This window comes from Coregonus lavaretus (genome assembly GCF_964263955.1).
Source record: "Coregonus lavaretus genome assembly, contig: HAP1_SCAFFOLD_520, whole genome shotgun sequence".
Lineage (NCBI taxonomy): Eukaryota > Metazoa > Chordata > Actinopteri > Salmoniformes > Salmonidae > Coregonus > Coregonus lavaretus.
In genome coordinates this window covers 1,203-73,291 of record NW_028162731.1, presented here as the reverse complement: position 1 = coordinate 73,291, position 72,089 = coordinate 1,203, and the positions used below count along the sequence as shown (strand labels likewise).

General features: G+C 42.5%; 2 protein-coding genes across 2 annotated transcripts; one reads left to right on the top strand and one right to left on the bottom strand.

Moving 5' to 3' along the window:
- Window positions 1–16,409: 16,409 nt before the first annotated feature.
- On the top strand, window positions 16,410–17,366 carry LOC311118958 (trace amine-associated receptor 8b-like; the record flags this gene model as incomplete). The annotated part of the gene is made up of 1 exon (XM_084193706.1): window positions 16,410–17,366. The coding sequence occupies one exon, from the start codon at window positions 16,410–16,412 to the stop codon at window positions 17,364–17,366; it is 957 nt and encodes a 318-aa protein (XP_084049832.1).
- A 2,671-nt stretch (window positions 17,367–20,037) lies between these two features.
- On the bottom strand, window positions 20,038–43,531 carry LOC311118957 (trace amine-associated receptor 13c-like; the record flags this gene model as incomplete). The annotated part of the gene is made up of 2 exons (XM_084193705.1): window positions 20,038–20,192; window positions 42,685–43,531. 2 exons carry the CDS (start codon window positions 43,529–43,531, stop codon window positions 20,038–20,040), a joined length of 1,002 nt encoding a protein of 333 aa, XP_084049831.1.
- Between the last annotated feature and the right edge of the window lie 28,558 nt (window positions 43,532–72,089).

The window sequence follows — 72,089 nt, the reverse complement described above, 5'->3', positions numbered from 1 at the left end:
CACAATAACCCATAATGACAAAGCAAAAACAGGATTTCATGAATTTTTTAAAATTTATAAAAATATAGAAATAGAAATATCACATTTATATAAGTATTCAGACTCTTTACTCAGTACTTTGTTGAAGCACCTTTGGCAGCGATTACAGCCTCGAGTCTTCTTGAGTATGACGCTACAAGCTTGGCACACCTGTATTTGGGGAGTTTCTCCCATTCTTCTCTGCATATCCTCTCAAGCTCTGTCAGGTTGGATAGGGAGAATCGCTGCACAGCTATTTTCAAGTCTCTCCAGAGATGTTAGATCGGGTTCAAGTCTGGGGACTGGCTAGGCCACTCAAGGACATTCAGAGACTTGTCCCAAAGCCACTCCTGCGTTGTCTTGGCTGTGTGCTTAGGTTCGTTATCCTGTTGGTAGGTTATTATTCGCCCCAGTCTGAGGTCCTGAGCGCTCTGGAGCAGGTTTTCATCAAGGATCGCTCTGTACTTTGCTCCGTTCATCTTTCCCTTGATCCTGACAGCTGAGTTCCAGAAAACAGACAGGGCAGCTATTCTGAAGTTGCCCATACCTGCATTTCCAGGTGTCTCTTCAGATGTAGAAGAGATACTGTAGTATGTGATCAGCTGAAGTGTGTATATGCACACTAAAAACAAATGGTTCTACATGGTGCCAGATAAGGGTTCTTTGTCTTGTAACCATAGCGGATCCCTTTTTGGTGCTATATGGAACCATTTTTGAAGGTTTTACCCTTTTTCTTTTTTAATCTTTTTTTTCCACCTTTATTTAACCAGGTAAACCAGTTGAAACAAGTTCTCATTTACAACTGCGACCTGGCCAAGATAAAGCAAAGCAGTGCGATAAAAACAACAACAACACAGAGTTACATATGGAATAAACAAAACGTACAGTCAATAACACAATAGAAAATCTATATACAGTGTGTGCAAATGTCGTAAGTTATGGAGGTAAGGCAATAAATAGGCCATAGTGCAAAATAATTACAATTTAGTATTAACACTGGAGTGATAGATGTGCAGAAGATGATGTGCAAATAGAGATATTGGTGTGCAAATGAGCAAAAATAAATATCAATGTAAATAACAATATGGGGATGAGGTAGTTGGGTGGGCTAATTACAGATGGGCTGTGTACAGGTGCAGTGATTGGTAAGCTGCTCTGAACACTGATGCTTAAAGTTAGTGAGGGAGATATGTGTCTCCAGCTTCAGAGATTATTGCTGTTCGTTCCAGTCATTTGCAGCAGAGAACTGGAAGGAATGGCGACCAAAGGAGGTGTTGGCTTTGGGGATGGCCAGTGAGATATACCTACTGGAACGCATACTACGGGTGGGTGTTGCTATGGTGACCAATGATCTAAGATAAGGCGGGGATTTGCCTAGAAGTGATTTATAGATGACCTGGAGCCAGTGGGTTTGGCGACGAATATGTAGTGAACCCTGTTCTCAACCAGCCTGTAGGGCATGTTTTGACAATAGATTTAGAAGTGGATATGAAAAAAAACATCACTTGAACCTGATTGGTCAACTCCCCCAGCCCTCCTGCTCAATTAACATAATTTGTATGATTTTGGGTTGCTGCAGATCAGTGTTGTGGCACTCTAACTTTGCCCATTCAGAGGGCTGTAAGAAAACTCAAAATCAGTCACCAAAGTTGTTGTACAAAAGTCAGGAATTCAATTAGTGAGGGATTAATATAGCACCATTCCTGTCAGTAGAGACCTTGAATAGTAGGAATATGTAAATACAAAAGTTTCAATGTAAAAAGGTTCAAAAGAAAGAATTTCGTAAAAATGTGCTTAACCAGGCGGTTGATACAGTGCATTGGGAAATTATTCAGACCCGTTGACTTTTTCCACATTTTGTTAGGTTACAGCCTTATTCTCAAATGGATTAAATAAATGTTTTTCCTCATCAGTCTACAAACAATACCCTATAATGACAAAGTGAAAACAGTTTTTTTGCAAATTTTGGCAGATAAAAAAACAAGAACCTTATTTAGATAAGTATTCAGACACTTTGCTATGAGACTCGGAATTGAGCTCAGGTGCATCCTTTTTCCATTGATCATCCTTGAGATGTTTCTACAACTTGATTGGTGTCCACCTGTGGTAATTTCAATTGATTGAACATGATTTGGAAAGGTCCCCAAGAACACAGTGGAACCACCAAGACTCTTCCTAGAGCTGGCCGCCCGGCCAAACTCAGCAATCGGGGGAGATTTGCCTTGGTCAGGGAGGTGATGGTCACAGAGCACCATAATTCCCTGTGGAGATGGAAGAACCTTCCAGAAGGACAACCATCTCTGCAGCACTCCACCAATCAGGCCTTCATGGTAGAGTGGCCAGACGGAAGCCACTCCTCAGTAAAAGGCACCTAAAGGACTCTCAGACCATGAGAAACAAGATTCTCTGGTCTGATGAAACCAAAATTGAACTCTTTGGCCTGAATGCGAAGAGTCACATCTGGAGGAAACCTGGCACCATCCCTACGGTGAAACATGGTGGTGGCATCATCATGTGTGGGGATGTTTTTCAGTGGCAGGCAATAGCAGACTATTCAGGATTGAGGGAAAGTTGAACAGAGCAAAGTACAGAGAGATGAAAACCTGCTCAAGAGCTCTCAGGACCTCAGACTGGGGTAAAGGTTCACCTTCCAACAGGACAACGACCCTAATCACACAGCCAAGACAATGCAGGAGTGGCTTCGGGACAAGTCTATGAGTAGCCCAGGCAGAGCCCTGACTTGAACCTGATCGAACATCTCTGGAGAGACCTGAAAATAGCTGTGCAGCAACGCTCCCCATCCAACCTGACAGCGCTTGAGAAGATCTGCAGAGAAGAATGGGAGAAACTTCCCAAATACAGGTGTGTCACACCCAAGAAGACTTGAGGCTGTAATCGCTGCCAAATGTGCTTTAACAAAGTACTGAGTAAAGAGTCTGAATATTTTTAAATTTACATTTTAGTCATTTAGCAGACGCTCTTATCCAGAGCGACTTACAGTTAGTGAGTGCATACATTTTTCATACTGGCCCCCCGTGGGAGTCGAACCCACAACCCTGGCGTTGCAAGCGCCATGCTCTACCAACTGAGCTACAGGAGGCCTATGTAAATAGATTATTTCCTTCTTTTTTTTATACATTTGCTAACATTTCTAAAAACCTGTTTTTGCTTTGTCATTATGGGGTATTGTGTGTAGATTGATGAGGACATTTTTTTTTTTTAAACCAATAGGCTGTAACGTAACAAAATGTGAAAAAGTCAAGGGGTCTGAATATTTTTAGAATGCACTCAGTAAAAAGTATGGTGGAAAAAGAATTGGGTACATCAATTTTTTATAAAATAATACTTATTTTGGTGAAAACTATGATTTCATTGTTGACAAGACACTACATTAGGCAACATACATTGGTTTAACAACATTTCATGACCCATGGGATTAATGAATCAATATTCAGACTTAAGGTCGCCTATAAAATAATACCTATAATAGTAATAAAAACTGCACTTTGTCATATATTATCTCAACATGTAGTCTGAACATGTGGGAAACATTGTGGAAGGACCTGGATTAATTGAAATTTAAGAAAACCAACACCACCTGAAAACGCATTCATTTAATACATACATATGCAATTAACGTCATTTACTAAAATGTGACATCAGTCCTCATTTAACAATGCTTAACCTGCATACAGTATAAAAGCCATTGGTATCGCTGGTATGACTCTCTTGACTTCTCAACTGCCAGGTAGAATAAACAGCAAGTTAAAGAAAAACACTATTGGAAATTCCTGTTTGAGTTGTTAGTAACAGGAATTTAAGATGAAATAATTGTTTCTACATGTTTTTCTAGAAGAGACAGTTAAAGAGATAAAGAACCATGATCGTAAGGTTCTAATTGAAACCTTTATGGTGCTTTAAAGAACCCTTTCCTAAGTTTCTATAAAGGTTCTGGGAACTAGTGACAGGTTGCCACTTATCAAACCCATCAAATATTTTGCATAGATGGAGCTCCAAACAGAGGTTGTGTTTCTGAAAAATGTTCAGCAATAAGCTAGTTATCATAAGATACAAAACTACCGGTGAGCGTTAGATGCCAGCCCTGCGATTCAAATGCAAAATCTTATACTGAAGTTCTTTAGACTTCCAATACTCAAGACAATGAAATTAGATTTGGAAGGAAGGCCTTGATAAACTACAGGACAGATCACGGCATATGTCATTTGGCCAGTGCATAATAAAATTGACAGTCAGGCAGTTGATAAGATGGCATATCTTTATGGTGGATGCACTAATGGCATTCCATAGGAACATTACATAGACTTGTAAAAATGTCCATCTGAACTGAATTATGAAATAATTATTCAAGTTGAGGGAGACAGTTACATCATTGGGACACATATTTGTCAGACATCAACCTGCATTATTCTGATCCAAACATATTTTTTGTCTGGTTTGTTGTTCTCTCAGATTCCAGAGGGACCTGTTAGCACTAACATGCAAGGCTCTGTAATAACGACACATACATCACTCTACCAATTAAAGGTGTCAAACAACACACACACACACACACACACACACACACACACACACACACACACACACACACACGCACACACACACACACACACACACACACACACACACACACACACACACACACACACACACACACACACACACACACACACACACACACGCACACACACACACACACACACACACACACACACACACACACACACACACACACACACGCACACACACACACACACACACACACACACACACACACACACACAGTCAGTCAGTCACACAAACACACACACACACACACACACACACACACACACACACACACACACACACACACACACACACACACACACGATTCTCAAAAAGCATATTACATCAGCAAAACTCAACCTGTGCTTTGTGACTGATGTCACTGGGACTATAGTGTCTCTACTGGGTAAGTGAACAACTCTTTAATGATGCTAGTTTGACTTGTTTAAAGTTTCTCACATCAGAGGGTCCTGTTATCACCTGTATGCAAGGCTCTGGAATAATGAAATGGCATTAATCAAGACACTCATGAAGAGGTAGGTTTTCAGACTACACCTCCCCCTAACCTCACTCAAGTCTCAATACTACACCCCTCTCTTTAGTGTTTTCGACAAATAACAAATCATTTTACAAATAACGTTTTTTATATGGCCTCTCTGAGTGGAACATCCTGATTTCATGGGGCATGATCCAGGATGAATACATCTAAACAACAATCCAGGATCAACACTGTTATATGACAATCCAGGATCAACACAGATGTAATATAATCTAGGTTCAACACAGATAGAATATGATCCAGTGTTAACACAACTAAATAATGATCAAGGATCAGCACAGATATATGATCCAGGATCAATATAGACACATCTTACATGCTAAATGCTTCTTTCACAAATGAAGCACTGATTTCACGACTTGAATCAGGCATCTGATAAGGCCTTCCCAAGCTGTGAACTCAAAGTAGCCATTAATTAGCTTTTTGAGATGTTACAACCTTCATAGTGTAACCCTAACTGGTAGCACTTGATAATAACACATTGTAATAAAGCATTTATAATTGGTTAGTAAATCGTTTATGTATCACTTATTAATCATTGCTCCCACATTTGTGACTTGTTTCAGGAAACTAGGCGTATGTCGCAAGTCACTACTTCACAGGAGATTTTTTATCGAAATGCGTTTTTTGGCAGAAACGCCTTTGGGAACATGTGAACTTTCATGTGCCATAATAACAAATGTGTATGCCATCTGTAAATACGAATTAAATTGTTAAATTACGAGCCTAGTTTGTTTAGCCACGGAAAAAGACAGGAACTTCCCGCTAGCCATGATTGGCAGAGATAAAGGATGGGCTGGACATGCTGAGAGATTGGTCTGACATGTAGCCTGCTTCTGTCTATAACATGAGCTGCTCAGTATGAGTAGGTAATCCTTTCGACAGCGGCTTTTTTAACAGATATCATGAAGAACTGCAAAAGTGTTGCTAATGCTCTCCACTTTCTGGAGGACGATCATGCCATGCTGACTCTCTCTGACTCTGAAAATGAATCAGACGTTGAGGAAATCCCTGATTTAGGTCAAAACATTTTCATTGAACCAGACATTGTAGAGTCTTCTGAAACAACGATCAAGATTGTTGTTGTCAAGTAAGAAGTTGACCGAGTTTAGAAATCAGTGGAATTCCTGGTGGAAGCAGAGTTTGATATCTAAGGAGATGGAGAAAATTCTGGCGTTTGATTGCATAAATGCAGAGGGAGTCGAAAAGAGAACACTCAGAAGGCTGTTGTATAAAACACCTGTCTCTGGATTACATCTTCAAACTAAGGGCAACCATGGCATCCGTGACAGAGAGGGAGAAGGGTTCATCCATGTATGCGGGTAAGAGAGTCTAGCTAGTTACATTTTCAGTTATTATACATTTCTAATTTTGTCAGAAAGTCATTTCCATTGCAAGTTAAAGCATACTGTTAGCTAGTTAGCTAATGTTAGCTGGCTGGCTCACTAGCTAACGTTACATGTATGATCTGTGTAGTAATATTGTTTGTATCTCAGAAAGCCAATTGCATTGCTAGTTGGTTAGCTTTAGCTTCCTGCAGAGTCATGCATGGTGGCTAGCTATGACAATCAGTTTGTATTGCTAGTAGTATGGGTTGGGATTATTGCCGCATTCAAAACAACTGGGAACTCGGAACTATGAAATCGCCGACTTCAGTGTGTTCAAGAAAACGGGGAACTCATAAAACAACAACACTCAACACTCGACAAAAATCAATTTGAACGGTCATCCAACTTGTAATTACAACTCGGGAACTCGGGCCTATTTCTAGAGCCCCAACTTTCCGACCTGAAGATCACTGACGTCATGATTTGACCTCAGTATTTTCCAAGTTCTCAGTTGTCTTGAAAGCACCATTAGGTTCATTGTTTAGCTAGCTAACTAGCTACATGTCTAAACAAAAGATTCCACTTCGCCAGATGATTACATGACCCTTTAAGGTAGCCAGGTGTGTCTGGGGGTGATTATGGTCATCTATTGTATTTCATGAACATGACCCATCCACTTACAGTGGCTTGCGAAAGTATTCACCCCCCTTGGCATTTTTCCCATTTTGTTGCCTTACAACATGGAATTTAAATGGATTTTTTGGGGGTTGTATCATTTGATTTACACAACATGCCTACCACTTTGAAGATGCAAAATATTTTATCTTGTGAAACAAACAAGAAATAAGACAAAAAAACTGAAAACTTGAGGTAGCATAACTATTCACCCCCCCCAAAGTCAATACTTTGTAGAGCCATGTTTTGCAGCAATTACAGCTGCAAGGGATGTAGAGCATGGCGTTTGCAACGCCAGGGTTGTGGGTTCGATTCCCACGGGGGGTATGAACATTTAAAAAAAATATGTATGCACTCACTAACTGTAAGTCGCTCTGGATAAGAGCGTCTGCTAAATGACTAAAATGTAAATGTAAAATGTAAGTCTCTTGGGGTATGTCTCTATAAGATTGGCACGTCTAGCCACTGGGATTTTTGCCCATTCTTCAAGGCAAAACTGCTCCAGCTCCTTCAAGTTGGTTGGGTTCCGCTGGTGCACAGCAATCTTAAAGTCATACCACACATTCTCAATTGGATTGAGGTCTGGGCTTTGACTAGGCCATTCCAAGACATTTAAATGTTTCCCCTTAAACCACTCAAGTGTTGCTTTAGCAGTATGCTTAGGGTCATTGTCAAATCAAATCAAATGTTATCTGTCACATACATGTGTTTAGCAGATGTTATAGCGGGTGTAGCGAAATGCTTGTGCTTCTAGCTCCGACAGTGCATTAATATCTAACAATTTCACAACATATACCCAATACACACAAAACTAGTAAGGAATGGAATTTAAGAATATATACATATATGGACAACCAATGACAGAGCGGCATGGACTAAGATACAGTATATACATATGAGATGAGTAGTGCAAGATATGTAAACATTATTAAAGTGACTAGTGTTCCATTTCTTAAAGTGGCCAGTGATTTCAATAGGCAGCAGCCGCCTCTAATGTGCTAGTGATGGCTATGAGAGTCTGATGGCCTTGAGATAGAAGCTGTTTTTCATTCTCTCGGTCCCAGCTTTGATGCACCTGTACTGACCTCGCCTTCTGGATGATAGCGGGGTGAACAGGCAGTGGCTAGGGTGGTTGAGGTCCTTGATGATCTTTTTGGCCTTCCTGTGACATCGGGTGTTGTATGTGTCTTGGAGGGCGGGTAGTTTACCCCAGCTAATGCGTTCGGCAGACCGCACCACCCTCTGGAGAGCCCTGCGGTTGTGGGCGGTGCAGTTGCCGTACCAGGCGGTGATACAGCCCAACAGGATGCTCTCAATTGTGCATCTGTAAAAGTTTGTGAGGGTTTTAGGTGTTAAGCCGAATTTCTTCAGCCTCCTGAGGTTGAAGAGGCTCTGTTGCGCCTTCTTCACCACACTGTCTGCGTGGGTGCACCATTTCAGTTTGTCTGTGATGTGTACGCCAAGGAACTTGAAGCTTTCCAACTTCTCCCCTGCAGTCCCTTTAATGTGGATAGGGTGGGTGCACCCTCTGCTGTTTCCTGAAGTCCACGATCATCTCCTTTGTTTTGTTGACGTTGAGTGAGAGGTTATTTTCCTGGAACTACACTCCCAGAGCCCTCACCTCCTCCCTGTAGGCGGTCTCATCATTGTTGGTAATCAAGCCTACTACTGTTGTGTCGTCAGCAAACTTGATGATTGAGTTGGAGGCGTGCTTGGCCACGCAGTCATGGGTGAACAGGGAGTACAGGAGGGGGCTGAGCACGCACCCTTGTGGGGCCACAGTGTTGAGGATCAGCGAAGTGGAGATGTTGTTTCCTACCTTCACCACCTGGGGGCGGCCCGTCAGGAAGTCCAGGAATCAGTTGCACAGGGCGGGGTTCAGACCCAGGGCCTCGAGCTTAATGATGAGCTTGGAGGGTACTATGTTGTTGCATGCTGAGCTATAATCAATGAACAGCATTCTTACATAGGTATTCCTCTTGTCCAGATGGGATAGGGCAGTGTGCAGTGTGATGGCGATTGCATCGTCTGTGGATCTATTTGGGCGGTAAGCAAATTGAAGTGGGTCTAGGGTGACAGGTAAGGTAGAGGTGATATGATACTTGACTAGTCTCTCAAAGCACTTCATGATGACAGAGGTGAGTGCTACAGGGCGAGTCATTTAGTTCAGTTACCTTTGCTTTCTTGGGTACAGGAACAATGGTGGCCATCTTGAAGAATGTGGGAACAGCACACTGGGAAAGGGAGAGATTATAATTAATATGCATGCTCTGAGGACGCGGCTAGGGATGCCGTCTGGGCCGGCAGCCTTGCGGGGGTTAACATGCTTAAATGTCTTAATCACGTCGGTCATGGAGAAGGAGAGGCCACAGTCCTTGGTAGTGGGCCTCGTCAGTGGCACTGTGTTATCCTCAAAGCGGCGAAGAAGGTGTTTCGCTTGTCTGGAAGCGAGACGTCGGTGTCGGCTGGTTTTCCTTTTGTAGTCCGTGATTGTCTGTAGACCCTGCCACATATGTCTCGTGTCTGAGCCGTTGAATTGCGACTCCACTTTGTCTCTATACTGATGTTTTGCCAGTTTAATTGCCTTGCGGAGTGAGTAGCTACACTGTTTTGTATTCTGCCATATTCCCAGTCATCTTGCCATGGTTGAATGCGGTGGTTCGCGCTTTTAGATTTGCGCGAATGCTGCCGTCTATCCACGGTTTCTGGTTACGGTAGGTTTTAATAGTCACAGTGGGCACAACATCACCTATTCACTTCCTGATAAACTCAGTCACTGTTTCAGTGTATTCGTCTCAATTATTTTCAGAAGCTACCCGGAACATATCCCAGTCCGCGTGATCAAAACAATCCTGCTCGAAGGTGAACCTTTGTCCCAGTCTCAAATCTCTGGAAGGCTGAAATAGGTTTCCTTCAAGAATTTCCATGTATTTAGCACCATCCATCATTCCTTCAATTCTGACCAGTTTCCCCGTCCCTGCCGATGAGAAACATCCCCACAGCATGATGCGGCCACCACCATGCTTCACTGTGGGGATGGTGTTCTCAGGGTGATGAGAGTTGTTGGGTTTGCGCCAGACATAGCGTTTTCCTTGATGGCCAAAAAGCCCAATTTTAGTCCCATCTGACCAGAGTACCATCTTCCATATGTTTGGGGAGTCTCCCACATGCCCTTTGGCAAACACCAAACGTGTTAGCTTTTTTTTTATTAAAGCAATGGCTTTTTTTATGGCCATTCTTCCGTAAAGCCCAGCTCTGTGGAGTGTACAGCTTAAAGTGGTCTTATGGACAGATACTCCCATCTCCGCTGTGGAGCTTTGCAGCTCCTTCAGGGTTATCTTTGGTCCCTTTGTTGCCTCTCTGATTAATGCCCTCCTTGCCTGGTCCGTGAGTTTTGGTGGGCGGCCCTCTCTTGGCAGGTTTGTTGTGCTGCCATATTCTTTCAATTTTTAAATAATGCTCCGTGGGATGTTCAAAGTTTCGGATATTTTTTTATAACCCAACCCTGATCTGTACTTCTCAACAACTTGTCCCTGACCTGTTTGGAGAGCTCCTTGGTCTTCATGGTGCCGCTTGCTTGGTGGTGCCCCTTGCTTAGTGGTGTTGCAGACTCTGGGGCCATTCAGAACAGGTGTATATATACTGAGATCATGTGACAGATCATGTGACACTTAGATTGCACACAGGTGGACTTTATTTAACTAATTATTTGACTTCTGAAGGTAATTGGTTGCACCAGAACTTATTTAGGGGCTTCAGAGAAAAGGGGGTGAATACACACCACTTTTTCTTTATTGTTTTTTTTCATTTGACTTCACCAATTTGAACTGTTTTGTGTATGTCCATTACATGAAATCCAAATAAAAAATCAATTTAAATTACAGATTGTAATTCAACAAAATTGGAAAAACACGAAGGGGGATGAATACTTTTGCAAGGCACTTTACATTTTCAAGTACATAACTATAGAGAACATACAAAAATGATATGGTAATTCAAAATGTAAGTTTACACACTCCCAAGAATGTCATACATGATGGATCATTAGCTTATACACTAACTTTCACACATCTAGATGGCCGGGTGGGGTGGGTGTGGAGCCAGAGACAGCAGGGGTTCAAACTGATTTTATCAAACAAAAATATACTACATTTTATCTCTGGGACCCTTAGGATTACAAATCAGAGCAAGATTACTGAATGTATGTACAATATTTACCTTCAGAGGTGAATGTATCAAAGCATTTGCCATGATAAGTTTTTGTTGTTGTTGTGCACTCTCCTCAAACAATAGCATGGTACTCTTTCACTGTAATAGCTACTGTAAATTGGAGAGTTTTGTTAGATTAACAAGACTTTAAGCTTTCTGCACATATAAAACATGTCTATGTCCTGGAAAGTTTGCTGTTACTTACAACAGTCATAATAATCACATTAGCGCACGTTAGCTCAACCGTCCTGTAGACGGGATACCGATCCCATGGAGGTTCACATCTTCTCTTTTGGCTAATGCTGTTGGTTTATTGTGCTTGGCATCACTGATTGTGCAACGTGCAGCATGTGAGACACTTCCAGACCATGCCTTAGTATAGAGCTTCACAAAGCCCTTGGCATTCTTTATCAACTCATTATCATCAGCCATTATTGCCAGACATTCCAACATTTCTGCCTCGTCTTTTAGGGAACTGCCTAACTTCACAACAAGTGTAGGAAATCCATAGGTATTTTCACTTTCGTTGAACTTACCAGTTTCTTTGACAGCTTCAATAACTTCATAAAAATTGTCTGGCTTGATGGATTCTAATACAGTGATGAGTGACATTGACTTTCTCAAGGTGACCAACAACCACCCCAAGTTCCCAGATTTTTTGTGAAATATATTGGTGCTGTGTCTTATCGTATCCAAGCCTCTTGAATGAGAACTTTGCATACTCCAAGGTCTCATTGTGATGAACATCTTGACAAGTCCTTCAGGTGTCTCTTTTGGGAGATGAGCCAAATCAGCCATGGACAAAGCTCTTTGCCTCCAAAATGGCTCCTCACCTAATGGACCATCTGATTTGGTGATACATCTTTTCATATGCCTCCATAGCTCCAAGCAGACAACCATGCTTTTGCAATGAGGGAAATATTAATATTTTCCTGTTTCCCCTTTCTTTAATAGTCTTTTCACCTTTAGGGCCCATGTTCCACCGTTGAGAACTTTATTGTTGTGAAGAAACTTTCCTTTATTCCGAAGTTGTTCAAGCTGTCTTCGAACCTGGAGGGGTCTATTTCTATTTCTGAGTTGTCTTTTTCATGCTTTTTGAAATGCCTTGTGATTTTTTGCTGTGGCTTGTCGCAAACAAAACAGAAGTTGTGCTTGTTTTCTTTCGACAGTGAAGATTCTGTATTTAGGTAGGCCTGGGATTGCGACGGTTCACAGTCTACTTGAATTGTAGACTATTTTGTTTGTATTGTGTCTTCTTGACCTTCATCTGATTCCTGAACTTCATCAGAAATTCAAAATTCAGATCTTTAAAAAATCACATTTTCTGAGTCTTCAATATCATTAGTGTAGTCTAGCACGTACTCCTCATCAGATGTACAGGTTTCTTCTCCACTGGATTCCTGGTATTAGTGGCAAGACAATTGAAGCCATATATTAGCAGAAACATAGAACCAATGGAATTGTATAGCCACAATGTTGCATTAGTTGGTATTTTACAAGTGGCCCAACATTTCTAGATGGAAACTTACACTTGAATCCACCCTTTGTATATCCGTTGTTTTGGAGAAACAAGACTTATGCCAAGCAGTGGAACAATCCGTAAGAAAACACAAAATGATTAGTGCTGTATGATCCTTTCAAAACTCAAGACTTCGAAGCATTAGAAGGCTCTTAGTAATCCTTCTTCCCCCACCCCCCATAAAAAAAAAAAAAAAAAAAAAGAAAATAAGGTCATCGTCCCACTGGCTATCATAAGTTGAATGCACTAATTTGTAAGTCGCTCTGGATAAGAGCATCTGCTAAATGATGTAAATGTAAATGTAAATGTTGGAAATCTGATATCCCCCTAGCTGATCATTGTCTGCAGCCGGCTCTGATCGTATTGTAGGTCTAATGAAACATGCAGGGAGATTGAGCTCATCCGTGGTGGTCGGCGAGCCCTCAACCTTCTGGCCCGTAGCCCTGCGTGGCATCGACTGTGGTGGTCGGCGAGCCCTCAACCTTCTGGCCCGTAGCCCTGCGTGGCATCGACTGTGCCACAAAAGCATGCCGAAGTGGCAAAGTCGATACCCACGTTTTTAAACACAGTTATTATTTATAGTCATAAGCATTATTTAGAGTTAATTCTATGAGGGGGAAGGGTGTGTACTTTCTTTTTTACAGTACAAGGGGAGGGTCATGTGAAAATATTCCCAGAATATTTTTGAATTGTCCCTAAATACTTATCTCATCAACTGCCTGACTTTCAATTTTCTTATGCACTGTCCAAATGACATATGCTGTGATCTGTCCTGTAGTTTCTCAAGGCCTTCCTTCCAAATCTTGTTTCGTTCTCTCGACTGGAAGGATGGAGGAGTTTAAGGATGGGGTTTGAAGGGGAGGTGCTGGCTGGCTGCTTACACTCACCGTTAGTTTTGTGTCTTATGATAACTAGCTTGTTGCAAGTCAGAACATTTATCAGAAACACAACCTCTGTTTGGAGTCTCGGCTTCCGAGGCTATGTCTCCTGAGGTTGTGGATTATGGTCCAATCTGAGCACTGACATCACCCAAAACAGTTAGTCTTGAACAGTTATCCTGTTTCCCATGTAAAATAGCCTTTGAGTGACCAAAACATAAACCATACTATATTTTCTCCATTTAAATGGTCAGTTGAGAAAATGTACCTTTTCTCTGATGTCTAACTACAGTGGGGGAAAAAAGTATTTAGTCAGCCACCAATTGTGCAAGTTCTCCCACTTAAAAAGATGAGAGAGGCCTGTAATTTTCATCCTAGGTACACGTCAACTATGACAGACAAATTGAGGGAAAAAAAATCCAGAAAATCACATTGTAGGATTTTTTATGAATTTATTTGCAAATTATGGTGGAAAATAAGTATTTGGTCACCTACAAACAAGCAAGATTTCTGGCTCTCACAGACCTGTAACTTCTTCTTTAAGAGGCTCCTCTGTCCTCCACTCGTTACCTGTATTAATGGACCTGTTTGAACTTGTTATCAGTATAAAAGACACCTGTCCACAACCTCAAACAGTCAAACTCCACTATGGCCAAGACCAAAGAGCTGTCAAAGGACACCAGAAACAAAAGTGTAGACCTGCACCAGGCTGGGAAGACTGAATCTGCAATAGGTAAGCAGCTTGGTTTGAAGAAATCAACTGTGGGAGCAATTATTAGGAAATGGAAGACATACAAGACCACTGATAATCTCCCTCGATCTGGGGCTCCACGCAAGATCTCACCCCGTGGGGTCAAAATGATCACAAGAACGGTGAGCAAAAATCCCAGAACCACACGGGGGGACCTAGTGAATGACCTGCAGAGAGCTGGGACCAAAGTAACAAAGCCTACCATCAGTAACACACTACGCCGCCAGGGACTCAAATCCTGCAGTGCCAGACGTGTCCCCCTGCTTAAGCCAGTACATGTCCAGGCCCGTCTGAAGTTTGCTAGAGTGCATTTGGATGATCCAGAAGAGGATTGGGAGAATGTCATATGGACAGATGAAACCAAAATAGAACTTTTTGGTAAAAACTCAACTCGTCGTGTTTGGAGGACAAAGAATGCTGAGTTGCATCCAAATAACCCCATACCTACTGTGAAACATGGGGGTGGAAACATCATGCTTTGGGGCTGTTTTTCTGCAAAGGGACCAGGACGACTGATCCGTGTAAAGGAAAGAATGAATGGGGCCATGTATCGTGAGATTTTGAGTGAAAACCTCCTTCCATCAGCAAGGGCATTGAAGATGAAATGTGGCTGGGTCTTTCAGCATGACAATGATCCCAAACACACCGCCCGGGCAACAAAGGAGTGGCTTCGTAAGAAGCATTTCAAGGTCCTGGAGTGGCCTAGCCAGTCTCCAGATCTCAACCCCATAGACAATCTTTGGAGGGAGTTGAAAGTCCGTGTTGCCCAGCGACAGCCCCAAAACATCACTGCTTTAGAGGAGATCTGCATGGAGGAATGGGCCAAAATACCAGCAACAGTGTGTGAAAACCTTGTGAAGACTTACAGAAAACGTTTGACCTGTGTCATTGCCAACAAAGGGTATATAACAAAGTATTGAGAAACTTTTGTTATTGACCAAATACTTATTTTCCACCATAATTTGCAAATAAAATCATACAATGTGAATTTCTGGATTTTTTTCTTCTCATTTTGTCTGTCATAGTTGACGTGTACCTATGATGGAACTTACAGGCCTCTCTCATCTTTTCAAGTGGGAGAACTTGCACAATTGGCAGCTGACTAAATACTTTTTTTCCCCACTGTATATATAGATTTTTTTTGTTGTTGACATTTTAGTCACTTAGTAGACACTCTTATCCAGAGCGACTTAAAGGAGCAATTAGGGTTAAGTGCAAGGGCACATCGACAGATTTTTCACCTGGTCGGCTTGGGGATTAGAACCAGTGACCTTTCGGTTACTGGCACAATGCTCTTAACCACTAAGCTACCTGCCGCCCCATAAATACTACCAGTTAAATGTTTTAGAACACCTACTCATTCAAGGGTTTTCTTTATTTTTACTAATTTCTACATTGTAGTATAATAGTGAAGACATCTAAACTATGGAAGAAAACATTTGGAATCATGTAGTAACCAGAAAACTGTTATACAAATCAAAATTACAGGCCTCTCTCATCTTTTTAAGTGGGAGAACTTGCACAATTGTTGGCTGACTAAATACTTTTTTTCCCCACTGTATCAGTAAGAATGAATGACAGGCTAGGTGGCCATAGCAACATACAATCTTGTTTTACATTACATCATGCTTTCACAAATTATTTGTTCATTTCTGTGCTCACTTGTGTGTGTGTGTGTGTGTGTGTGTGTGTGTGTGTGTGTGTGTGTGTGTGTGTGTGTGTGTGTGTGTGTGTGTGTGTGTGTGTGTGTGTGTGTGCAGAGAGACGCTGGGGAGGGGAGTGTGTGTCAGTCATTCAGGGATAAATAGAGAGGCAGAGCTCAGAGTTTGTCAGAAGGCTGACCTGACAGGGTCACACACAGGACCAAGCAGGAGCAGGACCTCAGCATTTGGACCCTTTATTACAAATGGAGACACAGGAAGATGTTCAATACTGTTTTCAAGACAGAAACTCTTCTTGCAGAAAGTCTTCGCTATCGACATATATCTACATAACACTGTACATCTTCTTCTCATTGATTTCAGTAGTCACAGTATTTTTGAACATACTGGTGATCATCTCCATCTCTCACTTCAAGCAGCTCCACACTCCAACCAACCTGCTCATCCTCTCTCTGGCTGTGGCAGATCTCCTGGTGGGACTGATTGTGATACCAGTAACGACTGTAGCATTAATGGAACCATGCTGGGATTTTGGGGAATATTTCTGTGGGTTTTATTTCTATATCAGTTTTTTGTGTTCTTCTTTATCTGTGGGCAGTTTGGTCTTGATATCTATTGACCGTTATGTTGCTGTGTGTGATCCCTTATTGTACCACTCTAAAATAACAATAACAAGAATGATGTGTTGTATATCCATTACCTGGTGTTTTTATATCATATACAATGCTGCTATTGCAAAAATCTTTATAAATGTACAGGTACCCAGCAGGTGTTTGAAAGAATGTTTTACTGTAGAAGGGTCAGTCTGGGGTAATAGAATTGACTTTGTAATTACAATGTTTTTCCCGTGCTCTATTATTATAACACTTTATTTGAAAATATTTGTGGTGGCCAGATCACAGGCCAGAAAGGTATTTTCAAAAGAGGCTGCCAGTGTGTCTGGTGTTAAAACTGTACAGGCAAATAAGTCAGAGAGAAAAGCAGCAAAAACTCTAGCTATTGTTGTTTTCACCTATTTAAGTTGTTGGATTCCATTTTATTTTTATGCACTTTTATTTTTAATTGACCAATTTGTATCATTTATCATCAGCTGTCTGCCACTTGCTAATTCCTTAATTAATCCAATAATTTATGCTTTCTTTTATCCATGGTTCAAAGTAACAGCTAAACTTATTTTAACTCAGAAGTTAAGACGTTCATAGTTCCTATGCTTTTATTCCTAAATATGACACACATAGGTTTGATATGTTTTGTAATACATTTGTTGTAATTGCTTCTTTCATGTAACAATACACTGACATTATTCATCTCAGTGTTGTCATCATAGATACATGTGGTGTTGATGCAGAATGATTTGGATGGATTGGAATGGAATGACTTGGAGAAGGCATAAGAGGGCATAAGCTTGTTTTATAAAATACATTGTAGTCATTTAGGGTTGTAAATTCCAAATACCAAAGTCTGTGGTTGTTCCATGTTATTTAATGATAAAAAGTAAGTATTCTAATAGTACATTCCGAGGACGTCAAGATTCATTCTATATGTTGTTTAACATCTCCCTCTAGTGGCTCAATTGGGACACAATGCCTTCATCAAGTGTGGTAAAGTTGAAATGTACAATAATGCATGATATCAGATAACGTCCAAGTCTATCTCAATGGTCTATTGTGTAAGTAAAATGCAAGAATATGCAATCATGGGTAACACTTTATAGTGTTCAGTAATAAACCATTTGTAAGGCATTTACAGTTTGCTCACCATTTATTAATCATTACTCCCACATTTGTTAAATGTTAGTAAGCTAGGTATTTTCACATTGATATATAACTACCATATGCATTAATGATAAAACACAACAGCGCAGGAGACCGCAGCTGACACTTCAACCTCAACATTCTGGGTATGAACACTACAAAAGTTGTTTATAAATGTGTGAATAACTAACTAAAACAAATGTGTGTGTAATGATAAATGATGAAGAAAATATTTAAAGCTTCAATATGTAACTTTTTGGGTGACCCGTCCAAATTCACATAGAAATATGAGTTATAGAGCTGTCATTCTCATTGAAAGCAGGTCTAAGAAGCGGTAGATCTGTTCTATGTAAGCTATTACCATGTTTCCAATTATTAAGTTTAGTTTTGTACTCCTTGGCTGTGTTGCCGACGGCTGTGTAGATGGCTGAGTTAACTTCTTTAGAGCCTGTACCATGTACAAATCATTTTTGGATTTGACATCAAATGTTTAATATGAGGCGACATTATAGAATGCCACCTTTTATTTGAGGTTATATTCATACATAAATTAGAACACCTTATGTATCTAGTCCCCCCATTTGAAGAAGTCATAAGTATTTGGACAACTTCACTTGTGGTGTATTGAAGGGAGTAACCCTTTAAACATAATGTATTTAATGAACTGCTCTAATGAGTGACTACAATCCACACTCACTGCCAACAAACACGAATGTTAGCATTTTCAGACAAAACATGTTACTTCTACTACTTTCAGCATACTACTACAACAGTGTGACTGTTTTGGAATAAAATGTTCATATATTTCCTTTAACATCCTCTGTGTTGTGTGCTTATTGTTTAACCATTGATATGTTCTAGGTCATTTTGAGACCTTAACCCTCCCGTTGTCCTAGGGTCAAAATGACCCGCCACTGTGTTGAACCAACTTTATTTAATTTTGATATTTTTGGGATCTTTTGTGAGAAGGAGGCAGTGAGACTTTAAAGAAAGTATCACTGCCTCCTCCTCACAAATTATCCAAAAAATATAAAAATTAAATAAAGTTGGTTCAACACAGTGGCGGGTCATTTTGACCCTAGGACAACGGGAGGGTTAAGGAGCATCAGGTACTGCTGGAATGTCTACCAATGGCATGTCCATCTTTTTGTGAGAAAATTACACTGGTCACTCAACGTTTATTAAGGATGAATAGTCCTCGCTTTAGGGACTGCAACACAACTTTACCAATGATTTGTAAATGGTTTACAAGGACATTTATTAAACATCTTAGTATTACATACTATAAAAGTTATTATAAATGTGTGAACAACTAGCTTAGTAACACAAATGTGGGAGTAATTATAAATGAATAAATAAACTATTTCTTAATCTATTAAATATTCTTTATTACAAGGTGTTATTATAAAGTGGTACCATATTTCTATATTCATTCTGACTCAACAGCATCTGAGAGCTGCTCTGGCATGACCCCTGACCTGGCAGCAATCTGACACTATGAATCATTAATGCATATAGTAGTTATTTATGAATGTGAAATTACCTAGCTGACTAACATTTAACAAATCTGTCAGTTATGATTTAATAAATGGTGAGCAAACTGTAAATGCCTTACAAATAGTTTATTACTGAATGTTAAAGTTTTATCCATAATTACATATTCTTACATTTTACCATGAACTACTACAATACACCATTGAGTTAGACCTGGAAGTTATCTGATATCATGCATTATTGTACATTTCAACTTCACTTCACTTGTTGAAGACGTTGTGTCCCAATTGAGTCACTAGAGGGAAATGTTAAACAACATACAGAATGATCCATGACGTACTCAAAATGTACAATTTAAAATACTTATTTTTTATCATTAAATAACATGGAACAACCACAGACTTTAGTATTTGGAATATACAACCCTAAATGACTACAATGTCTTTTATAAAACAAGCTTATGCCTTCTTATGCCTTCTCCAAGTCATTCCATTCCGATCCATCCAAATCATTCTGTATCAACACCACATGTATCTATGATGACAACACTGAGATGAGTAATGTCAGTGTATTGTTACATGAAAGAAGCAATTACAACAAAACAGTACAACATAACTATGTCAAACTAGGGAATAAAAACATAGGAACTATACAACCTTAACTTCAGAGTTAAAATATGTTTAGCTGTTACTTTGAACCATGGATAAAAGAAAGCATAAATTATTGGATTGATAAAAGAATTAACAAGTGGCAGAAAGCTGATGAAAAGTGATGATGAATCTAAATTTGATAAAGAAAAAAAGAAAACAGAAATCCAACAACTTAGATAGGTGAAAACAACAATAGCTAGAGTTTTTGCTGCTTTTCTCTCAGACGTATTTGCCTGTACAGATTTATTTGCCTGTACAAACATATCAATAGCATGTAAAGTAGCTAGTTCGCTTTAAAATCGCCTAAGCAAACTGCACTATCAATTTAGGAGTCTACAATTTCACCATGTTCAACCTGCAGATCGATGTGCCTCAGAGACTGGAGTCTAACATTCACAACGCAGATATACTTGTGAGGAGATGGGAAACGTTGTCCATATATTGTCAATGGGCTGCGCGGTGCATTCTGGGTGATTCTGGGACAAGGAGCGCCCTCCTTCATAGAGTGAATGGGAGTCTATTGGGCGCTATCTTAAAAACCCAACATTAGCAAGTATTTCGTCAACAGGAAGTACAACATTACAAATCTTTAATGACCTCGCTATCTGTAATATCGTGTAGCTTTGGAATCGTGACATTACGTACTTTTGAGGAGAATAGGCACATTTCTCGACATACAGAGAAGGGGTTAAGTGACGATTAGCTCAGCAACCGCATGACGCAGCAAGACAATGTGAACGCGATTGGTTGACAGTCGGCTGGGTGGGGCGGTATACGTTCCTTCATTCATTGGATTCCTATCTCCTTTCTATAATATCTCTGGCAACAGCACCATGCAATGCACCCTGGACTAAAGAGGCAGACTGATAGGAAAAATGTGCTAGACCCTCCGTTAAATTACACATTTCTCGAGGTAGGAATATCACTAAAATATGATCAATGGCTCATTCGAGAGAAGACATCCTCCCGAGTTATGACATCGGCCAATATTGAAATCTGATATGTATGAGACATTGTCGCGATCTTAAAGTAGTATTCCTATTAACTTCCAGTGTAGTGAGAGCGACTTTATCACAGTGCTAGGTCATACCGGACAGATTTCTGCCTGTGTCACGTTCGTTCATAGACGGGTCAGACCAAGGCGCAGAGTGATATGCATACATGTTTATTTAAACTTAATAGACACTTGACAAAACATTAAACGAAACGTGAAGTCCAAGGTAGACACAAACAACATATCTTACATGGAACAAGATCCCACAACTCAATCGTGCCAATAGGCTGCCTAAGTATGGTCCCCAATCAGAGACAACGAGCGACAGCTGCCTCTGATTGGGAACCACACCGGCCAACATAGAAATACCCATACTAGATATAAAACATAGAACTACACAACATAGAATATACACACTAGACTGTACAACATGGAAAATACACACCCTGACTCAACATACAAGCGTCCTCTGAGTCAGGGCGTGACAGTACCCCCCCCAAAGGTGCAGACTCCGACCGCACAATATAAACATAACAGGGTAGGGGCCGGGTGGGCATTCCGCCTCGGAGGCGGATCCAGCTCAGGGCGTGACGACCACTTACTCTCCACCTCCCTGTTGCACCCCTGGTCTGGTCTGGACCTCGGTGCGCTGCTTCCCCTCTCCTTCCTCCCACGAAGTACCAAGCCCTGTCTGGACCCTGGTGTGGGAGACAACGAACCTGGAGAGGGGCTGATGTCTGGGTCTGGACTGGAGCCGCTGACCGGAGCTGGACCGGGCACCGCTGGAGCGGACTGCACAGGCTACGGACTGGAGCCGCTGACCGGAGCTGGACTAGGCACCGGTGGAGCGGACTGCTCTGGCTCCGGAGTGGAGCCGCTGACCGGAGCTGGACTAGGCACCGGTGGAGCGGACTGCTCTGGCTCCGGAGTGGAGCCGCTGACCGGAGCTGGACTAGGCACCGGTGGAGCGGACTGCTCTGGCTCCGGAGTGGAGCCGCTGACCGGAGCTGGACCGGGCACCGGTGGAGCGGACTGCACAGGCTCCGGACTAGAGCCGCTGACCGGATCTGGACTAGACCCCGGTGGAGCGGACTGCTCTGGCTCCGGAGTTATGACCTACAGTATTGTCAAGCAAGTTAATGTTTCCGACATTTTCGGACTACTAAACAACTATTGATTCATACTGAACAGAAATATAAACGCAACATGCAACAATTTCAAAGGTTTTACTGAGTTACAGTTCATATAAGGAAATAAGTCAATTTAAATAAATTCATTAGGCCCTAGTCTATGGATTTTACATGAATGGGCAGTGGTGCAGCCATGGGTGGGCCTGGGAGGGCATAGGCCCACCCACTGGGGAGCCAGGCACAGCCAATCAGAATGAGTTTTTCTCCACAAAAGCGGTATATTACAGACAGAAATACTCATCAGCACCCCCCCACCCCCCATCCCCCCTTAGACGATCCCGCAGGTGAAGAAGCCAGATGTGGAGGTCCTGGGCTGACATGGATAAATGTGGTCTGCAGTTGTGAGGCCGGTTGGACGTACTGCCAAATTCTCTAAAACAACGATGTAGGCAGTTTATGGTAGAAAAATTAACATGAAATTCTCTGGCAACAGCTCTAGTGGACATTTCTGCAGTCAGCATGCCAATTCCACGCTCCCTCAAAATATCAGACATCTGTGTGGCATTGTGTGACAAAACAGCACATTTTAAAGTGGTATTTTATTGTCCCTAGCACAACGTGCACCTGTGTAATGATCATGCTGTTTAATCAGCTTGTTGATATGCCACACTTGTCAGGTGGATGGATTATCTTTGCGAAGGAGAAATGCTCACTAACAGGGATGTAAAGGAATGTGTGCACAAAATTTGAGAGAAATAAGCTTTTTGTGCGTAGTAAGATTTCTAGGATTTCTAATTTCAGCTCATGAAACATGGGACCAACACTTTACATGTTGAGTTTATATTTTTGTTCAGTGTAGAACCACGGAGAGTTACTGCAAGTCTCAACGAAAACAGGAGCTGCCTCCACTATTCCAGCACCATTTCAACTTTAACATTTCACATCATCAAATCACCTATGCTTAGTCTAATACATTGACAACTGAAATATACCAAAAACAATTTAGTCCAATCTGTCACGTTGTATAATGATTTGAAGACAGGCGCAGGAATACGTAGGGCTTTTAATTACTCCACCCAACACAAGGTACGTCATGAAAAAGAACGGGTACGAAGCCAAAAACATACATATATATAACACTGGGATGTAACCCAAACAAAAGAGTTAGGTGTAAACCTCCAAACAAATAAACGAGACAAGACCCATAATAACCAGAGCACAATACATGGTACTCACGAGACCAACGGACATCGGACATTAATCGTCAAGGACAATGGGGAACAGAGGGCACATATATATACACAAACTAATCAGGGGGAATGGGAACCAGGTGTGCGTAATGAGACAAGACAGTCCGGGGTTGGTGGTAATGATCCATGTCAGTGACGCCTAGAAGGCCGGTGACGTAGACCTCCGGAGCTGGTGAACGGAATGAGCAGCAGTACAGGGGGGATCCGTGACACAATCAACATAAGCTAAATATGATGTGGCTGTCCATGGACTCTGTCATACAGTCAGTGGCGACCCGTCATTCAGGGCAGGTGGGGAGCCCCACCTGTTTTGAGCCCTACCTGTTTAGCTAAAAATAAATAAATAAAAAACTACAGATTAAATAATTGGCCTGTTTTACATGTTATTTTGGCATTAATTTGTGTTACATATCAGTTTCCAAACAATGTAAAAAAAAAACTTGCATTATTAAAGCCGCATACAAACATGGTCTCTTGAGTAAGAAAAGTATTTAATAATGATCCTTAAGATAATTAATAAGTTGTTTAAAGCTGCAATATGTAACTTTCTGGGCAACCCGACCAAATTCACATAGAAATGTGAGTTATAGCTCTGTCATTCTCATTGGAAGCAAGTCTAAGAAGCATTAGATTTGTTCTATGTGCATATTTCTATGCTTCCCGTTCTTAAGTTTAGTTTTTGAGTCTTTTACTTTTGGTTTGGTAAACCAGCTTCAAACAGCCGAAAATACAATATTTTCTGATATGGAAAATGTGTTTCACAGTGGTTTAGATGGTACAATGATTCTCTACACTTAACTTACTTGTTTCGTCACATAAATTGAAATTATGGGAACTATCAGAATATTTGCAACCGGGAAATGGCGGAGTGCATCTTTAATAGTATATATTTAATATAGGTACTTATAAACCAATTACAAATCATTAGTAAAATAATTTTGCAGTCCCAAATCTAAAGTGAGGGCTATTCATACTTTCTTACTACTTTATAAATGTTTTGAGTGACCAGTGTAATTTCTCACAAAAAAACGGACATTCCATTGGTAGACATTCCAGCAGTACCTGATGCTCCTTAAAGGTAGACTCAGCAATTTGACGTAGATGCAGAAAGTAAACAGCATAGTGGGTCAATATCTGCAACAACTAAGAGCGTTGAAGCATGAGGCTCAACTTCTCCGCTCCACATTGAATTGTTTTAAGATCGTCATACCAAGGATAATTTATCTTTGATTTAGAATTTTATGACCCCTTTAGGTATCAAAAACATTTATAAAAACATTGAATTTGGTCTTACTGCTATTAGCCCATAGAAACGCATTGAATAACAGATTAATACATGGTAAAACACATAGTAAAAAAATTAATCTGAAGTAAATTTGTTTTGAAGGCTTTCCTATATCTGAGAGATATAATTACGATTGTATTTCTTTTACACATATTTCACCCCTTTTTTGGGGGGCACTAAACTACTTCCATATATACTTCCATAAATGTTTTAAGCTGGTACCAGGCTACCTTCAGGTGTGGCTTGTGAGGCTTGTGGGCGTCCTAGAGCAAAACATACTCACCTTTCCACAGAGGGGTCATATTAGTGTGTAGCCCAAACTGTTCGGACATTACAGACAGAAGTCCTGTGATGCTTGTGGGGGTCGTAGAGCAAAATCACTGACATGTTTGTGTTCATGAGACCGTTCGGATGCTACAGACCGATTTTTGGCAGATGCCGATATCGGCGGATGTGGTGGATTGGGATGCAGCCCATGCAAGAAAAACAGATATCTCTCTTAAACAGACATATTTGTATGGGTATTTTTTACATTATGCTAATTCGATTTTCTTACAGTAATGTAAATGTTTTGCTAATTTTGTCAACCTTGCAAACACAAACTAATCATAAAACAGGGAGATATAGCCTACACACCATCTGATGAACCGACCAGTTTTTCTCCTGTGGATTTCTATTCCTTCATTACTACTGAAATTCAGGTTGACATATATAACCTATGGACTATTTTCACACTTTGCTTCGCTGTGCCGCACTTTTTACTCTGCCTTAAAATATATTCTCTGGAGTCTAAGACGTTCGGGGTGACAGTGGGTAAGTGGCAGGGAGGGTTATAATCTGACAATTTTTTTAAGATAAAGAAACAAGGTTTTGAAGTGTGTCCTGTATTAATGAGTAGGTGTGTCCAATCTGTTGACTGGTACTGTATATACAGCTCTGGAAAAAATGAAGAGACCACTGAAAAAAATATACGTTTCTCTGGTTTGACTATTTATAGGGATGTGTTTAGGTGAAATTAACATTTTTGTTTTATTCTATAAACTACTGACACCATTTCTCCCAAATTCCAAATAAAAATATTGTCATTTAGAGCATTTATTTGCAGAAAATGACAACTGGTCAAAATAACAAAACAGATGCAGGCTTGTCAGACCTCGAATAATGCAAAGAAAATAAGTTAATGTTCATTTTTAAACAACACAATACTAATGTTTTAACTTTAAGGAAGAGTTGAGAAATCAATATTTGGTGGAATAACCCTGATTTTCAATCACAGCTTTAATGCGTCTTGGCATGCTCTCCACCAGTCTTTCACATTGATGTTGGGTGACTTAATGCCACTCCTGGTGCAAAAATTCAAGCAGCTCAGCTTTGTTTGATGGCTTGTGACCATCCAACTTCGTCTTGATCACATTCCAGAAGTTTGTTCTGGAATGTGATTGTGCTGGCCATGACAGGGTCTTGATCTGGTGGTCCTCCATCCACACCTTGATTGACCTGGCTGTGTGGCATGGCGCATTGTCCTGCTGGAAAAACCAATCCTCAGAATTGGGGAACAATGTCAGAGCAAAAGGAAGCAAGTTTTCTTCTAGGACAACCTTGTACGTGGCTGCCTCCCGAGTGGCCCAGTGGTCTAAGGCACTGCATCGCAGTGGTAGCTGTGCCACTAGAGATCCTGGTTCGAATCCAGGCTCTGTCGTAACTGGCCACGACCGGGAGACCCATGGGGCGGCGCACAATTGGCCCAGCGTCGTCTAGGGTAGGGGAGGTAATGGCCGGCAGGGATGTAGCTCAGTTGGTAGAGCATGGTGTTTGCAACGCCAGGGTTGTGGGTTCGATTCCCACAGGGGGTATGAAAAAACTAAAATAATAATGTATGCACTCACTAACTGTAAGTCGCACTAGATAAGAGCGTCTGCTAAATGACTAAAATGTCAATGTTGATTCATGCGTCCTTCACAAAGACAAATCTGCCCGATTCCAGCATTGCTGAAGCACCCCCAGATCATCACCGATCCTCCACCAAATTTCAGAGAAGATGACCTTACTCCAGTCCTCTACGGTCCAATCCAAATGGTCTTTTGCAAACCTCAGCCTGGCTCTTCTTTGCTTCTCATTGATGAAGGGCTTTTTTCTAGCTTTGCACGACTTCAGCCCTGCCCCTAGGAGCCTGTTTTGAACCGTCCTCGCTGTGCACCTCACCCCAGCTGCCATTTGCCATTCTTTTTGTAGGTCACTTGATGTCATCCTACAGTTGTTGAGTGACATTCGAATGAGTTGGCGGTCATCCCGGTCAGTAGAGTGTCGTTTTCGCCCTCTGCCGGTCTGTAGCTTTGTTGTCCCCAATGTCTGCTGCTTGACCTTGTTCTTATGAACCGCCGTCTTGTGGGGTCACATTAGTTTGTAGCCCAAATGGCTCGGACACTACAGACGTTTCCGTGAGAAGACCAGTTTTCGGGATGTCTCATGGTCTGACAAACTCGCTTTAGCTCTGCAACCTTTCACCGTAGATGCGGAAGTGTGACACTGGCGGAAGTAGTGGATTGAACAGATATCTCTAGCTTAAACTGAAGGTTTGATGGGGATTTTTTTGTTATGTAACTTAAATTGACGCACCGGTGCGTCATTCGACTCTAGGGGGTTTTAAAGGTAGTAACTCTTGAAACGTAATGGGATAGTAAAGCAAAATGATCTATTCAGTTAATTGTTTCCTTATTTCGTAAGCAGTCTATGGACTGCTCCAACGAGTGACAGCAATCCACACTTTAGGTTTTGGTAGAAAAGTACTGCCAAGAAACGTTAATATTAGCATTTTCGGACTAAAAACATAATTTTACTCAGTATAGAGAGTCTGAAGTTACACATCACACTAGGGGATCAGGGATGTAGAGCATTGCATTTGCAACGCCAGGGTTGTGGGTTCGATTCCCACGGGGGGCCAGTATGAAAAAAAAAATATATATATAATAATAATCATGTTATATATAATAATATAATATATAATAATATAATAATAACTCACTAACTTTAAGTCGCTCTGCTAAATGACTAAAATGTAAATGTAAATAAACTACAACAGTGTGACTGTTTTGGAATAAAACGTTCAGTATATGTGCTTGTTCTTTAACTATGAATATGATATAGGTCATTTTGAGACCTTAAGGAGCATCAGGTACTAATGGAATGTCTACCAATAGCATGTCCATCTTTTTGTGTGAAATTACACTGGTCACTCAAAACATTTATACTAAAGTATTAAGAAAGTATGAATAATCCTCACTTTAGATTAGGGTCTGCAAAAATACTTTACAAATGATTAGTAAATGGTTTATAAGGATATTTATTAAACATCTTATGATCTTATGAATTAATCAATCAATCAAATGTATTTATAAAGCCCTTTTTACATCAGCAGATGTCACAAAGTGCTATACAGATACCCAGCCTAAAACCCCAAACCATAAGCAATGCAGATGAATAATTATTACATACTGTAAAAGTGGTTTATAAATGTTTTAATAACTAGCTAGCTTACTAACATTTACAAATGTGACCGACCGGCTCGATTCGGTCCTATGTAGTAAAATTTGAAATAGTGTTTTTTACATTGGATAAAAGTAGAGAGTTAAAAAATGGGATGTCATGCACTGCAGTTGAGGAACAATGGGAAAGTAATTCTGCTTTGAAGGTTGATAAACTTGTAACCCCACTTTTGAGAAAATGGCCCTTGAATGTTTTGGTACACCTACTGGAGAGCTCTTCTTTGTCTACACCCAGCATCTTCCACACCCTCTTAATTAAGCCGTACCCATCTCTTTACATTTTACATTTACATTTTAGTCATTTAGCAGACGCTCTTATCCAGAGCGACTTACAGTTAGTGAGTGCATACATTTTTATTTTTTTATACTGGAATCGAACCCACAACCCTGGCATTGCAAATGCCATGCTCTACCAACTGAGCTACATCCCTGCCGGCCATTCCCTCCCCTACCCTGGACGACACTGGGCCAATTGTGCGCCGCCCCATGGGTCTCCCGGTCGCGGCCGGCTACGACAGAGCCTGGATTCGAACCAGGATCTCTAGTGGCACAGTTAGCACTGCGATGCAGTGCCTTAGACCACTGCGCCACTCGGGAGGACATCTTTAAGGGTTCACGTGAGACCATGTGCTAAACAGAGTAAGGTAGGGTAGTAAGCAACCAAAGATTTCAAGACTAAAAGTGGTGAAAGTAGTAGCAAAACTACACTGTATCTAGTCCTTGGCCTATATCCTAATCTGACTTTGGTGTAGCTCACGTTGTTCTTCACATTACCGTCTCTCAAATGTACATGATACCGAAGGTGTAAACGGTACAGTGAAATGTTTACTTGCATATTTGCATAGTAGAAATATATAAAAAAAAGTGTCCATATTGTATAAATATTATATAATTATTAGATGATTCTTACCTAGACACACTTGTCTAAATTGATGGGTCATGTGAAAGAAATGCTATAACCACCCCCCAGCCACATCTAGGTAAGTGGATGGGTCACTGTTGTCTTATAATAATAATATGCCATTTAGCAGACACTTTTATCGGAAGTCGGAGATTTCAGAGTTCCAAGGTCCGAGTTCCCAATTGTTTTCAATGCGGCAATAATCCCAACCCATACTACTAGCAATACACTAGATCTCAGGAGTGCATACAACCTGGTGCGTGTTCGGGAGGGGGATGAGTGGAAGACAGCATTCAGCAAAACCACAGGGCATTATGAATACCTCATGCCCTATGGTTTAAAGAATGCTCCATCCGTCTTCCAGTCCTTTGTGAACGAGGTGTTTCGGGACATGCTTGGTCGCGGTGTGGTGGTCTACATCGAAGACATTTTGGTGTATTCCGCTACTCGCGCCGAGCAAGTGTCCCTAGTTCGCAAAGTGCTGGCCCGACTGTTGGAAAATTACCTTTATGCCAAGGCAGAGAAGTGTATGTTTTTCTAGCAGTCCTTCTCCTTCCTCGGATACCGCATTACCACCTCAGGTGTGGAGATGGAGGGAGATTGCATTTCAGTTGTGCGTAATTGGCCGACTCAAACCACGGTTAAGGAGGTGCAGCGTTTCCTTGGCTTTGCCAGCTACTATCGGAGGTTTATCCGGGGCTTTGGCAAGGTTGCAGCTCCCATTACATCCCTGTTGAAGGGTGGGCCGTCACGGCTCCGCTGGTCTGCTGAGGCTAACCTGGCCTTCAGGAAACTGCGGGGCCTGTTCACCTCAGCTCCGGTACTGGCCCACCCCGATCCATCACTACCGTTCGTAGTGGAGGTGGATGCATCCGAGGTAGGGATAGGCGTTGTCCTGTCCCAACGCTCGGGCACGCCACCCAAGCTCCGCCCCTGTACCTTCTTCTCTAAGGAGCAGAACTACGACGTTGGTGATCGGGAGCTGTTGGCTGTTGTCCGAGGCTTGACCGTGTGGAGGCATTGGCTCGAATGGACGAAACACCCTTTCCTCGTCTGGACGGACCACCGTAACCTGGAGTACATCTGGGCAGCGAGGAGGCTGAATCTTCGCCAGGCCAGGTGGCCCATATTCTTAACCCGGTTTGATTTTACACAGTCATACATTCCGGGTACGAAGAACGTGAAGGCAGACGCACTGTCCCAAATATATGACACAGAGGAGATGCCCAGAGACAACACACCCATACTCCCGGCCTCCTGCATTGTGGCGCCGGTAGTATGGACGATGGACGCGGATATAGAGCAGGCATTACACACAGATCCATTTCCACCGCAGTGTCCAACTGGGCTTTGGTACGTGCCTGCTCTTATCCGTGATCGTCTGATCTTCTGGGCACACACGTCACCCTCCTCTGGTCACCCAGGTATCGGTCGTACAGTGCGCTGCTTGATCGGAAAGTACTGGTGGCCTACCTTGGCTAAGTGTGCGCCCAGAGTAAGGCACCTAGGCGGGTAAGCTACAACCGTTACCAGTTCCACAACGACCATGGTCTCACCTTAGTATAGATTTTTTGACTGATCTTCCCCTCTCCCAAGGTAACACCACCATCCTGGTCGTTGTGGACCGCTTCTCCAAGTCCTGCCGCCTCCTTCCTCTGCCCAGTCTCTCCACGGCCCTGCAGACTACGGAGGCCCTGTTTACTCATGTCTTCCGGCACTACGGGGTGCCAGAGGATATAGTGTCCGACCGAGGTCCCCAGTTCACGTCCAAGGTTTGGAAGGCGTTCATGGAAAGTCTGGGGGTCTCGGTCAGCCTGACCTCTGGGTTCCACTTTGAGTCAAATGGGCAGGTGGAACGGGTAAATAAGGATGTGGGTAGGTTGCTGCGGTCCTACTGCCAGGACTGGCCGGGGGAGTGGTCTGTGTTCTTGCCATGGGCAGAATATGCCCAGAACTCTCTCCGCCACTCCTCTACTAACCTAAAACCATTCCAATGTGTTTTAGGTTACCAACCGGTTCTGTCACTGTGGCATCAGAGCCAGACCGAGGCTCCTGCGGTGGATGACTGGTTTCGGGATGCAGAGGAGACGTGGGACGCTGCCCACGTTCACCTCCAGCGCGCTGTGCATCGTCAGAAGGCCAACGCTGACCGTCACCGCAGTGAGGCCCCGGTCTTCGTACCGGGTGATCGGGTCTGGCTCTCGACCCGGAATCTGCCCCTCTGCCTGCCCTGCCGGAAGCTGAGCCCGAGGTTTGTGGGGCCATTCAAAGTCCTCAGGAGAATCGACGAGGTCACGTATAGGTTATTACTTCCCCCTGATTACTGTATTAACCCTTCGTTTAATGGTTTTCTCCTCAGGCCGGTGGTGGTTGGTCCGCTCCAGGAGTCTGAGGTGCGGGAGGTTCCTCCACCTCTTCTGGATATCGAGGCTGGCCCCGGGGTACTCGGTCCATTCCATTCTGGATTCGAGGCGTCGGGTGGGGGGCCTTCAGTACCTCGTGGAGTGGGAAGGGTACGGTCCGGAGGAACAGTGATGGGTCCCGGTGAGGGATATCCTCGATCCCTCCCTGTTGCGGAATTTCCACCGTCGCCATTCGGTTCGCTCCGCGTCCTCCTGGTCGTCCCTGACGCCGGGGTCGGCGCGCTGCTGGAGCTGCGCGTCAAGGGGAGTGGGGGGTACTGTCACGACTTCGGCCGAGGCTGCCTCCCCTCCTCGTTCGGACAGGCTTCGGCGTTCGTCGTCACGGGCTTACTAACCACTGCCGCCCCAATCATCATCACAATTGTCTTGTCTTGTCAATCACACCTGTTTCCTATCCCCTAATTAGTCTGCGTATAAGTGTTCCCTCTGCCCCCTTGTCCTTGTGGGTGATTGTTATTTGTGAGAGTAGTGTAGCTTGGTGGAGCTGCTCGTAACTTATTGTTGCCTGGGTAGATTTCCCACTGTGCCTATGTATTATTGGATAGCCTGTTTCGTTGATCGCTATTTGAGCACATTTGTGTGTCTACGAAGGAATAAACTCTGTATTCGGTGATTATCATCGTTAGTTTTGTATCTTATGATAGCTAGCTTATTGCTGAAACATTTTCAGAAACACAACCTCTGTTTGGAGCTCCATCTATGCAAAATATTTGATTGCTTTGATAATTGGCAACCTGTCACTAGTTCCCAGAACCTTTTTTAGAAACTTAGGAAAGGGTTATTTATAGCACCATAAAGGTTTCAATTATCTCTTTAACTGTCTCTTCTAGAAAAACATGTAGAAACAATTATTTCATCTTAAATTCCTGTTACTGACAACTCAAACAGGAATTTCCAAAAGTGTTTTTCTTTAACTTGCTGTTTACTCTACCAGGCAGTTGAGAAGTCAAGAGGGTCATACCAGCGATACCATATTAGAATGGCAATTTGCATAGCATTTTTACTCATCTCAACAATATTACAAAAATTACTTTAGGTCTGCTTTAATGGCTTTTATACTGTATGCAGGTAAGCATTGTTAAATGAGGACTGATGTCACATTTTAATAAATGACGTTAATTGCATATGTATGTATTAAATGAATGCGTATTCAGGTGGTGTTGGTTTTCTTAAATTTCAATTAATCCAGGTCCTTCCACAATGTTTCCCACATGTTCAGACTACATGTTGAGATAATATATGACAAAGTGCAGTTTTTATTACTATTATAGGCATTATTTTACAGGCGATCTAAGGTCAGAATATTGATTCATTAATCCCATGGGTCATGAAATGTTGTTAAACCAATATATGTTGCCTAATGTAGTGTCTTGTCAACAATGAAATCATAGTTTTCACCAATATAAGTATTATTTTATAAAAAATAGATTCTTTTTCCCTATTCTTTTTCCACCGTACTTTTTACTGAGTGCATTCTGAAAATATTCAGACCCCTTGACTTTTTCACATTTTGTTACGTTACAGCCTTTTGGTTTAAATAAAACAATTTCCTCATCAATCTACACACAATACCCCATAATGACAAAGCAAAAACAGGTTTTTAGAAATGTTAGCAAATGTATAAAAAAAAAGAAAATAATCTATTTACATAGGCCTCCTGTAGCTCAGTTGGTAGAGCATGGCGCTTGCAACGCCAGGGTTGTGGGTTCGACTCCCACGGGGGTCCAGTATGAAAAATGTATGCACTCACTAACTGTAAGTCGCTCTGGATAAGAGCGTCTGCTAAATGACAAAAATGTAAATTAAAAAATATTCAGACTCTTTACTCAGTACTTTGTTAAAGCACATTTGGCAGCGATTACAGCCTCAAGTCTTCTTGGGTGTGACGCTACAAGCTTGGCACACCTGTATTTGGGAAGTTTCTCCCTTTCTTCTCTGCAGATCCTCTCAAGCACTGTCAGGTTGGATGGGGAGCGTCGCTGCACAGCTATTTTCAGGTCTCTCCAGAGATGTTCGATCAGGTTCAAGTCAGGGCTCTGCCTGGGCTACTCATAGACTTGTCCCGAAGCCACTCCTGCGTTGTCTTGGCTGTGTGATTAGGGTCGTTGTCCTATTGGAAGGTGAACCTTCACCCCAGTCTGAGGTCCTGGGAGCTCTGGAGCAGGTTTTCATCTCTCTGTACTTTGCTCTGTTCATCTTTCCCTCAATCCTGAATAGTCTGCTAGTGCCTGCCACTGAAAAACATCCCCACACATGATGCTGCCACCACCATGTTTCACCGTAGGGATGGTGCCAGGTTTCCTCCAGACGTGACTATTCGCATTCAGGCCAAAGAGTTCAATTTTGGTTTCATCAGACCAGATAATCTTGTTTCTCATGGTCTGAGAGTCCTTTAGGTGCCTTTTGGCAAACTCCAAGAGGGCTGTCATGTGCCTTTTACTGAGGAGTGGCTTCTGTCTGGCCACTCTACCATAAAGGCCTGATTGGTGGAGTGCTGCAGAGATGGTTGTCCTTCTGGAAGGTTCTTCCATCTCCACAGGGGAATTATGGTGCTCTGTGACCATCACCTCCCTGACCAAGGCAAATCTCCCCCGATTGCTGAGTTTGGCCGGGCGGCCAGCTCTAGGAAGAGTCTTGGTGGTTCCACTGTGTTCTTGGGGACCTTTCCAAATCATGTCCAATCAATTGAATTTACCACAGGTGGACTCCAATCAAGTTGTAGAAACATCTCAAGGATGATCAATGGAAACAGGATGCACCTGAGCTCAATTTCGAGTCTCATAGCAAAGTGTCTGAATACTTATCTAAATAAGGTTCTTGTTTTTTTATCTGCCAAAATTTGCAAAAAAAAAAGTTTTCGCTTTGTCATTATGGGGTATTGTTTGTAGACTGATGAGGAAAACCATTCATTTAATCCATTTGAGAATAAGGCTGTAACCTAAGAAAATGTGGAAAAAGTCACTGTATCAACCGCCTCGTTAAGCACATTTTTACGAAATTCTTGCTTTTGAACCTTTTTACATTGAAACTTTTGTATTTACATATTCCTACTATTCAAGGTCTCTACTGACAGGAATTGTGCTATATTAATCCCTCACTAATTGAATTCCGGACTTTTGCACAACAACTTTGGTGACTGATGTTGAGTTTTCTTACAGCCCTCTGAATGGGCAAAGTTAGAGTGCCACAACACTGATCTGCAGCAACCCAAAATCATACACATTATGTTAATTGGTGCAGGAGGGCTGGGGGAGTTGACCAATCAGGTTCAAGTGATGTTTTTTTTCATATCCACTTCTAAATCTATTGTCAAAACATGCCCTACAAGCTGGTTGAGAACAGGGTTCACTACATATTCGTCGCCAAACCCACTGGCTTCAGGTCATCTATAAATCACTTCTAGGCAAATCCCCGCCTTATCTTAGCTCATTGGTCACCATAGCAACACCCACCCGTAGTATGCGTTCCAGCAGGTATATCTCACTGGTCATCCCCAAAGCCAACATCTCCTTTGGTTGCCATTCCTTCCAGTTCTCTAATGCAAATGACTGGAGCGAACTGCAATAATCTCTGAAGCTGGAGACACATATCTCCCTCACTAACTTTAAGCATCAGTTGTCAGAGCAGCTTACCAATCACTGCACCTGTACACAGCCCATCTGTAATTAGCCCACCCAACTACCTCATCCCCATATTGTTATTTACATTGTTATTTATTTTTTCTCATTTGCACCCTAATATCTCTATTTGCACATCATCTTCTGCACATCTATCACTCCAGTGTTAATACTAAATTGTAATTATTTTGCACTATGGCCTATTTATTGCCTTACCTCCATAACTTACTACATTTGCACACACTGTATATAGATTTTCTATTGTGTTATTGACTGTACATTTTGTTTATTCCATATGTAACTCTGTGTTGTTGTTGTTTTTATCGCACTGCTTTGCTTTATCTTGGCCAGGTCTCGGTTGTAAATGAGAACATGTTCTCAACTGGTTTACCGGGTTAAATAATGGTGAAAAAAAAGATAAAAAAAGAAAAAGGGTAGAACCTTCAAAAATGGTTCCATATAGCACCAAAAAGGGATCCGCTATGGTTACAAGAGAAAGAACCCTTATCTGGCACCATGTGGAACCATTTGTTTTTAGTGTGCATATACACACTTCAGCTGATCACATACTACAGTATCTCTTCTACATCTGAAGAGACAGCTGGAAATGCAGGTATGGGCAACTTCAGAATAGCTGCCCTGTCTGTTTTCTGGAACTCAGCTGTCAGGATCAAGGGAAAGATGAACGGAGCAAAGTAGAGAGCGATCCTTGATGAAAACCTGCTCCAGAGCGCTCAGGACCTCAGACTGGGGCGAATATTCACCTACCAACAGGATAACGAACCTAAGCACACAGCCAAGACAACGCAGGAGTGGCTTTGGGACAAGTCTCTGAATGTCCTTGAGTGGCCTAGCCAGACCCCAGACTTGAACCCGATCTAACATCTCTGGAGAGACTTGAAAATAGCTGTGCAGCGATACTCCCTATCCAACCTGACAGAGCTTGAGAGGATCTGCAGAGAAGAATGGGAGAACTCCCCTAATACAGGTGTGCCAAGCTTGTAGCGTCACACCCAAGAAGACTTAAGGCTGTAATCGCTGCCAAAGGTGCTTCAACAAAGTACTGAGTAAAGAGTCTGAATACTTATGTAAATGTGATATTTCTATTTCTATATTTTTATAAATGTAAAAAAATAAAATAAAATCCAGTTTTTGCTTTGTCATTATGGGGTATTGTGTGTAGATTGATGAGGAGGAAAAAACTATTTAATCAATTTTAAAATAAGGCTGTAACGTAACAAAATGTGAAAAAAGTCAAGGGGTCTGAATACTTTCCGAATGCACTGTAAATTCTTGCAATTCTACACATTTGGAAAGAAAATGTTGCAGTTTTAAAACAAGTTTCCTGCCATTCTACTCATTTTGCCATGGGGCTGAGAATATTTTTTTGAGAATATTTTTTTTTGGTCAGAATACTGTAGGGTGATGTCTGCCAAATATTATGTGTCCCCACAATGTGACTGGCTCCTTCAACTTGAATAATTGTTTCATAATTCAGTTCAGATGGACATTTTTACAAGTCTATGTAATGTTCCTATGGAATGCATTAGTGCATCCACCTTAAAGATATGCCATCTCATTAACTGCCTGACAGTCAATTTTCTTATGCACTGGCCAAATGACACATGCTGTGATCTGTCCTGTAGTTTCTCAAGGCCTTCCTTCCAAATCTTGTTTCGTTCTCTCGACTGGAAGGATGGAGGAGTTTAAGGATGGGGTCCCGTGCTCTATTATTATAACGCTTTATTGTAATATATTTGTGGTGGCCAGATCACAGGCCAAAAAGGTATTTTCAAAAGAGGCTGCCAGTGTGTCTGGTGTTAAAACTGTACAGGCAAATAAGTCTGAGAGAAAAGCAGCAAAAACTCTAGCTATTGTTGTTTTCACCTATCTAAGTTGTTGGATTCCATTTTATTTGTATATATTTTTTATTTTCATTGACCATTTATCATCATTTATCATCAGCTTTCTGCCACTTGTTAATTCCTTAATTAATCCAATAATTTATGCTTTATTTTATCCATGGTTCAAAGTAACAGCTAAACATATTTTAACTCTGAAGTTAAGATGTTCATAGTTCCTATGTTTTTATTCCTAAATATGACACACATAGGTTTGATATGTTTTGTAATACATTTGTTGTAATTGTTTGTTCATGTAACAATTAACTGACATTATTCATCTCAGTGTTGTCATCATAGATACATGTGGTGTTGATGCAGAATGATTTGGATGGATTGGAATGGAATGACTTGGAGAAGGCATAAGAAGGCATAAGCTTGTTTTATAAAAGACATTGTAGTCATTTAGGGTTTTAAATTCCAAATACCAAAGTCTGTGGTTGTTCCATGTTATTTAATGATTAAAAGTAAGTATTCTAATAGTACATTCCGAGGACGTCAAGATTCATTCTATATGTTGTTTAACATCTCCCTCTAGTGGCTCAATTGTGACACAATGCCTTCATCAAGTGTGGTAAAGTTTAAATGTACAATGTTGCATGACATCAGATAACGTCCAAGTCTATCTCAATGGTGTATTGTGTAAGTAGTTGAGGGTAAAATGCAAGAATATGCAATCATGGGTAACACTTTATAGTGTTCAGTAATAAACCATTTGTAAGGCATTTACAGTTTGCTCACCATTTATTAATAATTACTGACAGATATGTTAAATGTTAGTCAGCTAGGTATTTTCACATTCATAAATAACTACTATATGCATTAATGATTCATAGTGTCAGATTGCTGCCAGGTCAGGGGTCATGCCAGAGCAGCTCTCAGATGCTGTTGAGTCTGAATGAATATAGAAATTGGGCACCACTTTATAATAACACCTTGTAATAAAGAATATTTTTATGGATTAAGAAATAGTTTATTCATTTATTTATAATGACTCCCACATTTGTGTTACTAAGCTTGTTGTTCACATATTTATAAATTACTTTTATAGTAAGTAAGATAATTCTTAAGCTGTTTAATAAATGTCCTTGTAAACCATTTACCAATCATTGGTAATGTTGTGTTGCAGTCCCTAAAGTGAGGACTATTCATCCTTAATAAACGTTGAGTGACCAGTGTAATTTCTCACAAAAAGATGGACATGCCATTGGTAGACATTCCAGCAGTACCTGATGCTCCTTAAGGTCTCAAAATGACCTAGAACATATCAATGGTTAAACAATAAGCACACAACACAGAGGATGTTAATGGAAATATATGAACATTTTATTCCAAAACAGTCACACTGTTGTAGTAGTGTGCTGAAAGTAGTAACGTGTTTTGTCTGAAAATGCTAACATTTGTGTTTGTTGGCAGTGACTACCAAAACCAAAGGGTGGATCGTAGTCACTCATTAGAGCAGTTCATAGACTGCTTGCAGGGTAAGGGAACCAATATCTAAATACATCATTTAACTGAACATTATGTTTAAAGGGTTACTCCCTTTAATACACTACAAGTGAAGTTGTCCAAATTCTTATGGCTTCTTCAAATGGGGGGACTAGATACATAAGGTGTTCTAATTTATGTATGAAAATACCCTCAAATAAAAGGTGGCATTCTATAATGTCGCCTCATATTAAACATTTGATGTCAAATCCAAAAATGATTTGTACATGGTACAGGCTCTAAAGAAGGTAACTCAGCCATCTACACAGCCGTCAGCAACACAGCCAAGGAGTACAAAACTAAACTTAATAATGGGAAACATAGTAATAGCTTACATAGAACAGATCTACCGCTTCTTAGACCTGCTTTCAATGAGAATGACAGCTCTATAACTCATATTTCAATGTGAATTTGGAATGGTCACCCAAAAAGTTACATATTGAAGCTTTAAATAGTAAATATTTTCTTCATAATTTATCATTACACACACATTTATTTATAGTAAGCTTGTTATTCACACATTTATAAACAACTTTTATAGTGTTCATACCCAGTATGTTGAGGTTGAAGTGTTTGCTGCCGTCTCCTGCGCTGTTGTGTTTCATCATTAATGCATATAGTAGTTATTTATAAATGTGAAAATACCTAGCTTACTAACATTTAACAAATGTGGGAGTAATGATTAATAAATGGTGAGCAAACTGTAAATGCCTTACAAATGGATTATTACTGAACACTATAAAGTGTTAACCATGATTGCATATTCTTGCATTTTACCCTCAACTACTTACACAATAAACCATTGAGATAGACTTGGACGTTATATGATATCATGCATTATTGTACATTTCAACTCTACCACACTTGATGAAGGCATTGTGTCACAATTGAGCCACTAGAGGGAGATGTTAAACAACATATATAAGGAATCTTGACGTCCTCGGAATGTACTATTAGAATACTTACTTTATATCATTAAATAACATGGAACAACCACAGACTTTGGTATTTGGAATATACAACCCTAAATGACTACAATGTCTTTTATAAAACAAGCTCATGCCTTCATATGCCTTCTCCAAGTCATCCCATTCCAATCCAGTGGCGGCTCCTGAAAAAATTCTCAGGAGGGGCAATTTTTCTGATGATTTAGGTGACCTACACACATTTTAAAAAAGATATGTCCAGCAACAACATGAAGACAGGGGCAGCATATAAGTCAATACCAGAAGCATTTATTGACTGATCTCAAAAGTGTTGGCTTACAAAATCAAAATAAGTTATCACCACATTCCTCAACACTGCATAAACAATATGCATTTCCATAAACAAATGAAATAAGAATGAAAACAGAATTTGAAAGTAATTTCTAGAAAAGGTAAACACAGCTATCTGTATGGCTTTGTAAAAATGAACAACCATATTCTGGCCAATTGTATAGATTTGTAAATATGAACAACCATATTCTGGCCAATTGTATAGATTTGTAAAAATGAACATGAACAGATTTTTATTTTTATTACTTTTTTTAAAATGAAAAAAAACTATTTTAAACAACATCAACTGTGAACTGATTTGGGCGTGTGTGTGTTAAAGAGACAGACAGGGAGGGACAAAGAGAGAGAGAGGCTACATTACTTGTACTGAAACTGTTCTCTTCTCTGTTTCAATACAGCAAAGCGTTCAATGACTTTCTCATTGAAATCAGGCATGCTGAGGACTAGTTCCCTCTCCATGGAAAGCATGGCCAGTGCATTCAGACGTTCCTGGCCCATTGAATTTCGCAGGAATGTCTTAACTCGTGTCAAAGTTGAGAAACATCTCTCAGCTTCAGCTGTTGTCATGGGAGTAGTTATGAGGATGTTCAACAGAGTCACAGTCTCAGAGAACGTCTCCTGGAGGTTGTAGCTCATGAGAACCTGGTACAGTGCCAGTGCACCACAGCCTCCCTTGAATTCAGGATTCTCATAGATCAGAGATAGTTCTGTCTTGAGCTTTGCCTTGCTCAGCATGGGGTATGCATTCACAGTGGCATTCAGAGCCTCATCAGGAAATGAATGGCAGTACCTTTCAAACATGTCTGCTTGCAGTAAGGTAGCACTCACAAGGTGGCCAGAGAAAGAGAACCTTTCTTTGGTGTGATCCAGGATGGTGTTGCAGACCTCTTCAGACAGCCTCTGCTTCTCCTCTTCTCTCAAAGCTGTTCTGGGTCTTTTGGCTCCTGTTGCTTCTTGCAGCTGCTGTTGAGAGGAGTCCCTGAAGGCAAACAGACCAATGTGTTTGTTGGCTTTGTACAGTATTGTTGTCTATGTGATGCACAGGTATATGCAATGTATCCATGTATAGTACAAATACTTAAGTTCCACTTAAAATGGGCAGGGATGCATAAAGTCTTTAGTGTTTAAGTTAGCCTTTGTGTCTCACATAGCCTGGATGTTCAGCACAGTATACAGTGGTGCTCATAAGCTTATGATCCCATGCTAAAGTTGACTAAAAAGAGGAATAAAAAAGAAAAGAAAATTGGTGTCCTTAAAGGTTGGATTTTCCAACTTTTTTAATTAAGTCATTAAGATCAATTTCCAAAAGATGATTTTTTTATTTTTTTATTCCTCTTTTTAGTCAACTTTAGCATGGGATCATAAGCTTATGAGCACCACTGCACAGTACACATAGTATATAAAATAAGATAGATTACACCACTGGCCATATATAATGAGAATAATGTGATTTCAAACACAAATGCAGTCTCCTTTCATGCATACATTTTCAAATAAAGCTCTGCTTTGAGAAAGATCGAATGATATTGTTTAATCTTACCTTATGGCCTGCACACTGCTTGTGAAGCTGTCGAGGGCACGTTTGATAAAGACAGCATCGATGTCCTTCTTCTGTAGCTTCTGGTACAGAATGTCGACGTGGGGCATGATTTTGTGAAAAAGCCGCAGGAAAAAAATAAAATCTTCATCATGTAGCATCCTCACGTAACCAGATGCCTCTCTCACAGTAAGCTGGTCAAATGAACCCAATGAACCCGTCCGGATGGCTTCAAAACATTCTATGAGGTCGTCTCGATTCTCGTAGACAGTGTTCACGACTCTGCTGTTGAAGTTCCACCGTGTGGATGAGTAAGCAGGGGTAGCAAAAAACTGCATTAGCTACATCGCAGCCTGCTAGCCAGGTTTTCCGTTCATACCAATTTTTGGAAAATCCTCGGGTGTAGGACTTCCCCCCTTTAGTAGACACCTGTTGAATTATTAAATTTGGTCTGGGAGGTCCTAATTGTTTCGTTGCCAATTTATCTTCATATGTTCGCCGACAAAAAGGAACTTCTTTCAAAGACACAATCGAGTTGGACTGAAGCCTAGCCATTTTGATAGTAGTAGTGAATTGATTGAGGCTGCTACCTGGTCTTTTCTTAGTTACGTTCATTCGTGGTTACGTTATGTATGACGAAAGCGCGTAAGTGCATGCCCACAGACACCCATAGAGAATGTATTGAAAGCTTTGAAATGTGAAACAAATAGATTTTACATGGGAGTCTATGACAGACTTCTGGGCGATTTTCAACCTGACTGAAATCGCCCAAAAAACGGGCGGGGCCATTTGAAGCACGACTTTAGCCTGATTTGACATTTAGTGGCTGGCAGATCAGACGTGAACACTGATAACTGCTGTTGCCGTGATATAATTTTTTATAAATTTATAAAAAAAATATATATATATATATTTTTTTTTTTGATTAGAAAAAAAATCCCTTCCTTTTCCCGTTTGGCAGTGCGTCGCCCATATCGCCCTATTGAACAAGCCGTCCCTGTTCCAATCCATCCAAATCATTCTGTATCAACACCACATGTATCTATGATGACAACACTGAGATGAATAATGTCAGTGTATTGTTACATGAAATAAGCAATTACAACAAATGTATTACAAAACATATCAAACCTATGTGTGTCATATTTAGGAATAAAAACATAGGAACTATGAAAATCTTAACTTCAAAGTTAAAATAAGTTTAGCTGTTACTTTGAACCATGAATAAAAGAAAGCATAAATTATTGGATTAATTAAGGAATTAGCAAGTGGCAGACAGCTGATGATAAATAATGATACATTTTCAATGAAAAAAAAAAGTACATAAAAATAGAATGGAATCCAACAACTTAGATAGGTGAAAACAACAATAGCTAGAGTTTTTGCTGCCTTTCTCTCAGACTTATTTGCCTGTATAGTTTTAACACCAGACACACTGGCAGCCTCTTTTGAAAATATCTTTCGGGCCTGTGATATGGCCACCACAAATATTTTCAAATAAAGTGTTATAATAATAGAGCACGGGACAACCATTGTAATTACAAAGTCAATTCTATTACCCAAGACTGACACTTCTAGAGAAATACATTCTTTCAAACACCTACTGGGTACCAGTACATTTACAAAGTTTTTGACAATAGCAGCATCGTATATGATAGAACAACACCAGGTAATGTATATACAACACATCATTCTTGTTATTGTTATTTTAGAGTGGTACAATAAGGGATCACACACAGCAACATAACGGTCAATAGATATCAAGACCAAACTGCCCACAGATAAAGACGAACACAAACTAGTGATGTAGAAATAAAACCCACAGAAATATTCCCCAAAATCCCAGCATGGTTCCATTAATGCTACAGTCGTTACTGGTATCACAATCAGTCCCACCAGGAAATCTGCCACAGCCAGAGAGAGGATGAGCAGGTTGGTTGGAGTGTGGAGCTGCTTGAAGTGAGAGATGGAGAAGATCACCAGTATGTTCAAAAATACTGTAACTGCTGAAATCAATGAGAAGAAGATATACAGTGTTATGTAGATAGATGTCGATAGCGAAGCTTTTCTGCAAGAAGAGTTTCTGTCTTGAAAACAGTATTGAACATCTTCATGTGTCTCCATTTGTAATAAAGGGTCCAAATGCTGAGGTCCTGCTCCTGCTTGGTCCTGTGTGTGACCCTGTCAGGTCAGCCTTCTGACAAACTCTGAGATCTGCCTCTCTATTTATCCCTGAATGACTGACACACACTCCCCTCCCCAGCGTCTCTCTGCACACACACACACACACACACACACACACACACACACACACACACACACACACACACACACACGAGTGAGCACAGAAATGAACAAACGGTGTGATAAACAAATAATTTGTGAAAGCATGATATAATGTAAAACAAGATTGTATGTTGCTATGGCCACCTAGCCTGTCCTTCATTCTTCAGATAGACATCAGAGAAAAGGTATATTTTCTCAACTGAGCATTTTAATGGAGAAAATATAGTATGGTTGATGTTTTGGGCACTCAAAGGCTATTTTACATGGGAAACAGGATAACTTTGTAAGACTAACTGTCTTGGGTGATGTCAGTGCTCAGTTTGGACCATAATCCACAACCTCAGAAGACATGACAGCACACCACATGTCAGCTAGTCAGTGTGGAGGAAAGCTGACAGGAAGGAAGTTGATGAGAGGGTATAACTTCATGGTGTACCCGCTTATAGCGCATGCAATCAAAATGAATTGTGCCATTCCATAAGAACATCCCATAGACTTGTAAAAATGTCCATCTGAACTGAATTATGAACCATACTTCTTATAGTTGAGGGAGACTTTGTTTCAGTTACATCATGGGGACAAATACTATTTGTCAGACATCAGAACAACCACCCTATATTCTGACCCAATCACCCCTTGATGTTTTATTTTCAATTTCTTGTGGGTTTTCTGATTTTTTCTCTGATAAAAGTGACTATGAAATGTGATATCCAGTTCAGTTCAGTTGTATCGATCAATGATCTCAAAAGCACTTTAAGTAATTAGGGACAATTCAAAATGTACTGGGAATATTTTCACATGACCCTCCCCTTGTACTGTAAAAACAAAGTACACACCCTCCCCCCTCATAGAATTACCTCTAAATAATGCTTACGACCATAAATAATAACTTTGTTTAAAAACGTGGATATCGACTTTGCCACTTCGGCATGCTTTTGTGGCACAGTCGATGCCACACAGGGCTACGGGCCATGAGAAACAAGATTCTCTGGTCTGATGAAACCAAGATTGAACTCTTTGGCCTGAATGCGAAGCATCACGTCTGGAGGAAAACTGGCACCATCCCTACGGTGAAACATGGTGGTGGCAGCATCATGCTGTGGGGATGTTGATCAGCGGCAGGCACTAGGAGACTATTCAGGATCGAGGGAAAGATGAACAGAGCAAAGTACAGAGTGATGAAAACCTGGTTTAGAGCTCTCAGGACCTAAGACTGGGGCGAAGGTTCACCTTCCAACAGGACAACGACCCTAAGCACACAGCCAACGACAACGCAGGAGTGGCTTCTGGACAAGTCTCTGAGTAGCCCAGCCAGAGCCTGGACTTGAACCTGATCGAACATCTCTGGAGAGACCTGAAAATAGCTGTGCAGCGACGCTCCCCATCAAACCTGACAGCGCTTGAGAGGATCTGCAGAGAAGAATGGGAGAAACTTCCAAAATAAAGGTGTGCCAAGCTTGTAGCGTCATATCCAAGAATACTCAAGGCTGTAATTGCTGCCAAATGTGCTTTAACAAAGTACTGAGTAAAGCGTCTGAATACTTATGTAAATGTGATATTTCCGGGGAATTTTTTATATATTTGCTAACATTTCTAAAAACCAGTTTTTGCTTTGTCATTATGGGGTATTTTGTGTAGATTGATGAGGAAATTGTTTTATTTAAACCATTTTAGTGTAACGCTGTAACGTAACAAAATGTGGAAAAAGTCAAGGGGTCTGAATATTTTCAGAATGCACTCAGTAAAAGGTATGGTGGAATAAGAATAAGGTATATCTATTTTGTATAAAAATATACTTATTTTGGTGAAAACTATGATTTCATTGTTGACAAGACACTACATTTGTGATGAGTGTGATAGAAGGAGGCAGGCGCAGGAGGGTATTCACCAGTCATCAGTTTATTCCGTCGTACACAAATAGCGCTGGATAGCGACAAGCGAAACAGGCACAGGGGAAAATCTGCCCTGGAAATACAAGGTAAAGGTAGCTCCAACAATAACAGGCACAGGGGAAATATCTACCCCGGCAATAATAAGGTACGAGTAGCTCTACCGAGCTACACTACTCTCACAAATAAACAATTAACCACAAAGACAAGGGGGGCAGAGGGAACACTTATACACAGACTAATGAGGGGATAAGAACCAGGTGTGTGTGATTGACAAGACAAGACAAATGGAATGATGAATAATGGAGCGGCAGTGGGTAGTAAGCCAGTGACGATGAACGCCGAAGCCTGCCCGAACAAGGAGGGGAGGCAGCCTCGACGGAAGTCGTAACAGTACCCTCCCCTTGACGTGCAGCTCCAGCAGCGCGCAGACCCCGGCCTCGGGGACGGACAGGAGGTCGCGGAGCAGGGCGAGCCGGATGGCGACGGTGGTAATCCCGCAACAGGGAGAGATCGAGGATATCCCTCACTGGAACCCAGCACTGTTCCTCCGGACCGTACCCCTCCCACAGCACAAGGTACTGAAAGCCCCCCACCCGACACCTCGAATCCAGGATGGAACAGACAGAGTACGACGGGGCCCCCTCGATGTCCAGAGGAGGTGGAGGAACCACCCGCACCTCAGACTCCTGGAGTGATCCAACCACCACCGGCCTGAGGAGAGACACATGAAACGTGGGGTTAATACGGTAATCAGGGGGAAGTAATAACCTATAAGTGAAGTCGTTGATTCTCCTCAGGACTTTGAACGGCCCCACAAATCGCGGGCTCAGCTTCCGGCAGGGCAGGTGGAGGGGCAGATGATGGGTCGAGAGCCAGACCCGATCCCCCGGTACGAAGACCGGGGCCTCACTGCGGTGACGGTCAGCGTTGGCCTTCTGACGATGTACGACGCGCTGGAGGTGAACGTGGGCAGCGTCCCATGTCTCCTCCACGCGCCGAAACCAGTCATCCACCTCAGGAGCCTCGGTATGGCTCTGGTGCCACGGTGCCAGAAACGGTTGGTAACCTAAAACACATTGGAATGGCGTTAGGTTAGTAGAGGAGTGGCGGAGAGAGTTCTGGGCATATTCTGCCCAAGGCAAGAACACCGACCACTCCCTCGGCCGGTCCTGGCAGTAGGACAGCAGGAACCTACCCACATCCTGATTTACCCGTTCCACCTGCCCTCAGGGTGGAACCCAGAGGTCAGGCTGACCGAGACCCCCAGACGTTCCATGATGCCGTCCAAACCTTGGACATGAACTGGGGACCTCGGTCGGACACTATATCCTCTGGCACCCCGTTGTGCCGGAAGACGTGAGTAAACAGGGCCTCCGCAGTCTGCATGGCCGTGGGGAGACCGGGCAGAGGAAGGAGGCGGCAGGACTTGGAAAAGCAGTCCACCACGACCAGGATGGTGGTGTTTCCTTGGGAGAGGGGAAGATCAGTCAAGAAATCGCACTGATACCTGTGTGACCAGAGGAGGGTGACTTGTGTGCCCAGAAGATCAGATGATCACGGATAAGAGCAGGCACGTACCGCATTCCAGCTGGACACTGAGGTGGAGATGGATCTGTGCATAATGTCTGCGCTATATCCGCGTCCATCGCCCATACTACCGGCGCCACAATGCAGGAGGCCGGGAGTATGTAAAATCAAACCGGGTGAAGAATAGGGCCCACCTGGCCTGGCGAGGATTCAGCCTCCTCGCTGCCCGGATGTACTCCAGGTTACAGTGGTCCGTCCAGACGAGGAAAGGGTGTTTCGCTCTTCGAGCCAATGCCTACACACGGTCAAAGCTCGGACAACAGCCAACAGCTCCCGATCACCAACGTCGTAGTTCTGCACCGCTGGGCTGAGCTTCTTAGAGAAGAAGGCACAGGGGCGGAGCTTGGGTGGCGTGCCCGAGCGGTGATATTGGACAGTGCCTATCCCTACCTCGGACGCATCCACCTCTACGAATGGTAGTGATGGATCGGGGTGGGCCAGTACCGGGGCTGAGGTAAACAGACCCCGCAGTTTGCTGAAGGTCAGGTCAGCCTCAGCAGACCAGCGGAGCCGGGACGGCCCACCCTTCAACAGGGATGTAATGGGAGCTGCGACCTTGCCAAAGCCCCAGATAAACTCCCGATAGTAGTTGGCGAAGCCAAGGAAGCGTTGCACAACCTTAACCGTGGTTGGAGTCGGCCAATTACGCACAGCTGAAATGCCATCTCCCTCCATCTCCACACCTGAGGTGGTAATGCCGTATCCGAGGAAGGAGACGGACTGCTGGCAAAACATACACTTCTATGCCTTGGCATAAAGGTCATTTTCCATTAGTTGGGCCAGCACTTTGTGAACCAGGGACAAATGCTCAGCGCGCGTAGCAGAATACACCAGGATGTCATCGATGTAGAACACCACACCGCGACCAAGCATGTCCCGAAACACCTCATTCACAAAGGACTGGAAGACGGATGGAGCATTCATCAAACCGTAGGGCATCACCAGGTATTCATAATGCTGTCTTCCACTCATCCCCCTCCCAAACACGCACCAGGTTGTATGCAAGATGGCGTAGCAGTGTGGTCGTGTTTTCTGTCGTGTCCTCGTGTAAATAGCCAGTTGTGTAGTTATTTGTCTATTTTGTATATATTTCTCAATTTTACTTTTTTACTTTTCATTCTTTAACTAAATATACTTTCCTGCAACCCGCCTCACCCAACGTGGAAAGGATTATATTATTTATTATAACTTTCATCAAGAACCTTAAACTGAAACTAGTCTAGCTGCAACCGAATGGATGTGGTAGACCGAATGGCCAGAGCATATCGGATTTTCTGCCGGAATCACTGGACCTCTAACACCGGAACATCGCAACTAGCTAGCTGCAACCGAATGGCTGTTGTAGCCAGCTAGCTAGCTACTTACTATTAGCCACTGTTAGCGTCTTCACCATTTTCCGTGGCCTGCACTACCCACCAGCCAGCTCTAGTTCTAGCCTGGACAATTTGTTGGCCAGTCTGCACAGCGTGCAATCGACCCAGAGCATATCGGATTTTCTGCCGGAATCACTGGACCTCTAACACCGGATCATCGCAACAAGCTAGCTGCAAACGAATGGCTGTTGTAGCCAGCTAGCTAGCTACTTGCTATTAGTCGCCGTTAGTGGTCTAAACCATTGTCCGTGGCCTGCACTACCCACCAGCCAGCTCTAGCTCTAGCCTGGACAATTTGTAGGCCAGTCTGCACAGCGTGCAATCGACCCAGAGCATATTGGATCATCGCAACTAGCTAGAGGCAACCGAATGGCTGTTGTCGTTGGCTAATTACAGCTGCCCCTTAGCAAGCACCAGTTAGCCTTGAGCTAGCCTCGAGCCAGGCCCATCTCCCGGCTATCTACCTCTCTGTCAACCGGACGGGACCTCTTAGTGTTGACACGGAGCCCTGCGGATCCAACACGACTGGTCTGCCCACGAAATTGTCTGATGTGGTTTCAACAGGCTTCCTGTTACGACGTCGACCACGAAGAGCCATCTTCTAGCCCCGGCCCGCCAGCACACGCAAGCCGTGCCTCTTGCTCGCCAGTGCTGTAGCAGCCCCCGAACTACCTCCAAACTCTCCTATTGATGTTCACTGGACCTTCTGATAACTCAGCTATACAGCTGATCAAATCAAATCAAATCAAATTGTGTTGGCCACATGCGCCGAATACAACAGGTGCAGACATTACAGTAAAATGCTTACTTACAGCCCTTAACCAACAGTGCATTTATTTTTAACAAACAAGTAAAAATAAAACAACAACAAAAAAAGTGTTGAGGAAAAAAGATCAGAAGTAAAATAAAATAACAGTAGGGAGGCTACATATACAGGGGGGGACTGCTGGACTGTTACTTGATACAGTACCGCATCCTGTTTATGTTTAGCCTCAGCCCAAACTTTGTCGCCATTACCAGCTGTTGTCTTAGCTCTCTCAAATAACACCTGTGATTGCTTTATGCCTCTCTCCCATGTCAATATGCCTTGCTTATTGCTGTTTTGGTTATTTCTTATTGTACTATTTCACTGTAGAGCCCCCAGTCTAGCTCAACCTGCCTTAGATAGCTCCTTTGTCCCATCACAATACACGCGGAGACCGACTCAATCGGTGCCTCCAGTGATGCTATCTCTTTCATTGTTACCCAACGCTTAGGTTTACCTCCACTGTACTCATATCCTTCCATATCCTTGTCTGTACATAATGCCCTGAATCAATTCTACAACGCCCGGAAATCTGCCTCTTTTCTTCTCTGTACCCAACGCACTAGAAGATGTAGAAGTTAACCCAGGCCCTGTAGCCCCCAGTATCACTCCTACTCCCCAGGCATTATCATTTGTTGACTTCTGTAAACTTAAAAGCCTTGCTTTCTTGCACATTAACATCAGAAGCCTCCTTTCCGTCTAGATAGAACTGCCAAAGGGGGTGGGGTTGCAATCTACTGTAGAGATAGCCTGCAGAGCTCTATCATACTATTCAGGTATGTGCCCAAACAGTTTGAGCTTCTACTTCTAAAAATCGACCTTTCCAGAAATATAGTGGAGGAAAAAAGTATTTAGTCAGCCACCAATTGTGCAAGTTCTCCCACTTAAAAAGATGAGATAGGCCTGCAATTTTCATCATAGGTACACGTCAACTATGACAGACAAATTGAGATTTTTTTTCTCCAGAAAATCACATTGTAGGATTTTTTATGAATTTATTTGCTAATTATGATAGAAAATAAGTATTTGGTCACCTACAAACAAGCAAGATTTCTGGCTCTCACAGACCTGTAACTTCTTCTTTAAGAGGCTCCTCTGTCCTCCACTCGTTACCTGTATTAATGGCACCTGTTTGAACTTGTTATCAGTATAAAAGACACCTGTCCACAACCTCAAACAGTCACACTCCAAACTCAACTATGGCCAAGGCCAAAGAGCTGTCAAAGGACACCAGAAACAAAATTGTAGACCTGCACCAGGCTGGGAAGACTGAATCTGCAATAGGTAAGCAGCTTGGTTTGAAGAAATCAACTGTGGGAGCAATTATTAGAAAATGGAAGACATACAAGACCACTGATAATCTCCCTCGATCTGGGGCTCCACGCAAGATCTCACCCCGTGGGGTCAAAATGATCACAAGAACGGTGAGCAAAATTCCCAGAACCACACGGGGGGACCTAGTGAATGACCTGCAGAGAGCTGGGACCAAAGTAACAAAGCCTACCATCAGTAACACACTACGCCGCCAGGGACTCAAATCCTGCAGTGCCTGACGTGTCCCCCTGCTTAAGCCAGTACATGTCCAGGCTCGTCTGAAGTTTGCTAGAGTGCATTTGGATGATCCAGAAGAGGATTGGGAGAATTTCATATGGTCAGATGAAACCAAAATAGAACTTTTTGGTAAAAACTCAACTCGTCGTGTTTGGAGGACAAAGAATGCTGAGTTGCATCCAAAGAACACCATACCTACTGTGAAGCATGGGGGTGGAAACATCATGCTTTGGGGCTGTTTTTCTGCAAAGGGACCAGGACGACTGATCCGTGTAAAGGAAAGAATGAATGGGGCCATGTATCGTGAGATTTTGAGTGAAAACCTCCTTCCATCAGCAAGGGCATTGAAGATGAAACGTGGCTGGGTCTTTCAGCATGACAATGATCCCAAACACAACGCCCGGGCAACGAAGGAGTGGCTTCGTAAGAAGCATTTCAAGGTCCTGGAGTGGCCTAGCCAGTCTCCAGATCTCAACCCCATAGAAAATCTTTGGAGGGAGTTGAAAGTTCGTGTTGCCCAGCGACAGCCCCAAAACATCACTGCTCTAGAGGAGATCTGCATGGAGGAATGGGCCAAAATACCAGCAACAGTGTGTGAAAACCTTGTGAAGACTTACAGAAAACGTTTGACCTGTGTCATTGCCAACAAAGGGTATATAACAAAGTATTGAGAAACTTTTGTTTTATTGACCAAATACTTATTTTCCACCATAATTTGCAAATAAATTCATAAAAAATCCTACAATGTGATTTACTGGATTTTGTTTTCTCATTTTGTCTGTCATAGTTGACGTGTACCTATGATGAAAATTACAGGCCTCTCTTATCTTTTTAAGTGGGAGAACTTGCACAATTGGTGGCTGACTAAATACTTTTTTTCCCCACTGTAAGTCTCTCACTGTTGCCGCTTGCTACAGACCCCCCTCAGCCCGAGCTGTGACCTGGACACCATATGTGAACTGATTGCCCCCCATCTATCGTCAGAGTTCGTACTACTTGGTGACCTAAACTGGGATATGCTTAACACCCCGGCCAACTTACAATCTAAACTAGATGCCCTCAATCTCACACAAATTATCAAGGAACCTACCAGGTACAACCCTTAATCTGTAAACATGGGCACCCTCATAGATTTCATCCTGACAAATGTATCCTCTACATACACCTCCGCTGTCTTCAACCAGGATCTCAGCGATCACTGCCTTATTGCCTGCGTCCGTAACGGGTCCGCGGTCAAACGACCACCCCTCATCACTGTCAAACGCTCCCTAAAACACCTTAACGAGCAGGCCTTTCTAATTGACCTGACCCGGGGATCCTGGATGGATATTGACCTCATTCCGTCAGTAGTGGATGCCTGGTTGTTCTTTAAAAGTGCTTTCCTCTCAATCTTAAAAAAGAATGCCCCATTCAAAAAATTCAGAACTAAGAACATATAGCATCTGGTTTTCCTCAGACTTGACTGCCCTTGACCAGCACAAAAACATCCTGTGGCATACTGCATTAGCATCGAACAGCCCCCGCGATATGCAAGTTTTCAGGGAAGTCAGGAACCAATATACACAATCAGTTAGGAAAGCAAAGGCTAGCTTTTTCAAACAGAAATGTGCATCCTGTAGCACTACATCCAAAACGTTTTGGGACACTGTAAAGTCCATAGAGAATAAGAGCACCTCCTCCCTACTGCCCACTGCACTGAGGCTAGGAAACACTGTCACCATCAAGAATTTCAACAAGCATTTTGCTACGGCTGGCCATGCTTTCCACCTGGCTACCACTACCCTGGCCACGAGCTCTGCACCCTCTGCTGCAACCACCGCACTCTTATTGGCAGACTAAATAGCCTTGGTTTCTCAAATGACTGCCTTGCCTGGTTCACCAACTACGTCTCAGATAGAGTTCAATGTGTCAAATCGGAGGGCCTCTTGTCTGGACCTCTGGCAGTCTCTATGGGGGTGCCACAGGGTTCAATTCTCTGGCCGACTCTATTCTCTGTGTATATCAATGATGTCGCTATTGCTGCTGGTGATGCTCGGATCCACCTCTATACGCACGACACCATTTTGTATACATCTGGCCCTTCATTGGACACTGTGTTAACAAACCTCCAAACAAGCTTCAACGCCATACAACACTTCTTCCGTAGCCTACAACTGCTCTTAAACACTAGTAAAACTAAATGCATGCTCTTCAACCGAACACTGCTTGCACCCGCCCACCCGACTAGAATCACTACTCTCGGCGGGTCTGACCTAGAGTATGTAGACAACTACAAATACCTAGGTGTCTGGTTAGACTGTAAACTCTCCTTCCAGACTCACATTAAGCATCTCCAATAAAAAGTTAGATCTAGAATCGGCTTCCTATTTCGCAACAAAGCCTCCTTCACTCATGCTGCCAAACATGCCCTCGTAAAACTGACTATCCTACCAATCCTTGACTTCGGCGATGTCATTTACAAAATAGCCTCCAACACTCTACTCTGAAAATTGGAAGTAGTCTATCACAGTGCCATCCGTTTTGTCACCAAAGCCCCATATACTACTCACCATTGTGACCTGTACGCTCTTGTTGGCTGGCCCTCACTAATTATTCGTTGCCAAACCCACTGACTCCAGGTCATCTATAAATCACTGCTAGGCAAATCCCCGCCTCATCTAAGCTCACTGGTAACCATAGCAACACCCACCCAGAGTCTGCGCTCCAGCAGGTATATCTCACTGGTCATCCCCAAAGCAAACCTCTCCTTTGGCCGCTATTCCTTCCAGTTCTCTGCTGCCAATTACTGGAAGGAACTGCAAAAATCTCTGAAGCCGGAGACTCTCATCTCCCTCACTAATTTTAAGCATCAGTTGTCAGAGCAGCTTACCGATCACTGCACCTGTACACAGCCTTTCTGAAATTAGCCCACCCAACTACCTCTTCCCCATATCGTTATTTACTTTGCTAATTTGCACCCCAGTATCCCTATTTGCAAATCAACTTTTGCACATCTATCATTAAAGTATTAATACGAAACTGTAACTATTTTGCACTATGGCCTATTAATCATGGCTACCCGGACTATTTGCACTTCCCCCCCAACCCATCCTTTTACGCTGCTGCTACTCTGTTAATTATTTATGCATAGTCACTTTAACTCTACCCACATGTACATATTACTTCAACTACCTCAACAAGCCGGTGCCCCCGCATATTGACTCTGCACCGGTACCCCCCATAGCCTCCCTACCGTTATTTTATTTTACTTCTGCTCTTTTTTTCTCAACACTTTTTTTGTTGCTGTTTTAATTTTTACTTTTTTGTTAATAATAAATGCACTGTTGTTTAAGGGCTGTAAGTAAGCATTTCACTGTAATGTCTGCACCTGTTGTATTCGGCGCATGTGGCCAATACAAGTTGATTTGATTTGATTTTATATTGCTTTGAATGGTCATCCAACTCGTAATTACAACTCGGAAACTCTGGCCTATTTCTAGAGCCCCGACTTTCCGACCTGAAGATCACTGACGTCATGATTTGACCTCAGTATTTTTCCAAGTTCCCAGTTTTCGTTAAAGCACCATTAGGTTCATTGTTTAGCTAGCTAACTAGCTACATGTCTAAACAAAAGATTCCACTTCGCCAGATGATTAAATGACCCATCAAGTTAGCCAGGTGTGTCTGGGGGTGATTACGGTCATCTATTGTATTTCATGAACATGACCCATCCACTTAGCTAGATGTGGCTGGGGGGTGGTTATATCGTTTATTTCGCATAACCCATCAATTTAGACAAGTGTGTCTAGGTCAGAATCATCTAATAATTATATAATATTTAAACAATATTTATCTGGACACTTTCTATTTTTGATTTTGCTACTATGCAAATATGCAAGTAACCATTTCACTGTACCGTTTAAACCTTCTGTATCCTGTGCATGTGACAAAAAAACTTATTTTTTTGAGAGACGGTAATGTGAAGAACAAAGTGAGCTACACCAAAGTCAGATTAGGATATAGGCCAAGGACTAGATAAAGTGTATTTTTGCTACTACTTTCACCACTTTTAGTCTTGAAATCTTTGGTTGCGCACTACCCTACCTTACTCTGTTTAGCACATGGTCTCACGTGAACCTTTAAAGAGATGGGTAGGGCTTAATTAAGAGGGTGTGGAAGATGCTGGGTGTAGACAAAGAAGAGCTCTCCAGTAGGTGTACCAAAACATTCAAGGGCCATTTTCTCAAAAGTGGGGTTACAAGTTTATCAACTTTCAAAGCAGAATTACTTTCCCATTGTTCCTCAACTGCAGTGCATGACATCCCATTTTTTTACCCTCTACTTTTATCCAATGTAAAAAAGACTATTTCAAATTTTACTACATAGGACTGAATCGAGCCGGTCGGTCACATTTGTAAATGTTAGTAAGCTAGCTAGTTATTAAAACATTTATAAACCACTTTTACAGTATGTAATAATTATTCATCTGCATTGCTTATGGTTTGGGGTTTTAGGCTGGGTATCTGTATAGCACTTTGTGACATCTGCTGATGTAAAAAGGGCTTTATAAATACATTTGATTGATTGATTAATTCATAAGATCATAAGATGTTTAATAAATATCCTTATAAACCATTTACTAATAATTTGTAAAGTATTTTTGCAGACCCTAATCTAAAGTGAGGATTATTCATACTTTCTTAATACTTAAATATAAATGTTTTGAGTGACCAGTGTAATTTCGCACAAAAAGATGGACATGCTATTGGTAGACATTCCATTAGTACCTGATGCTCCTTAAGGTCTCAAAATGACCTATATCATATTCATAGTTAAAGAACAAGCACATATACTGAACGTTTTATTCCAAAACAGTCACACTGTTGTAGTTTATTTACATTTACATTTTAGTCATTTAGCAGAGCGACTTAAAGTTAGTGAGTTATTATTATATTATTATATATTATATTATTATATATAACATGATTATTATTATATATATATATATATTTTTTTTCATTCTGGCCACCCGTGGGAATCAAACCCACAACCCTGGCGTTGCAAATGCAATGCTCTACATCCCTGATCCCCTAGTGTGATGTGTAACTTCAGACTCTCTATACTGAGTAAAGTAATGTTTTTGGTAAGAAAATGCTAATATTAACGTTTCTTGGCAGTACTTTTCTACCAAAACCTAAAGTGTGGATTGCTGTCACTCGTTGGAGCAGTCCATAGACTGCTTACGAAATAAGGAAACAATTAACTGAATAGATCATTTTGCTTTACTATCCCATTACGTTTCAAGAGTTACTACCTTTAAAACCCCCTAGAGTCACCATAGCAACACCTACCCGTAGTCTGCGCTCCAGCGGGTATATCTCACTGGTCATCCCCAAAGCCAACACCTCCTTTGGCCGCAATTCCTTCCAGTTCTCTGCTGCCAATGACTGGAACAAATTGCAAAAATCTCTGAAGCTGGAGACACTTATCTCCCTCGCTAACTTTAAGCATCAGTTGTCAGAACACCTTACCGATCACTGCACCTCTACACAGCCCATCTGAAATAGCCCGCCCAACTACCTCATCCCTATATTGTTATTTATTTTGCTCATTTGTACCCCAGTATCTCTATTTGCACATCATCTCTTGCACATCTATCAGTCCAGTGTTAATACTAATTGTAATTATTTTTCACTATAGCCTATTTTATTGCCTTACCTCCATAACTTGCTAAATTTGCACACACTGTATATTATATGTATTTCTGTTGTATTTTTTGACTTTGTTTTGTTTTACCCCATATGTAACTCGGTATTGTTGTTTTTATCGCACTGCTTTGCTTTATCTTGGCCAGGTCGCAGTTGTAAATGAGAACTTGTTCTCAACTGGTTTACCTGATTAAATAAAGGTGAAATAAAAAAAATAAAAAATAAAGCGAGTTTGTCAGACCATGAGACATCCCGAAAACTGGTCTTCTCACGGAAACGTCTGTAGCGTCCGAGCCATTTGGGCTACAAACTAATGTGACCCCACAAGACGGCGGTTCATAAGAACAAGGTCAAGCAGCAGACATTGGGGACAACAAAGCTACAGACCGGCAGAGGGCGAAAACGACACTCTACTGACCGGGATGACCGCCAACTCATTCGAATGTCACTCAACAACTGTAGGATGACATCAAGTGACCTACAAAAATAATGGCAAATGGCAGCTGGGGTGAAGTGCACAGCGAGGACGGTTCAAAACAGGCTCCTAGGGGCAGGGCTGAAGTCGTGCAAAGCTAGAAAAAAGCCCTTCATCAATGAGAAGCAAAGAAGAGCCAGGCTGAGGTTTGCAAAATACCATTTGGATTGGACCGTAGAGGACTGGAGTAAGGTCATCTTCTCTGAAATTTGGTGGAGGATCGGTGATGATCTGGGGGTGCTTCAGCAATGCTGGAATCGGGCAGATTTGTCTTTGTGAAGGACGCATGAATCAACATTGACATTTTAGTCATTTAGCAGACGCTCTTATCTAGTGCGACTTACAGTTAGTGAGTGCATACATTATTATTTTATTTTTTTAATTGCTTTTTTAGTTTTTTCATACCCCCCGTGGGAATCGAACCCACAACCCTGGCGTTGCAAACGCCATGCTCTACCAACTGAGCTACATCCCTGCCGGCCATTCCCTCCCCTACCCTAGACGACGCTGGGCCAATTGTGCGCCGCCCCATGGGTCTCCCGGTCGCGGCCAGCTACGACAGAGCCTGGTTTCGAACCAGGATCTCTAGTGGCACAGCTACCACTGCGATGCAGTGCCTTAGACCACTGGGCCACTCGGGAGGCAGCCACGTACAAGGTTGTCCTGGAAGAAAACTTGCTTCCTTTTGCTCTGACATTGTTCCCCAACTCTGAGGATTGGTTTTTCCAGCAGGACAATGCGCCATGCCACACAGCCAGGTCAATCAAGGTGTGGATGGAGGACCACCAGATCAAGACCCTGTCATGGCCAGCACAATCTCCAGACCTGAACCCCATTGAAAACTTCTGGAATGTGATCAAGAGGAAGTTGGATGGTCACAAGCCATCAAATAAAGCTGAGCTGCTTGAATTTTTGCGCCAGGAGTGGCATTAAGTCACCCAACATCAATGTGAAAGACTGGTGGAGAGCATGCCAAGACGCATGAAAGCTGTGATTGAAAATCAGGGTTATTCCACCAAATATTGATTTCTCAACTCTTCCTTAAAGTTAAAACATTAGTATTGTGTTGTTTAAAAATGAACATTAACTTATTTTCTTTGCATTATTCGAGGTCTGACAAGCCTGCATCTGTTTTGTTATTTTGACCAGATGTCATTTTCTGCAAATAAATGCTCTAAATGACAATATTTTTATTTGGAATTTGGGAGAAATGTTGTCAGTAGTTTATAGAATAAAACAAAAATGTTAATTTCACCTAAACACATACCTATAAATAGTCAAACCAGAGAAACGTATATTTTTTTCAGTGGTCTCTTCATTTTTTCCAGAGTTGTATATACAGTACCAGTCAACAGATTGGACACACCTACTCATTAATACAGGACACACTTCAAAACCTTGTTTCTTTATCTTAAAAAAATTGTCAGATTATAACCCTCCCTGCCCCTTACCCACTGTCACCCCGAACGTCTTAGACTTCAGAGAATACCTTTCAAGGCAGAGTAAAAAGTGCGGCACATCGAAGCAAAGTGTGAAAATAGTCTATAGGTTATATATGTCAACCTGCATTTCAGTAGTAATGAAGGAATAGAAATCCACAGGAGAAAAACTGGTCGGTTCATCAGATGGTGTGTAGGCTACATCTTCCTGTTTTATGATTAGTTTGTGTTTGCAAGGTTGACAAAATTAGCAAAACATTTACATTACTGTAAGAAAATCGAATTAGCATAATTTAAAAAATCCCCATACAAATCTGTCTGTTTAAGCGAGAGATATCTGTTTTTCTTGCATGGGCTGCATCCCAATCCACCACATCCGCCAATATCGGCATCTGCCAAAAATCGGTCTGTAGCATCCGAACGGTCTCATGAACACAAACATGTCAGTGATTTTGCTCTACGACCCCCACAAGCATCACAGGACTTCTGTCTGTAATGTCCGAACAGTTTGGGCTACACACTAATATGACCCCTCTGTGGAAAGGTGAGTATGTTTTGCTCTAGGGCGCCCACAAGCCTCACAAGCCACACCTGAAGGTAGCCCGGTACCAACTTAAAACATTTATGGAAGTACATATGGAAGTAGTTTAGTGCCCCCAAAAAGGGGTGAAATATGTGTAAAAGAAATACAATCGTACTTATATCTCTCAGATATAGGAAAGCCTTCAAAACAAACTTACTTCAGATTTTTTTTTTTACTATGTGTTTTACCATGCATTAATCTGTTATTCAATGCGTTTCTATGGGCTAATAGCAGTAAGACCAAATTCAATGTTTTTATAAATGTTTTTGATACCTAAAGGGGTGCCCTAAAATTCTAAATCAAAGATAAATTATCCTTGGTATGACGATCTTAAAACAATTCCATGTGGAGCGGAGAAGTTGAGCCTCATGTTTCAACGCTCTTAGTAGTTGCAGATATTGACCCACTATGCTGTTTATTTTCTGCATCTACGTCAAATTGCTGAGTCTACCTTTAAGGAGCATCAGGTACTGCTGGAATGTCTACCAATGGAATGTCCGTCTTTTTGTGAGAAATTACACTGGTCACTCAAAACATTTATAAAATATTAAGAAAGTATGAATAGTCCTCACTTTAGATTTGGGACTGCAAAAATACTTTACAAATGATTTGTAATTGGTTTATAAGTACCTATATTAAAGATATACTATTAAAGATGCACTCTGCCATTTCCCGGTTGCAAATATTCTGATAGTTCCCATAATTTCAGTTTATGTGACGAAACAAGTAAATTAAGTGTAGAGAATCATTGTACCATCTAAACCACTGTGAAACACATTTTCCATAACGAAACATTTTGTATTTTCGGTTGTTTGAAGCTGGTTTACCAAACCAAAAGTAAAAGACTCAAAAACTAAACTTAAGAACGGGAAGCATAGAAATATGCACATAGAACATATCTAACGCTTCTTAGACTTGCTTCCAATGAGAATGACAGAGCTATAAGTCACATTTCTATGTGAATTTGGTCGGGTCGCCCAGAAAGTTACATATTGCAGCTTTAAACAACTTATTAATTAATTATAAATGAATACTTATAAATGAATCATTATTAAATACTTTAAAAGTTGTTTATAAATGTGTGAATAACTAGCTTATTAAAATGTACAAATGTTGGAGTAATTATATATAAATGATGAATAAACTATTTACTAATCCATTATAAATGCTTTATTACAAGGTGTAATTATAAAGTGTTACCCGATCTCTATATTAATTCAGACTCAACAGCATCTGAGAGCTGCTCTGGAATGACCCCTGACCTGGCAGCACTCTGACATTAATGTAGTGAGAGTAGTGGTAGTGTTCATACCCAGTACGTTGAGGTTGAAGTGTCTGCTGCGGTCTCCTGTGCTGCTGTGTTTCCATCGTTCAGCCAGGTGATAGCAGGAAGAGGGATGCCAGAGGCCTCACTGGTTAGAGACACAGGGTTGTTCACCAACACACTCACATTTTCTGGGACCTGGTTCTGACCACAGATCCTGGGGGAGACTGGAGGGACAAAACACATACGTATATTAACACACATATACAAACACATCACGTACAGAATGTGGACCCAAATGGCAGATAAACATGAAGGCATGAAGACATCATACTATATAACTCGGGGGAAAAAAACAAAGTTGAATCATGATGACGTCAGCGATCCCAGTTGTCAGATTTCCCAGTTCCGAGTTAACAGTTGTTTTGAGCGTGGTAGAAATCATTCTGGATTGACAGCATGACCAATGCTGAATGTATCATTTTAAGCTTGGAAAAGAGACTGTTAAACCAAGACATGGGACCACACCCCCAATCCACTGAATAACAGGCTAGTGATTGCTTTGCAATGCTTGCAGTTAGCCTTTGATTCCTTCCAAACCACTCATAGTTGAATTTGCGATTTCCAACTTGTTGTGTAATGTTTATGTCCAATGGCCAATGAGCACCGATACGTTTTATCAATTATTTATCTTCATATGAAAAGGATTGAAAAGGAATTGCCAGTAGATTGTCAGCTTGATTCAAGATTATGACTGCTTGTCTAGCTAGCAAGCTTGCTAGCTAAGATTTCGAAAGTATGATGTTGACATGATCAGTCCAATCAAAGCTACGGTAGATATGAAGTGATTTTATCTGTGGCCAATGACCTTGAACACTTCTAATATAAATCTATGGCAACACCCCAGGAGGCTTGAACTGCCTAGCTCTCCCTGTAGATTCTGCAATGACGTAGTGTCTCAATCAGTGACAGAACATTGAGCCAATCACGGCGCAACTAGAGAAAATGACCAGGGCCTACGCTCTGTGCTTTCGCTGGCTGTCCCTCCACCACAGAAACACTGAGCTAGGCTGAAACATCTGCATTTTGGAGCTTTCTTACTCAAGAGACCATGTTTGTATGCAGCTTTAATAATGCAAGTTTTAATAATGCTGCTCATTCCGTTCACCAGCTCCGGAGGTCTACGTCACCGGCCTTCTAGGCGTCACTGACATGGATCATTACCACCAACCCCGGACTGTCTTGTCTCATTACGCACACCTGGTTCCCATTCCCCCTGATTAGTTTGTGTATATATATGTGCCCTCTGTTCCCCATTGTCCTTGACGATTAATATCCGATGTCCGTTGGTCTCGTGAGTACCATGTATTGTGCTCTGGTTATTATGGGTCTTGTCTCGTTTATTTGTTTGGAGGTTTACACCTAACTCTTTTGTTTGGGTTACATCCCAGTGTTATATATATGTTTTTATTTTGGGCTTCGTACCAGTTGTTTTTCATGACGTACCTTGTGTTGGGTGGAGTAATTAAAAGCCCTACGTATTCCTGCGCCTGTCTTCAAATCATTATACAACGTGACAAATTGGACTAAATTGTTTTTGGTATATTTCAGTTGTCAATGTATTAGACTAAGCATAGGTGATTTGATGATGTTGAAATGTTAAAGTTGAAATGGTGCTGGAATAGTGGAGGCAGCTCCTGTTTTCTTTGAGACTTGCAGTAACTCTCCGTGGTTCTACACTGAACAAAAATATAAACTCAACATGTAAAGTGTTGGTCCCATGTTTCATGAGCTGAAATAAAAAATCCCAGAAATCTTACATACGCACAAAAAGCTTATTTCTCTCAAATTTTGTGCACACATTCCTTTACATCCCTGTTAGTGAGCATTTCTCCTTCGCAAAGATAATCCATCCACCTGACAAGTGTGGCATATCAAGAAGCTGATTAAACAGCATGATCATTACACAGGGGCACGTTGTGTTAGGGACAATAAAATACCACTTTAAAATGTGCTGTTTTGTCACACAATGCCACAGATGTCTGATATTTTGAGGGAGCGTGGAATTGGCATGCTGACTGCAGAAATGTCCACTAGAGCTGTTGCCAGAGAATTTCATGTTAATTTCTCTACCATAAGCTGCCTACAACGTCGTTTTAGAGAATTTGGCAGTACGTCCAACCGGCCTCACAACTGCAGACCACATTTACCCATGTCAGCCCAGGACCTCCACATCCGGCTTCTTCACCTGCGGGATCGTCTAAGGGGGGATGGGGGGTGGGGTGGTGCTGATGAGTATTTCTGTCTGTAATAAACCGCTTTTGTGGAGAAAAACTCATTCTGATTGGCTGTGCCTGGCTCCCCAGTGGGTGGGCCTATGCCCTCCCAGGCCCACCCATGGCTGCACCACTGCCCATTCGCTCGTTGTCTCTGATTGGGGACCATACTTAGGCAGCCTATTGGCACGATTGAGTTGTGGGATCTTGTTCCATGTAAGGTATGTTGTTTGTGTCTACCTTGGACTTCACGTTTCGTTTAATGTTTTGTCAAGTGTTTATTAAGTTTAAATAAACATGTATGCATATCATTCTGCGCCTTGGTCTGACCCGTCTATGAACGAACGTGACACAGGCAGAAATCTGTCCGGTATGACGTTCACTGTGATAAAGTCGCTCTCACTACACTGGAAGTTAATAGGAATACTACTTTAAGATCGCGACAATGTCTATCATACATGTCAGATTTCAATATTGGCTGATGTCATAACTCGGGAGGATGTCTACTCTCGAATGAGCCATTGATCATATTTTAGTGATATTCCTACCTCGAGAAATGTGTAATTTAACGGAGGGTCTAGCACATTTTTCCTATCAGTCTGCCTCTTTAGTCCAGGGTGCATTGCATGGTGCTGTTGCCAGAGATATTATAGAAAGGAGATAGGAATCCAATGAATGAAGGAACGTATAACGCCCCACCCAGCTGACTGTCAACCAATCGCGTTCACATTGTCTTGCTGCGTCATGCGGTTGCTGAGCTAATCGTCACTTAACCCCTTCTCTGTATGTCGAGAAATGTGCTTATTCTCCTCAAAAGTACGTAATGTCACGATTCCAAAGCTACACGATATTACAGATAGCAAAGTCATTATTAGATTTGTAATGTTGTACTTCCTGTTGACGAAATACTTGCTAATGTTGGGTTTTTAAGATAGCGCCCAATAGACTCCCATTCACTCTATGAAGGAGGGCGCTCCTTGTCCCAGAATCACCCAGAATGCACCGCGCAGCCCATTGACATTATATGGACAACGTTTCCCATCTCCTCACAAGTATATCTGCCGTTGCAAGTGTTAGACTCCAGTCTCTGAGGCACATCGATCTGCAGGTTGAACATGGTGAAATTGTAGACTCCTAAATTGATAGTGCAGTTTGCTTAGGCGAATTTATAGCAAACTACCTACTTTACATGCTATTGATATGTTTGTACAGGCAAATAAAACTGTACAGGCAAATAAGTCTGAGAGAAAAGCAGCAAAAAAAGCAGCAAAAACTATTTTTTCCTTAATTAATCCAATAATTTATGCTTTCTTTTATCCACGGTTCTAAGTAACAGCTAAACATATTTTAACTCTGAAGTTAAGGCATGTATAGTTCCTATGTTTTTATTCCCTAGTTTAACATAGTTATGTTATACTATTTTGTTGTAATTGCTTCTTTCATGTAACAATACACTGACATTACTCATCTCAGTGTTGTCATCATAGATACATGTGGTGTTGATGCAGAATGATTTGGATGGATTGGAATGGAATGACTTGGAGAAGGCATATGAAGGCATAAGCTTGTTTTATAAAATACATTGTAGTCATTTAGGGTTGTATATTCCAAATACCAAAGTCTGTGGTTGTTCCATGTTATTTAATGATAGAAAGTAAGTATTCCAATAGTACATTCCGAGGACGTCAAGATTCATTCTATATGTTGTTTAACATTACCCTCTAGTGGCTCAATTGTGACACAATGCCTTCATCAAGTGTGGTAAAGTTGAAATGTACAATAATGCATGATATCAGATAACGTCCTAGTCTATCTCAATGGTGTATTGTGTAAGTAGTTGAGGGTAAAATGCAAGAATATGCAATCATGGTTAACACTTTATAGTGTTCAGTAATAAACAATTTGTAAGGCATTTACAGTTTGCTCACCATTTATTAATCATTACTGAACACTGTCATTCTGTATCAACACCACATGTATCTATGATGACAACACTGAGATGAATAATGTCAGTGTATTGTTACATGAATTCATAAATTTTTTGACATGCGTTTTTCTGGATGTTTTTGTTGTTATTCTGTCTCTCACTGTTCAAATAAACCTACCATTAAAATTATAGACTGATCATGTCTTTGTCAGTGGGCAAACGTACAAAATCAGCAGGGGATCAAATACTTTTTCCCCTCACTGTGTCTATATATTTATAATTTGCGACTGTCGACTAAATGGGATCAGCCCTAGAGTTTACCACACAGCATGTAGAAACAAGCCATCCATAGTAATCCTATCCCAGTGATCTAAGACATTGTTATATAGCAGAAGCTAAAGCTAGGGCCTGCCGAGTGGCGCAGTGGTCTAAGGCACTGTATTGGGTTCGCCCATGGGGCGGCACACAATTGGCCCCGCGTCGTCCGGGTTAGGGGAGGGTTTGGCCCGGGGGGGGATTTCCTTGGCTCAGCGTGCTCTAGCGACTCCTTGTGGCGGGCCGGGTGCCTGCAAGCTGACTTTCAGTTGTCAGTTGGAAGGTGTTTCCTCCGACACATTGGTGCGGCTGGCTTCCGGGTTAAGCGTGCAGTGTGTGAAGAAGCAGCGCGGTTTGGTAGGTCATGTTTCGGAGGACGCATGACTCTCAACCTTCGCCTCTCCTGAGTCCGTTGGGGAGTTGCAGCGATGAGACAAGATTGTAACTACCAATTGCATATCATGAAATTGGGGAGAAACATTAACTGCCAGCAATTATTTTTTCTCCAGTAACATCACAGGAAGGTTTTGGTGTCTTTGGTTAAAAGAGCTTGACTGTTTCTCTTATCCTGAAAAATGAGAAATGGTGCTCTCGGTCTGTCACTCCCTTCAATCGCCGTTCACATCCCCCAACTACATGTACCCCAACACATCACAGCCAACAAGACAACCATTGCTACTCCTACAGATTCAACATCATTGTTGTGTCCCGGTCATCGTTGGGAGAGGTTGTGTTTTTCTCTAGCAGGAGGTAAGCTTGGCTTCTTTTATGGCGCTGAGTAAAGCTTAAAACATGTATTTGACTGTAGGTAGGTAGTTAAGTATTGTAGGTTAGTTTATTTAGGCAGTTATTTTAGCGAGTTATTGTAGGTTTCTGTAGGTTACTATTGTAGGTAACTATTGTTTACGGCGGAGCACGAGGCTAGCTAGCTAGCGGGTAACTACTGGTAACGTTTAGCAACGGTGGATAGCTGTTTCCAATGTTATTCATGCTTAAGAGTACCTGTAATTAAGCCAGCTAGCTACCTACCATTTCAGCCGTTTTTCTAACTTCATTATCTGAGGCATCAGCGTTAGGTAGTTAGTAGCTACTGTACTTAATTACACCTACTGATTGCAGAAGACAAATATCAGCCGGCGTCGGGTAAGTTTGGCTTTGTACATAGCTTGGGCTTTGTCGAGTAAGGCTTAATTATGTATTTAGAACGTAGTTGGTTATTGTAGGTAGGCATCGCGGGCTGTTGTGGATAGTTATTGTAGGTTAGCATTATATTCGGCCATGCCGGGAGTTGCACGAAGCTAGCCAGCTAGTTAGCCGTGTCTCAAACAAAGTCAACACAGTAGCCATTGCTAGTTAGCCAACACGACCAGCCAACTGTACTGTAGCTGCTAAATACAATATATTTGTGTGTTATTGGATGCTAGCATGCTAGTCAGCCATGGTGTCATATTTAGCTAGCTGAACAAAGCAAGTTGAGTCCATTCCTTGAAACATTGAACTGCTGTAGTTCACAACAATTCTAATTTCTAAAGTGGAAGTTGGGAGAGTTTTTATTCGGGTGGTTCAGTGAAACAAAAGTTTCTGAGGTGTAAGTTTTGGCGAGGGAGGCCCTACTCTCTCCTTTCCCTGATGTTTAATTCATTTCATTCCGATCTCCTCTGCATTATTGTAGCCATTTGCTACAGCCTGTCAACTATGCCTCTGCCTATCCCTGTTCTCTCCTCTCCGCACAGGCCACACAAACGCCTCACACCGCGTGGCTGCTGCCTCTCTAACCTGGTGGTCCCTGCACGCACCCCACACCTGGAGTTCCAGGTCTCAGGCAGCCTCTGGAACTGCCGTTCTGCTGCCAACAAAGCTGACTTCATCCCAGCCTATGCTAACCTCCATTCCCTCGACTTCCTGGCGCTGACGGAAACATGGATTACCACTGAAAACACTGCTACTCCTTCTGCTCTCTCCTCGTCTGACCATGTGTTCTCGCATACCCCGAGAGCATCTGGTCAGAGGGGTGGTGGCACAGGAATCCTCATCTCTCCCAAGTGGACATTCTCAATTTTTCCCCTAACCCATCTGTCTATCTCCTCATTTGAATACCATGCTGTCACCGTCACTAACCCATTTAAGCTTAATATCCTTGTCATCTATCGCCCTCCAGGTTCCCTTGGAGAGTTCATCAATGAGCTTGACGCCTTGATAAGCTCCTTTCCTGAGGATGGCTCACCCTTCACAGTTTTGGGGGATTTCAACCTCCCTACGTCTACATTTGACTCATTTCTCTCTGCCTCCTTCTTTCCACTCCTCTCCTCTTTTGACCTCACCCTCTCACCGTCCCCCCCTACTCACAAGGCAGGCAATACGCTTGACCTCATCTTTACTAGATGCTGCTCTTCTACTAATCTCACTGCAACTCCCCTCCATGTCTCCGACCACTACTTTGTGTCCTTTTCTCTCTCGCTCTCCTCCAACACTACTCACTCTGCCCCTACACAGATGGTAATGCGCCGCCGCAACCTTCGCTCTCTCTCTCCCACTACTCTCTCCTCTTCCATCCTATCATCTCTTCCCTCTGCTCAATCCTTCTCCCTCCAATCTCCTGATTCTGCCTCCTCAACCCTCCTCTCCTCCCTTTCTGCATCCTTTGACTCTCTGTGTCCCCTATCCTCCCGGCCGGCTCGGTCCTCCCCTCCAGCTCCGTGGCTTGATGACTCATTGCGAGCTCACAGAACAGAGCTCCGGGCAGCGGAGCGGAAATGGAAGAAAACTAAACTCCCTGCCGACCTGGCATCTTTTCACTCCCTCCTCTCTACATTTTCTTCATCGGTTTCTGCTGCTAAGGCCACTTTCTACCACTCTAAATTCCAAGCATCTGCCTCTAACCCTAGGAAGCTCTTTGCCACCTTCTCCTCCCTGCTGAATCCCCCCCCCCCTCCCCCCCTCCTCTCTCTCTGTGGATGACTTCGTCAACCACTTTGAAAAGAAGGTTGACGACATCCGATCCTCGTTTATTAAGTCTAATGACACTGCTGGTCCTACTCACACTGCCCTACCCTATGCTTTGACTTCTTTCTCCCCTCTCTCTCCAGATAAAATCCTGCGACTTGTGACTGCAGGCCGCCCAACAACCTGCCCGCTTGACCCCATCCCCTCCTCTCTTCTCCAGACCATCTCCGGTGACCTTCTCCCCTACCTCACCTCGCTGATCAACTCATCCTTGACCGCTGGCTATGTCCCTTCCGTCTTCAAGAGAGCGAGAGTTGCACCCCTTCTCAAAAAACCAACACTCGATCCCACTGACGTCAACAACTACAGACCAGTATCCCTTCTTTCTTTTCTTTCCAAAACTATTGAGCGTGCCGTCTTTAGCCAACTCTCTTGCTATCTCTCTCAAAATGACCTTCTTGATCCAAACCAGTCAGGTTTCAGGACTGGTCATTCAACTGAGACTGCTCTTCTCTGTGTCACGGAGGCTCTCCGCACTGCTAAAGCTAACTCTCTCTCCTCTGCTCTTGTCCTTCTAGACCTGTCTGCTGCCTTTGATACTGTGAACCATCAGATCCTCCTCTCCACCCTCTCCGAGCTGGGCATCTCCGGCGCGGCTCACTCCTGGATTGCGTCCTACCTGACCGGTCACTCCTACCAAGTGGCGTGGCGAGAAGCTGTCTCCGCACCACGTGCTCTCACCACTGGTGTCCCCCAGGGCTCAGTTCTAGGCCCTCTCCTATTCTCCCTATACACCAAGTCACTTGGCTCTGTCATATCCTCACATGGCCTCTCCTATCATTGCTACGCTGACGATACACAACTAATCTTCTCCTTTCCCCCTTCTGATAACCAGGTGGCGAATCGCATCTCTGCATGTCTGGCAGACATATCAGTATGGATGACGGATCACCACCTCAAGCTGAACCCTGGCAAGACGGAGCTGCTCTTCCTCCCGGGGAAGGACTGCCCGTTCCATGACCTCGCCATCACGGTTGACAACTCCGTTGTGTCCTCCTCCCAGAGTGCGAAGAGCCTTGGCGTGACCCTGGACAACACCCTGTCGTTCTCCGCTAACATCAAGGCGGTGACCCGATCCTGCAGGTTCACGCTCTACAACATTCGGAGAGTACGACCCTGCCTTACACAGGAAGCGGCACAGGTCCTAATCCAGGCACTTGTCATCTCCCGTCTGGATTACTGCAACTCGCTGTTGGCTGGGCTCCCTGCCTGTGCCATTAAACCCCTACAACTCATCCAGAATGCCGCAGCCCGTCTGGTGTTCAACCTTCCCAAGTTCTCTCACGTCACCCCCTCCTCCGCACACTCCACTGGCTTCCAGTTGAAGCTCGCATCCGTTACAAGACCATGGTGCTTGCCTATGGAGCAGTGAGGAGAACGGCACCTCCGTACCTTCAGGCTCTGATCAGTCCCTACACCCAAACGAGGGCATTGCGTTCATCCACCTCTGGCCTGCTGGCTCCCCTTCCTCTGCGGAAGCATAGCTCCCGCTCAGCCCAGTCAAAACTGTTCGCTGCTCTGGCACCCCAATGGTGGAACAAGCTCCCTCACGACGCCAGGACAGCGGAGTCACTCACCACCTTCCGGAGACATTTGAAACCCCACCTCTTTAAGGAATACCTGGGATAGGATAATGTAATCCTTCTACACCCCCTTACCCCAACCCACCCCCCCAAAAAAAAAAAAAAAAAAAAAAATTGTAAAGTGGGTTTCCCACTAGCTATAGGGTGAATGCACCAATTTGTAAGTCGCTCTGGATAAGAGCGTCTGCTAAATGGCGTAAATGTGCCCTTGAGCAAGGCACTTAACCCTAATTGCTCCTGTAAGTCGCTCTGGATAAGAGCGTCTGCTAAATGACTAAAATGTAAATGTAAATGTAAATCATTAATAAAAACACATTGATTTTATTATTTTTTTGGTCCTTTGTCCAAAGTCTTCTGCTATAGCTGGCCAGCCAAATTTGGCGAGTTACAGACATGAACACTTGGCTCATCTAATGTTTACTTCATATACAGTATTTGGAAAGCACGGGCTTCCAAGCAATGGAAACCGCAAAAACCTTCCTTGTATCACTGATCTCCGGGCTGCTCAGGTCTGCTCTGCTCTGTGTTGGTGCACACGGCAGGCCTTCATAAGGCCAGAAAAGAGTGCTCATCAAGGTGTGAAGAATCAGCCACAAGGGATGACAGTTTATTACCCAGTCAGTGGGAGCAGTTAGTGGGCCACAGCAGGTTATGTGACCCACACCGATGCCCCTTTTGTTTCCCTACAATACGATACCTTGTCCGATGGGCTGGAAGTTTATACCAGAGGAACAGGAGCTGGATCCATTTACAGAGGACCGGTTAGGTTTTTACAAGCAGAGCAGTGCAATAGAAAACATTTCAGTCATTATGAATGTAAATCCTACCACAGATTCATCTTTCACTGGCTGAACTCGATGCTCCTGTAATGAAAAACCCAATCATTACAATCTAATGGTCTTGGAAGGTCTGAAAACATCCCTCCTGACATTGGGCCAGTGGGATTAATATCCTAAACCTCTTGAGCTGCTCTATTGGAGAGAAAGCAGCTGCGATCACAGTCCTTTATTACTGAAGTGATCAAATCCATCACCATCACTGCTGCTAAAGCCCCCCCCCCCCCGGGAGGGGAGGGGACTCAAGGTAGTTATTGATGCAATTAAAAAGAGTCATGCTGCCGAGCCTTAGGCATCGTTGTCACAGCAACTGTTGCCAGGACATTCAGCACGACCACACTGAAGTAGTAGACAGACAGTGGCTGGCCAGTCTTGATCAACACAATGCTATTTGAGACTAGCACATCAATGTGGCTGGGGAGAGAGTGATTCTGGACATCATGCTTCTCATTGCTGCATCACTCACTGCAGACTGCAGGGTGTTTACCTCACAAAGACAGCATTCAGGGTTCAGCACTCCAGTCCACGAAGAAGGCTGAGGGGGGTCTTTGGTCTTATGAGCATGGAGGTCTTCTCAGCTTCCCCCCCCCCCCCCCCATTTTGTTTACTCAAAAGGACTACTTAGACTACTGTCTTTTTCAGTGAAATATGCACCAAAGATTTTCCAAAATAGACGCCATTAAGGAAGACCCCAAGGCGAAGTCTACTCCTGTACCACGAGTACAGTCAGACATTTCTTCCCCCAGTGCTGAGGCAATTAAAAATATTGAATCTGTGTTCAATTGAGCGTTGAGAATAGCCATCCCCTCCTCTCTCCTGTGCAGTATGGTCTCCTCTGTTCATATCAGCGTTGGCTGGCTGTCTCCTGCAGCGGTCATAACACCCATCAACACAGCTCAGCTAACCCACCATGACACTGCTGTGTCTACGGGGCCACTACCACACAAGTGGAAAAGGGTAAATGTATGTGAATGCTATCTAACGAAAGAGTCCTTTGTAGAAATATGTCACCCCTACTGTGTAGCATAATCAGCATGCCTACCCCTCCTACCATTTTTAATTGGTGCGGTTTAGCTTACAATGGAAAAACACGTTGTCTCTCCCTCCTCTTAAATTCACCTGAGACTAGGTGGCAACTGGTTGATGTATGAGCTCCAGCGTTCACATTCATATGGATCGGCCCCAGCGTTCACATTCATATGTATCGGCCCCAGAGTTCACATTCATATGGATCGGCCCCAGAGTTCACATTCATATGTATCGGCCCCAGAGTTCACATTCATATGTATCGGCCCCAGAGTTCACATTCATATGTATCGGCCCCAGAGTTCACATTCATATGTATCGGCCTCAGAGTTCACATTCATCGGCCCCAGAGTTCACATTCATATGTATCGGCTCCAGAGTTCACATTCATATGTATCGGCCCCAGAGTTCACATTCATATGTATCGGCCCCAGAGTTCACATTCATCGGCCCCAGAGTTCACATTCATATGTATCGGCTCCAGAGTTCACACTTATATTTGGTTCAAACGAGACAAACCCAAAGGTGAAATTAAAATATTGAGGCATTCAGAGACAGAACTTCCTAATGACCTTCAGGCATGAACAACAGCATGACCTAAAGCTCTTGGTTACGAGCTGGGAAGAAGTAATATACCTCCTAATTAGTTAGTAACAGAGTCTCTCAAAACAAAAAGCAATTACTCTTTGAGATAATTAAAATGACTCAGCCTACCCAAAGGACACTGAATTTAGCTGACAGGCAATGTGTGACTTTAAATTACGATATTAATTC